The sequence below is a fragment of the Physcomitrium patens genome, chromosome 9 (genome assembly GCF_059467195.1).
Source record: "Physcomitrium patens ecotype Gransden chromosome 9, ASM5946719v1, whole genome shotgun sequence".
Taxonomy (NCBI): domain Eukaryota; kingdom Viridiplantae; phylum Streptophyta; class Bryopsida; order Funariales; family Funariaceae; genus Physcomitrium; species Physcomitrium patens.
The window spans coordinates 11,120,916-11,193,004 of record NC_143418.1 but is presented as its reverse complement, the minus strand read 5'-3'; the positions used below and the strand labels follow the sequence as shown (position 1 = coordinate 11,193,004).

The 72,089-nt window shown below is 35.9% G+C and overlaps 2 protein-coding genes across 6 annotated transcripts; both read left to right on the top strand.

Annotated features, from left to right (window-relative positions):
- The first annotated feature begins 32,203 nt into the window (after positions 1-32,203).
- Positions 32,204-36,876, top strand: LOC112286342 (beta-1,4-xylosyltransferase IRX14). Of its 5 annotated transcripts, none has more exons than XM_024528134.3 (6): positions 32,375-32,724; positions 33,643-33,763; positions 33,845-34,210; positions 34,481-34,682; positions 35,073-35,687; positions 36,267-36,876. In XM_024528134.3, exons 2-6 carry the CDS (start codon positions 33,706-33,708, stop codon positions 36,493-36,495), a joined length of 1,470 nt encoding a protein of 489 aa, XP_024383902.1. In that variant the 5' UTR covers positions 32,375-32,724; positions 33,643-33,705; the 3' UTR covers positions 36,496-36,876. The 5 variants fall into 5 exon arrangements, with proteins under 5 accessions (XP_024383901.1, XP_024383902.1, XP_073392568.1 ...); XM_073536466.2 differs by lacking the exon at positions 32,375-32,724 and adding an exon at positions 32,965-33,086; XM_024528133.3 differs by having other exon boundaries at positions 32,204-32,724; positions 33,643-34,210.
- Positions 36,877-53,933: 17,057 nt separating this feature from the next.
- On the top strand, positions 53,934-60,900 carry LOC112286445 (protein SUPPRESSOR OF MAX2 1). Its single transcript, XM_024528336.3, has 5 exons — positions 53,934-54,423; positions 55,486-56,523; positions 56,753-57,500; positions 57,739-58,187; positions 58,359-60,900. The coding sequence occupies exons 2-5, from the start codon at positions 55,905-55,907 to the stop codon at positions 60,338-60,340; spliced, it is 3,798 nt and encodes a 1,265-aa protein (XP_024384104.1). The 5' UTR covers positions 53,934-54,423; positions 55,486-55,904; the 3' UTR covers positions 60,341-60,900.
- The last annotated feature ends 11,189 nt before the right edge of the window (positions 60,901-72,089 follow it).

Sequence of the window (72,089 nt, the reverse complement as noted above, 5' to 3'; positions counted from 1 at the left end):
TAAAACATCTTTGAGTGATTTCCTAGTCTTTTTAAGTGACATAAGAAAGTATTAAGGATTTCTTTCTTCAAGATTCATATCCTTTATAGTTTGATAAAAATACTATCTTATTATTCTTATCTTATTTTAAAAGTGAGTAGATTATCCTACTTCTATCGTTGTATTTTAAAGGTTGAAAACTATAGACCTTTAAATAAATATTTTAGTTTTCTAACACTGATTTTTTTCTTAAAAAGATTGGATTACCATTTTTTATAGAAATTTTTATTTTATATTAGAGGTTTTGGATTATTATCTTCTAATTTAATTTTTTGAATTTATTTGAATTTACTATAGAAAAAAAGATTATAAATGCTATTCTTAATAAAAATTAGAATAAATTTGCAAGTATTACAAACCTTCAAAAGCTTGTTAATACTCTAAGAGTAGAAATCACATGTAGTTCTAATATGAATCATGCAAGTATTATTCTTATACATATAAAAGAAATCCAAAGTCTATTCCAAGAAGTTATATAATTGAAGGAAGTAGGTAGATCAACCTCACAACCAAATCAAGAAAGTCTTACTTTTACAAATACAAAAGATGCAAGGATTAGTATGCTTGAGAAGTTTGATAGAATAAGATCAAAACTTTGAGGATTTTTGTAATAAGTTAAGCTCTATTTGAGGTTATATCCTTTTTAATATCTCAATTGATTTACTTAAGTTGTATTTATAGGTGCACTTCTATTGAAAAGTGCTTTCTCTTGGTTTATATCTTTAATAAAAAAAGATTTATAACTACTCTATGATTTGAATTCATTCTTGAAAGTATTTATAGCTATATTTGGAAAAAAATAATAAAGAAAGAAAAATAAAGATTAAGCTCATATCATTATGATAGAGATCACATTTAGCCACCGTATATACTGCTGAATTCCAAAATCTTATATCCAACGTGAATTAGAATGATAAAGTCTTTATCAATCATTTGGATGAAGAAATATAAATCAAGCTATAACAATACCTTCTAAGTTTTTAAAAACTTATTTATCCAAGATAGAGCCTATGTAAATTGACATGGTACATTTTAAATTTCTTAATGAGCAAAAAAAGACTTATTGTCATTAAGAAGGTTTGTACCTATATCATAAAAAATTTAAGGACATTACTCAATATTTTTCAAACAAGAAATATAATCACAAAATGAATAGCATGGCTACCAAAGAAGATAATGTGTTAAAAAATAAGTTTCTCCAACTATTATAAGAACCGTACAGCTGGAATCTTGTGTAACTTTTAATAAAGGTCTTATTTTCTCATTAAATCCTTCACCTTATTTTATAATAGAAGTTTATTTAGGACCAAAAAATCACAAATTCTTTGTCTTATTAGATTTAGGAGCCTCAATCTATTTTATAAATAAAAAATTTGTCAAAAAATAAGAGATATTGTTAGTCAAGAAAACTAAAATCTATATATGTAGAAGCTATAGATTGTTTCTTGCTGTCTTTTAAAGATATCACCTATGAGATTGTTTCTTTAGATATAGCAATTAAAGATCATAATAGTATAGTAATATTTAATATAATAAGATCGTTTTTTAATCCAATTATTTTAAAATTATCATAATTAAAAAAATATAATCGTTAGATATATTTAATTTCTTATAACCTCAAATTTTCTTGTAATTTGATTCAAAATTTTATTAGTTAAATAAAAATAAATAAGTCTATTACATCCAAATTCTTATTGGTAGATATGAAAGCTTTTATGCATGTCACAAAAGAAGGATCATCTTTTGATATATATGCCATATCCATTTTTGATGGTAAAAAGATGTCAAGAAATATTCTTAATTAGTATGAAGATTTCTAAGGCGTTTTTGAAAAGAAGAATGTAGATATTTTTTTAGAGCATTAATCCTAATATTATTCAATTGATTTACAAAAAAGAATTCAACCACCATTTTGATCAATCTACAACTTATTGTAAAATGAATTGGTTGTACCAAAAGAATAAATTGATAAGAATTTGGCTAAAACTTCATATACCATTCAAAATCTTCAATGAGAGCTTCTATCTTATTTGAAAAGAAAAAAGATAGATCTTTATGGATGTGTGTAGACTATTGAGAATTTAACAAGATTACCATCAAAAATAGGTATCCTCTACTTTTGATTTTAAGACTTTTTTACCAATTCAATTAAGCAAAGATCTATACAAAAATAGATCTAAAAAGAATATATAACCTAGTCTACATTAAAAAAAAAGATGAATAAAAGGCTACTTTTTGAATTAGATATGGACATTTTGAATATAATGTCCTACCTTTTGGACTCACAAATGCACCAAGTGTGTTTCAACATCTCATGAATGATGTTTTTTGTGAGTTTTTTAATGATTTTATTGTTTATTATTTAGATGACATTCTAATCTACTCTGAAAATATAAAAGATTATAAACTTCATATTTGATGTGGATTTAAAATATATGTATATATATATATATATATATATATAGATTTATATAATAAGATCAAAAAGTGTATATTCTATACTACTCAAGTTGGTTTTTAGGATACATCATTTTTAACAAAGAATTAATGATAGATTCAAAAAAATATCCAAATTATCATGGATTAGAAGATTCCAAAAATAACCAAAGATGTAAAATATTTTTTGAAATATGCTAATTATTACAAGATCTTTATCAAGAACTTTACTAAAGTTGTGGCTTTTCTTACATGTTTAACATGTAAAAATAAACTTAAATAGAATAAAGAAACTGAAACATCTTTTAAAGCTTTGAAGAAAACATTTATTTTTGTATTAATTTTGTATCATTTTAATTTTTTTAAGGTATTTTTTAAAAAATAAATTCATTAGACTTTGTTATAGGTGTTTTTTTGTTAGAAATGGGAGCAGATGACAAGCTCCATCCAATAGCTTCTTATTCCAAGAAATTTTTAGAAATCAAAATTAAATATGAAATCCATGACAAAGAGCTTTTTGCAATCATAGATTCATTTTAAGAATATGTCATTATCTAAAAGATGCCTTGAATCCAATTATTATATATATAGATAAAAAAAATCTCAAGTATTTTACATCAATACATATTTTGAATCATTGCCAAGTTTATTGGAGTATATTTTTATCAATATTTGATTTTAATTTTACTTATCAATCCAAAAAACAACAAATTTTATTAAACACTCTTTTTAGATGTTCTTATCTTGCACCAAAAGAAGGAGATGCATCTTTTGATCAATAAAGAATGATTTTTTTGAAGCCAAATTATTTTTATTTCCAAGTAATAAATCAACATTGATTGTTGCTTCAACCTTTGTCAAGTAAATTCAATCAAGTATATCCTTTGATCTTCTTATTTATGATATCAAAAATAACTCTTTTAAGACTTATGATATTTTCAGGTTTGAATTCAAAAGTAATATATTCTATTTCAAGGAATAATTATATATTCTAGAAGACAAAACATGATTATATATTTTTGAAGCTTATTATGATTTTCTATCAGCCAAACATTTTGGATACAATAAGACTTTAAACTAATATCAAGAGATTTTTAGTGGTCTCAAATGTGGAAGTTAGTGGAAGATTTTTTATAATCATATGATATTTGTTCAAGATCAAAAATTCTTTGTTATCAATCTTATGGACTTTTTCAGCCATTACCTATTCCAAAACAACCATGATCTTTTATTTTTATGGATTTTATTATAGATCTTTTAGTCTCATGTTTTTATAATTCTATATTTGTGATAGTAGATTTTTTTATCAAGATGGTATATTTTGTACTATGTACAAAATCTATCACATGTAAAAAAATATCTAAGATTTTTTTAACAATATCTATTGTTATTATGGATTTTTTAAAGATATTATATCTAATAAAAAGACTTAATTTGTATTAAAATTTTAAAAAATCCTTTTTAAGATTCTATTATAAGGAACAACCACAATTAAAACATTGAAAAATGATATATGATCAATATAATAGAATTTTCAATGTAGATACCTATTATAATGAAAAACCACAATTTATCATGGATAAAAAAGTATGATTACTTTGTTGCAATATCAAGACTACTTGTGTTTGTGATAAGTTAGATTATCATAAGCTTAGACTTTTTCATATTTGTGAATAAGTCAATCCTATTGCTTATTGATTGCATTTATCAAAGTCTACAAAGATCCATCCTATATTCTTTATCATGTATTCATTCCATATTCATCTTCAAATCTTTCTTCTTCAATAACATCCAAAATTCTTTCACCACTTGAAATTACATCCAACTTTTTAAAAAGTTTTTTCATATTTCTTCACCGAACCTTCATATATATGAATTAAATCTCTAACCTTTTGAAATCTCAAAATCCCTGAAGTTGTCAAATCCAAAAATCCACACTCAAAGCTATCTACATTGAAGAACATATGGATAAAAGAGTCACTTGCATCTTTGTATCTCCATGCTACATAGATGCTCTTTAAAAATCTGAAAACTCTTCATTGATCTTCAAAAGAGTTTTTTTTCAATTGATCTCTATTTTATTCATAATCTACACTTATTATGAGGAATTACACTCACTCTTTTTCATTATAGTTTTTAATCCTTACATAATGAGAGCTTCATCTAAAATCTTAGTTTCCACCTTCGTAGCCATAATATAAGATTGTTTTAAATTACAAAGAAATTTTGTTTTATCTCTATATCTCCAATCATTGTCCTAACTTCTAAACATGCTCCATACAAATCACCTTGCTTATTGTTGGAAACCCTCAACACCCATCAATGATTAACATCGATGAGTCACTCGCTTATCTCATAAATCTTCTTTGATATGATGTTGATCTCCGACCTATAATCAATAAGTACCAAAGTTTGCTCCTGAAGATCTTTTAGCCTCAATCGAGCCTCCATGATAGTCCTAGCCTAAAAAAGATGTATAAATTGAGCACTCATCTTTTCATCCTCAAACCTCCTATGAAAAGCACAATTAGACACATTTATCTCACTTATGTCTTTACCATACTCCATCTCTTTGTCGCTTCTTGCTTGTCTTTGATTTTTGCCTCTACTATGGTCTTCAATAGTCACCTCTTTCTTTTTAAGTAGCATCTCTTCAAACATAGATGCACAAAGTTGAAAATAGACTTATCCTATCTCTTAGTCCTCTTCTTCCATCAAATAAGAATCTAATACCTTTATCATAACTACTTCTATTGTTATTTTTCTCTTTTTCTTAATAACATCAATGATAAGTCCATGGAAGACTTTCTTTATAAAGTCAAGTGCATCTTTTAAGATGAACTCAAATTTTGCATATAGAATCTTCTCTTCTAAAATTTCCTTCATATCAATAAAACTTTTGATGTCCAATTGAAGCTTATAAAAAGGATCTTTATTTTTAGGTGTCAACAAAATCAACCTACCTTAATTGCATTTGGTAGTCTAGTGGAGTAACTTCACCCACATAAGATTAGATTTTTTTATTTTTTAACCATTATTTATATATTTTTATTTTATCAAATTTTTATATTTTATTTATTTATTTTAATTTTTAATTTTTAATTTTTAATTTTTAATTTTTTTTAAATTTAAATTTAATTTTTATTTTTATTTTTATTTATTTATTTATTTATACTCTATAATATTTTATTTTTTATTTATTTATTTATTTATTTATTTATTTACATTCTATAATATTTTAGTTTTTATTTATTTATTTATTTATTATTATATATATTATTTTAATTAATTATTTATTTAAATTACCCAGCAATCAATTCGTGAGAGTTTTTACATAAATCACTTTCTTCAACAAAGAAATGACTATACTAAAACATTAATCATAATACTATAATTTCTTATTATCATATCAAAAATATATATACAGAATCCTTCCAAACTTGTTGTCTATACACTACTAAAAATCAACTATTACCTCACAATGACATGGCAAATCATAGCCAATTTACTATGGTTGTCAACTTCAAAGTCATGTCTTACCTTTTTGCTACTAGACCGTCTCCACATCCTTGCAACACCACTACTCTAATTTCTTTTGATAAGAATGCCTTCACCTCATTGTTTCCTCTGAAACAATTGCACAGTTTAGATCCGTTAATATCAATCTAACACAATACCATCGTCACTTTTTTTTCAATCAACTTGAGCTCTTCTAAAATTGGCACTCCCTCTTCCTTCTAATGGGCAACCTCTCTCTATTGATTTGGTTCTACTCCTATGCTCCACAATCAAAAACCTATTCATGTTGCAATTCTTACCTTCTTCTCATTTGAGTCTCCTACTCACCTTATAAAATTACATCACACTTCAATCTTCCATGCAACTTCTCTACAAATTGCTACCATATTCCGTAATCCTTAATTCTCTTTCAGTACAAACTTCCTAAGCAATACACATGTCTCCGACAAGATCTCTTCTACTCAACTTTTTTATCTATTATATACCACACCTGGCATTGCTTTGCCTTGCTACCCTCATTAATTATGTTGCATTCAAATTTTGGTGCTCCATATCTTATTTTTCTAATACTATTGACATAATTTACTTGATTTTGAACCATCTAAACCAAAACCTATGCAACCAAGACTGGTCCAACAAAGTAGGTTGTCAATTTATATGTATGTATATGTGTGTATATTTTTTATTTTATTTTATTTTTTTTAGGTTTCCAACACACCTTTATGAAAGATTATTAGGAACCTTTCTCGAAGTCTTTCTTATTCTATTTTTATTTTAAAATAATATGTTCAAAAATTATTTATTATTTTTAGTAAATTTTTTTAATTTTAAAAGTTTGAATAATATATTTTTATTTTTATTCCTTTCTTTACTACTTTACCAACATGACACCACTATCTTTATTTAATCTAATTTTAAACCAAAATTGTTTTATCTACCATTATATTTGTACTTAATTCTTAACACATAAATAAAACTTTTTTTTAATAATTTATTCTACTTAACTACATCTAAACTTTTTTCTTTCTAATTCCATTGATTTATTCTAATATTTATTCTAACTATATTGTGAAACATAAAATTTATCTCACATTAGGATTATCTAGGCCTTCTTTTTTTTTATCTTTTTTTCCACTTTTTTGAGCTCTAACTTTGCTCCTTGGTTGAGATGAAGGCATTGCTTGAGCATTTGGATAGGAAGGCCCTTCTTCTCTTTGAATAGAATCCTTAATCTTTAGTGGTCTTTTCTTTTTGAAGAGGTCTACCACACCTTCTTTAGAGGATCTAGTCCTCTTTTCTTCTACAATGGCATCTTAGTCCTCCAAATTTTTATTACCACTTAAAAAGACTTTGATGTTAATAGCATCAACTGGATCATTCCAACTTGTTACCTTCCTAATAGCTTTTGTACTTTTAATCAAAGCTTCTCTCCATGGCTTCGAAGTAGCTATCGTGCCTTTGGTCTCTACTTCAATGAAATAAGACTTGGCCTCTCTTACATATAATCTACTTGCTCTCCTAACAAAATCCTTTATAAGCTGCTTTATATCTCTTCTTCTAAAATTAATCTCCAAAGGTTGCCATGTAGTAGTGTCCATAACTCTATCTTTTTTGAAGAAGATAACTTTCTTTTATAAGTTCTCATCATAATCAAAGAAATCTTTCATTTTATGTTAGGAACTATCAAAATACATGCACCTCTTGACAAATTCTTTTGATCCCTCTAATGCATGCAAAGAAGTAGTCCTTTGGCTCTTCTTTAACTCACTCATCTCTACTCTCAATTTTCTCATGCCTTTAATCAACTCATCAAAAGTGACTTTAAAAAGACTCTTATATGTTTCTTAGATTGGAATAGATGTCACTAGACTTTATGGAGTGATTGACATCATAGATGGTAGAGCTTCATATCTCAAAGTCCCTCCTCTTGCATTCATCTATTGTTGCTTGTTCAACAATAGTACCACATCTTCTACTCTCTTCTAATCATTAATTAAACCTTTCTTGGTAGACTTATCAACCAAAAGGATAAAAAATATATCCTCTAGTGCTTCATCTACTACTTGCAAGAAGAACTTAGTCTTTGTTGCACTCAATAAAAGTCTCTTTGAAGATGAGGGTTGAGAGAATTTTCTCTCAAATTTCCTAAGCAATTTATTGGGAACCATAGTCCTCCCTAGTTGTTATTCAACTCATTCTAAAAACAACCTCTTTGTGACTATATTTGAATCTTTATTAAAAAAATTATTTCTTAATCTTTCTTCAAAGTTATTCTAGGCTTCTAAATTATCTGTGTACAAATCCTTTGCTCTCTTTTTAATTTCAAAAATGCATGCCAATTAAAAAGTAGGAATATAGAGAGACTCCAAAACTTGATGTACCTCCATCTCTTCAATATATGCTCAAAAAAACTTAGTAATGTTCATTCCATTGAAACTTCTATGCTTGTTGATCATGCCTTACAATCCTTTAGTTACTTCCTTTTTACTTGATTGTATCTTTTGTTGTCTCTCTATGAACATACTCAAAGCCAAGAGTAAATCATTGGCACTTGCTTCCCTAGTGCTACTTGTACCAATCCTTCTAAAATCATCTATCATCTTTAAATATCAAAAATCTATCACTTTCTTTTTTTTAACTCTTGAACTCATTCTCATACTCCAAGCTTGTACCTTAGCTCTATAACTCCATGTCAGGGACAAGAACTCGATGAAAAAATAATTCAGACAAGTTAGCCTTCACTTAAAGAAAGGTAACAAAATATAAATAAATAAGTATGTATATTGAAAAGAGAAACTGGAATGGCTATTGCCAAAAGACAAGAAAACTAGAGACCCTTGAAACTAGACTAGAAGCAAGAAAAGAGTTGACAAGAGTGAAGAAGCCTTCACTCTTGTCTCTATATATACTATCTAACTAGGAGCTACGTAGCGACGTTCTATAGGACTTTCAATATGTGTTGACTTTGTAGAACACATGCCTTGACTTACAAGGTAAGTTTTTCTACGTGTGGGCCACATAGTTAGCTCGATCTTCAAGCTAACAACATGTGTGGCACATGGCCAACTTGTTGACCACGTTTCTAATCCGAAAAGTCAATTAAAGACACCTATGAAGTCAAAGCAGCATCTATAAAACTTCTAGGAAGCTTCCATATTAAATACTATAGAATTAACTTACTTTAATCTACTTTTACTTACTTCTACCTATTTATATATGTAATTACTAGCTTACATGATTATGTCCATGACATTACCTCCTCTTCTAGGGACGAGTTCCACAAAGAGCGGTCATCATATATTGAGAAAATCTATGATGTAATGAATTGTATTCGCCACATACTCTGATCTTTGTTCTCTTCGAAGATGATTGATAGGGCCTCTCAACTATCGGTAGTGTCCCATACTAGAGAGGGAAGACCACCCTGTTATTTGATCATTGTTGAGGCCTTCGTAACTTCCTGTGAAGGACAGGACTCGATGAAAAAATAGTTCAGACAAGTAAGCCTTCACTCAAAGAAAAGTAATAAAATATGAATAATAAGTATGTATATTGAAAAGAGAAACTAGAATGGCTATTGCCAAAAGACAAGAAAACTAGAGACCCTTGAAACTAGACTAGAAGCAAGAAAAGAGTTGACAAGAGTGAAGAAGCCTTCACTCTTGTCTCTATATATACTATCTAACTAGGGGCTACGTGGCAACGTTCTATAAGACCTCCAATATGTGTTGACTTTATAGGACACATGCCTTGACTTACAAGGCAAGTTTTTCTACGTGTGGGCCACATAGTTAGCTTGATCTTCAAGCTAACAACATGTGTGGCACATGGCCAACTTGTTGACCACGTTTCTAATCCAAAAAGTCAATTAAAGACACCTATGAAGTCAAAGCAGCATCTAGGAAGTTTCTAAGAAGCTTCTATATTAAATATTATAGAATTAACTTATTTTTATCTACTTTTACTTACTTCTACCTATTTCTATATGTAATTATTAGCTTACATGATTATGGCCGTGACATTACCCCCCTCTTCTAGAGACGAGTTCCACGAGGAGCGGTCATCATATGTTGAGGAAATCTATGATGCCATGAATTGTATTCGCCACATACTCTGATCTCTGTTCTCTTCGAAGATGATTGATAGGGCCTCTCAACCATCGGTAGTGTCCCATATCAGGGCGGGAAGACCACCGAGTTATTTGATCATTGTTGAGGCCTTCGTAACTTCCTTCAAATAGAATATTCAGAACACCATCAGGAGTTGTTCCTACCTCTAGCAAAATCACCAAACATCAAAAGTCCCTTCCCAAATCGTGATACCAAACGCGTTGTATCTCACCATCTATTCGAGGAAGAACATGTCGTTCTTGAAGATGTTCATCTCCTTTGCGTCATCTTGAAGGTTGTGACAATCATAATTTCTCATCCGGCAGATCAGCAAATGAAGGTTCTTGAGTTGAATCCGCTGGTTGTTGGCTCTCCATCTAATTAGCGTCACAAATGCAAAGAAGTTACAAACAAGGATAGAAAATTGAATGTTATCTTGCCTCAATCTTGTCTCTTTTATAAGAGAGATTTTCATCTTGGTTTTGATGGATGTCGTTGATGAAAAACTTTGACTTTAGCTAATGCATTTGCTAGATTCCTGGATGGCTCCCATGTGCATTCACTAATATCATATCCATGCCAATGAACAAGATATTCCAGCTTATTTCGACGCCGCCTTGAGTCTAATATCTCTTCCACCTCAAATTCTTCATTATTATCTACTTCTATAGGAGGGGGTGGCATTTGTCTTCTTCCTTGTATATCCACTGTCTTATATGGTTCAAAAAGAGACACGTGGAATACAGGATGGATCTTCATTGACTCCGGTAGATGTAACCGATATGCAACTGGGTTGATCTGTTCAGAAACAGAAAAAGGGCCAAGCCTACGATAGTCCAACTTATCACAAGGTCGAGTAGTCTTGATATTGTGACGAAGTAGCCATACCTTATCACCCACGTTGAGTTGTGGTTGCTCCTTACGATATAGATCTGCATTTATCTTTTGTCGTTCTTGAGTTTCTTTCAATTGAGTCTTCATTATTGCATGTAACTCTGACAACCGATTTGCGATATCTTCTGCTGCAGGATTATCAACTTTTAAAAAATTAAAAGTATCAAGTCGTGGATGATAGCCATAATTGGCAAAGAAAGGTGTTTGTTGCATAGAAGAATATACTGTATTATTATAAGCAAACTCTGTCAATGGCAGAAGGGTTGTCCAATCATCTTGTTGGTAGTTGATAGTACACCTTAAATATTGCTCCAAGACTTGGTTTACGCGCTCTGTTTGTCCATCAATTTGAGGATGGAAAGCCGAAGATAGCTTTATGTTCACTTTTAAAATCTTGAAAAGGGACCTCCAAAATCTTGACACAAATTGAGTTCCCATATCTGATATGATATCTTTAGGTAATCCATGATAGCGATAGATATTATCAATGAAAAGCTTAGCTGTTTCTTCACCTGTGATAGATTTTGTACATGGCACAAAATGTTCTATCTTGGTGAAACGATCTACTATCACAAATATAGAATCATAAGATCTTGAGCTTGGAAGATCTGTGATGAAATCCATAGAAACAGAAGACCATGGTTGTTCTGGTATAGGTAATGGCTGAAGAAGTCCGTAAGGTCGATGACGAGGAATTTTTGATCTTGAACAAATATCACATGATTGTACAAAGTCTTTGACTGACTTCCACATTTGTGGCCACCAAAAATCTCTTGATATGAGTTCCAAAGTCTTATTATATCCAAAGTGCCCTGCTGCTGGAAAGTCATGACGTACTTGAAGAACACGTAAATGTGCTTCACCTTCTGGAACATATAGGCGTCCTTCAAAATATAATAGATTATTCTTGAACTCGAACTTAGAAGGATCATGAGACTTGGAAGAATTATTTTCGATATCATAAACAAGAGGGTCTGAGGACATACTGGACTGGATTTGCTTGAGAAAAGTTGAATCAACAGTCAATGTTGATTTCATTGCTCGGAGATGAAATTGCTCTGGTTTCAAGAGGACCGTTCTTTGTTGCTCAAAAGCTGCATCTCCTTCTTTTGGTGCAAAATAAGAACGTCTAGATAGGACATCAGACAAACCTTGTTGTTTTCCTGGCCGATAAGTGATAATGAACTCGAATCTTGACAAAGACATACTCCAACGAGCTTGACGACAATTCAACATGCGTGCTGACATGAAATACTCGAGGTTCTTGTGATCTGTATACACAGTGACTGGACTAGAAGCGCCTTCTAGATAATGATGCCATTCTTGAAAGGAATCCACGATCTCAAGAAGTTCTTTATCGTGGATCTCATAATTGATCTCGGTTGCTGAGAATTTTCTTGAATGAAAAGCTATCGGATGAAGTTTGTCATCTATTCCCATTTGTGATAAAACTGCACCTAAGGCAAAATCTGATGCATCTATTTCCATAAAAAATGCCTTGGAAAAGTCAACACGATATAAGACTGGTGCAGAGACAAACGATGTCTTCAAGGCTTCAAATATTGCTTCCGCTTCTTGATTCCATTGGAATTTATCTTTACTAGTCAAGCGTGTAAGTGGAGCTGCAACTCGTGAGAAATCTTTGATGAAGATCCGATAGTAATTGGCAAATCCCAAGAAACATTGGACATCTCTTACCGTCCTTGGAATCTTTCAATCCATGATTGTTTGGACTTTCTTAGAATCCATCATGAGACCATCATTTGAAATGATGTATCCTAAAAAGTCAACTTGAATAGTGTGAAATACACACTTTTCCATCTTGGCGTACAATCCTGCATCTCTAAGTTTTTGTAATACTTGACGAACATGTATTTCATGTTCATCGACGTTCTTAGAATAGATCAGGATATCGTGTAGATAGGAGACGACAAAATTGTCTAAGAATTCACGAAATACATCATTCATGAGATGTTGAAAAGCAGCTGGTGCATTCATGAGTCCAAAGGGCATGACATTATATTCGAAATGTCCATACCTGGTTTGAAACGCAGTCTTCCATTCATCTCCTTCTTTGATCCGTACTAGATTATATGCTCCTCTTAGATCTATTTTTGTATAGATCTTAGCTTGATTCAACTGGTCAAGGAGTCCTGATATCAAAGGTAATGGATACCTGTTCTTGATTGTGATCTTGTTGAGTCCTCGATAATCAACACACATTCGTAAAGATCCATCTTTTTTCTTTACGAATAGAATTGGAGCTCCTGCTGGAGATTTTGAATGGCGTATGAAATTCTTCACTAAATTCTCGTCAATATATGTTTTGAGTTCAGCCATCTCATCTTGCGATAAACTATAAATTGGTCCAAATGGTGGCTGAGTCCTTCCTTGAGGTCCATTGAACAATCATATGGACGATGCTCAGGAAGAATATCTGCATTCTTTTTCTCAAAAATGTCTTGATAATCTTGATATTGACTTGGAATGCCACTTGAAGTCTTTACGCTTTCAGAAATAGCTGCAGCATAAATAGCAAAAGTTGATCCTTCTTTTGCTGCGTATATAAATGCTTTTGCACCTATAAGTACGGGTTTTACTATACTAGATTTATAACTTTTTACTTGGTTGATAGAACTATTAATAATACTTTGGGAAAAGTCAAGTTTACGAGAATTCCAATCTATTCGAGGGTTATATTTTTCTAGCCAGGATAAACCTAAAATAACTGGATTGGACGGGGATTTAATTATGTTAAAAGCTATGTAGCTAACATGACCGTTTATTGTTACTTTTATAGGGCGAGTTTCATGAGTGACATCTCCAGAAGACAAAGTACGGCCATCAATGACTTCTACATGTACGGGTTTAGTTTTCTGTACAAAAGGTTTTTTATGACTTTTAACAAATTGTTCATCTAAAAAACATGCTGAGGCTCCCGAATCTAATAAAGCAAAGGCTTTGTAATTCTTAGCTCCTAAATATAATTCTATTATAAAACAAGGAGAGGGTTTTGAGGAGAGGATAGGACCTTCATTAGGAATTGTACAAGGTTCCAGCTGCACGGTCCCTATTGTAGCTGGACGAATCCGTTTTCTGACATGTTGTCTTCTTTGACCGTCGTACCCCTCATTTTATAGTTGCGTCGTTTCTTTCGACAATGTTGAGCAGTGTGCTTAGGTTCTCTGTAATATAAACATAATCCTTCTTGACGATGACGAATCTTTTCTTGCTCAGTTAGGGGTTTAAAACGTACCGCGTCAATTTGCATGTCTTCTACTTCCGAATGTACGTTTGGTAAAGATGTTGATGTTGCCATTGAGTAATAATGTTGAGGTTCCCGTGAATGATTCTCGGATCGAAATTCGAAAAGTAGATTATCACATTTTATCGCAAAATTGATTGCTTGACTCAAAGTTTGAGGATCAGGTAAGTTGAGCATCAATTTCTTTACTTCATATTGCAATCCATAAAGAAATTGACTGATGAGTGCAGCATCATCCCACTTGATGTCAATTGCAAGTTGTCAAAATTGTGAAGCATACACTGTTACTGAGCGATTTCTTTGTCGCAGAATTTGGATCTTATTTGTTGCAACACGAGTTGCATCGTGTTCACCATACATAGATCGAAACTCCGCCAAAAAAGCTTCCAAATTGTCCAATATTGGATTTCGTTGTTCAAGAAAAGACGAAAACCACAATAATGCAGAACCAGAAAGTAGAGTGCCAATAAACCTGACTTGTGATCCTAGAGTTGGATAGCTTTGCGGTTGAAGTTCAATTACCAATTGTACTTGATTGATGAATCCTCGAAACTTAGATCTCGTACCATCAAATTTCTCGGGTAAGGCAATTCTTGGTTCTCTAGTGCTTACAGGGTGTTGTACAATTGAAGAAAGAACGTGATTTGTTGTAGATGTTGAAGCAGCTCCGATCATCTCTATATCTCCACTTTCTGCTATTCTTGTTCTTTCATGTGTTGCTGAATTGAGTTGATGCATCCCAAGCATTAACTCCCTCATTTGCTCTTGCATTTGTGCCATTACACTCTTCATTTCAACAAGCTCTGTCATAATGATACTAAGAAGAAAAATTTGTTTGATACTGCTCAAGACAAAAGAAAAGAAAGACTTAATAACAAAGAAGATACTAAGAACAATATCAGTTTAGAAGTAGGTAATCCGCAAACTTCTAATACGCTTTTGCCTTGTCAAGAGAAAGGGGTAATCCACTCTTACTCAAGAAAAACAAAGCTCTGATATTGTAAGTACACTCTTGTCAATCTGTCAAGGACAAGAACTCGATGAAAAAATAGTTCAGACAAGTAAGCCTTCACTCAAAGAAAAGTAACAAAATATGAATAATAAGTATGTATATTGAAAAGAGAAACTAGAATGGCTATTGCCAAAAGACAAGAAAACTAGAGACCCTTGAAACTAGACTAGAAGCAAGAAAAGAGTTGACAAGAGTGAAGAAGCCTTCACTCTTGTCTCTATATATACTATCTAACTAGGGGCTACGTGGCAACGTTCTATAAGACCTCCAATATGTGTTGACTTTATAGGACACATGCCTTGACTTACAAGGCAAGTTTTTCTACGTGTGGGCCACATAGTTAGCTTGATCTTCAAGCTAACAACATGTGTGGCACATGGCCAACTTGTTGACCACGTTTCTAATCCAAAAAGTCAATTAAAGACACCTATGAAGTCAAAGCAGCATCTAGGAAGTTTCTAAGAAGCTTCTATATTAAATATTATAGAATTAACTTACTTTTATCTACTTTTACTTACTTCTACCTATTTCTATATGTAATTATTAGCTTACATGATTATGGCCGTGACACTTCCTTCGAATAGAATATTTGAAACACCATCATGAGTTGTTCCTACCTCTAGCACAATCACCAAACATTGAGAGTCCCTTCCCAAATCATCATACCAAACGTGTTGTATCTCGCCATCAATTCAAGGAAGAACATGTCGTTCTTGAAGATCTTCATCTCGATTGCTTCGTCTTGAAGGTTGTGACAATCGTAATGTCTCATCTGGCAGGTCAGCAAATGAAGGCTCTTGAGTTGAATCTGCTAGTTGTTGATTCTCCATCTCTTGAGCGTCACTACTACAATGAAGCTACGAACAAGAATTGAAAGTAGAATGTTATCTTGCCTAGATGTTGTTTCTTTTATAAAGAAGGATTTTATCTTAATTTTGATGGATGTTGTTGATGAAAAGCCTCCACTGCCTTTGCTGCATTTACAAGATTCTTTATTAGCTTCCATGTACGTTCACTAATACCATATCCGCGCCAATGGACAAGATATTCTAATTTATTTCCACGCCGCCTTGAATCTAAGACTTCTTCTACTTCAAACTCTTCATTATTGTCCACTTCTATAGGAGGAGGTGAAGCTTGTCATTTTCTTGGTATGTCCACTGTCTTGTATGGTTCAAGAAGAGACACATGGAATACTGGATGGATTTTCATTGACTCTGGTAGATGTAAACGATATGCAACTGGATTGATTTGTGCAGAAATAGAAAATGGTCCTAGCCTTCGATAGTCCAACTTGTCACAAGAATGAGTGGTCTTCATATTACGAAGAAGTAGCCATATCTTATCACCCAAGACGAATGATGGTTGTTCCTTTTGATAGACATCCGCATTGACCTTTTGTTGTTCTTGAGCCTCTTTAAACTGCGCCTTCATCGTTGCATGTAGCTCTGATAAATGAATTTCTAAATCTTTCGTAGCAGGATTATCAACTTTTGAAAAGTCAAAAGTATCAAGTCGTAGATGATAACCATAATTAACAAAGAAAGGTGTTTATTTTGTAGAAGAATGTACCGTATTATTGTAAGCAAACTCTGCCAATGGCAAAAGAGTTGTCCAATCATCTTGTTGGTAATTAATGGTACATCTTAAATATTACTCCAAAACTTGATTAACACACTCCGTTTGTCTATCAGTTTGAGGATGGAATGCCGAAGATAGTTTTATATCCACTTTAAGAATCTTGAAAAGAGTCTGCCAAAATCTTGATACAAATTGAGTTCCCTTATCTGATATAATATCCTTGGGTAATCCATGATAGCGATAGATATTGTCAAGAAAGAGTTTAGCTGTTTCTTCACCTCTGATAGATTTTGTACATGGTACAAAATGTGCCATCTTGGTAAAACGATCTACTATCACGAATATAGAGTCATAAGAACCTAAGATTGGAAGATCCATAATGAAGTCCATAGAAACAGAAGATCATGGTTGTTCTAGAATGGGTAATGGCTGAAGAAGTCCAAAAGATCAATAACGAGGAGTTTTTGATCTTGAGTAAATATCACATGATTGTACAAAGTCTTTAATTGCCTTCCACATTTGAGGCCACAAAAAATCCCTAGATATCAGCTCCAAAGTCTTATTATATCCAAAATGTCCTGCTGTTGGGAAGTCATGATGAGCTTGAAGAACACGTAAACGTGCTTCTCCTTTTGGAACATATAGACGTCTTTCAAAATAGAGTAGATTGTTCTTGAATTCAAATTTAGAGGGATCATGAGATTTAGAAGAATTATTCTTGATATCATGAACAAGAGGGTCTAAAGACATACTTAATTGGACTTAATTAAGAAAAGTTAAATCATCAGTCAATGTTGATTTTATTGCTCAAAGATGAAATTGCTCTGGCTTCAAGAGAACCGTTCTTTGTTGCTCAAAAGCTGCATCTCCTTCTTTTGGTGCAAGATAAGAACATCTAGACAAGGCATCAGACAAACCTTGTTGTTTTCCTGGCCGATAAGTGATGATGAACTCGAATTTTGATAAAGACATGCTCCAACGAGCTTGGTGACGATTTAATACACGTGTTGACATAAAATATTTGAGGTTCTTGTGATCCGTATACACGGTGACTGGACTGGAAGCGCCTTCTAGATAATGATGCCATTCTTGAAAAGAATCCACAATTACAAGAAGTTCTTTGTCGTGGATCTCATAATTGATTTCTGCTGCTGAGAATTTTCTTGAATGAAAGGCTATTGGATGAAGTTTGTCATCTGTTCCCATTTGTAATAAAACCGCACCCAGAGCAAAGTCTGATGCATCTGTTTCCATAAAGAATGCTTTGGAAAAATCAACACGATACAAGATTGGTGCAGAAACAAACGCTGTCTTGAAAGATTCAAAAACAACTTCCGCTTCTTGATTCCATTGGAGTTTGTCTTTACAAGTCAAATGTGTAAGTGGAGCTGCAACTTGAGAGAAGTCTTTGATGAAGATCCGATAGTAGTTGGCAAATCCCAAAAAACATTGGACATCTCTTACCGTTTTTGGGATCTTCCAGTCTATAATAGTTTGAACTTTCTTAGGATCCATCATAAGTCCATCATTTGAAATGATGTAACCTAAGAAATCGACTTGAGTAGTGTGGAATACATACTTTTCTATCTTGACATAGAGTCCTACATCTCTTAATTTTTGTAACACACAACGAACATGAAGTTCATGTTCTTCTGGATTCTTAGAATAGATCAAGATGTTGTCTAGATAATAGACCACAAAATCATCCACAAACTCTCAAAAAACATCATTCATTAGATGTTGAAAAGCTGCTGGTGCATTTGTAAGTCCAAAAAGCATGACATTGTATTCAAAATATCCATACCTAGTTCGAAACGCAGTCTTCTATTCATCTCCTTCTTTGATGCGTACTAGATTTTATGCTCCCCAAAGATCTATTTTTGTATAGATCTTAGCTTGATTCAACTGATCAAGAAGTCCAGATATTAAAGGTAGTGGATACCTGTTCTTTATGATAATCTTGTTGAGTCCTCGATAATCAACACACATCCGCAATGATCCATCTTTTTTCTTCACAAATAGAATTGGAACTCCTGTCGGAGATTTAGAATGGCATATGAAATTCTTGGTTAGATTTTCTTCAATATACTCCTTGAGTTCAGCCAACCCATTTTGTGATAAATTGTAGATTGGTCTGAATGGCGGTTGTGCTCCTTCTTGAAGGTCAAATAAGCAATCATAGGGACGATGTTCTGGGAGTGTATCCGCATTCTTTTTTTCAAATACATCTTGAAATTCTTGATATTGGCTTGGAATGCCACTTGAAGTCTTTTCACCAGTAGAAACGGGTGTGGCATAAATAATATATGGTGATTTTTTCATAGCAGCATGCAAGAAAGCTATTGCACCTATAAATACAGGTTTAATTGAACTGGACTTATGACTCTCTACTTGATTAACTACACTGTTAGTTATACTCTTAGAGAAAGTAAGAGTTTGGAAAATCCAATCTATTTAAGGGTTATATTTTTCTAACCACGATAAACCTAAAATGACTGGATTAGAGGGAGATCTAATGATATTAAATACTACAAAACTATTATGACCATTGATTATTACTTCTATAGAAAGGTTTTTGTGAGTAATATCTCCAGAAGACAATGGATGACTATCTATGACTTCTACATGAACAGGTTTAGTTTTCTTTAATAAAGATATGCTATGTCTTTTAGTAAATTCTTCATCTAAAAAACATGCTGAGGCTCTTGAATCTAATAAGGCAGAGACTTTGTAATGTTTAGGTCTTAAAATAATATTTAATGTAAAACAAAGAGAGGGCTCTGAGGAGAGAATAGGACCTTTACTAGATGTTGTGCACGGTTCCAGTCACACGGTTCCTATTGTAGCTGGACAAACTCGTTTTCCGACGTATTGTCTTTTTTCACAGCCATACTCTTTATTTTGTGATTGCGTCATTTCTTTGAACAATATTGAGCAATATGCTTTGGTTCTCTACAATATAAACATAATCCTTCTTGATGACGACGAGTTTTTTCTTACTTAATAAGAGGTTTGAAACGTACTGCATCAATTTGCATATCCTCTACTTCCGAATGTATGTGTTGAAGAGGTGTTGGTGTTGCCATTGAATTATAGTAACGTTGAGGTCCACTTGTACGGTTCTCAGATCGGAATTCAAAAAGGCGATTGTCGCAGTTCACAGCAAAATCAATTGCTTGACTCAATGTTTGAGGATCAGGTAAGTTGAGCATTAATTTTTTTACCTCATATTGTAATCCGTAGAAAAATTGACTAATAAGTGCAGCATCATCCCACTTGATATCACTTGTAAGTTATCAAAATTGTGAAGCATATAACATTACTGATCGATTGCCTTGTCGTAAAATATGGATCTTACTCGTTGCAACACAAATTGCATCATGTTCTCCATACATGGATCGAAACTCCGCCAAAAAAGCCTCTAGATTATCCAATATTAGATCTTGTCATTCAAGAAAAGATGAAAACCACGATAGTACTGAACCTGAAAGAAGCGTACCAATGAATCTAACTTGCGATCCTGGAGTTGAATAGCTTTGGGGTTGAAGTTCAATCACAAGTTGCACTTGATTGATAAATCCTTGAAACTTGGATCTGGTGTCATCAAACTTCTCGGGTAGGGCAATTCTTGGTTCTCTAACATTTGAAGGGCATTCCACTATAGGAGAAAGGATATGATTTGGTGCAGATGTTGAAGCAGCTCCAATCATTTCTATATCTTCGCCTCTTGCCAATCTTATTGCTCCTTGTGGTGGTAAATTGAGTTGATGCATCGCAAGCATTAATTCCCTCAATTGTTCTTGTATTTGTGCTATTGTACTCTTCATTTCAAGAAGTTTTGCCATGATAACACTTAGAAGAGAGAAGATGTCTAATATCGCTCAAGACAAATAGAAGAGAGGACTTGAGAACAAAGAAAATACTAAGGACAATATCAGTTTAGAAGAGGGTAATCCGCAACTTCTAATATACTTATATCTTATAAAAAAAAAGGGGGTAATCCACTCTTGACCAAGATTAGACAAAGCTTTAATATTGTAGGTGTACTCTTGTCACTCTGTCAAGGACAAGAACTCAATGAAAAAGCAATTCAAACAAGTGAGTCTTCACTCAAAGAAAGGTAACAAAATATAAATAAACAAGTATGTATATTGAAAGAAAAACTGGAATGGCTATTGCCAAAAGATAAGAAAACTAGAGTCCCTTAAAATTAGACTAGAAGCAAGAAAGGAGTTGATAAGAGTGAAGAAGGCTTCACTCTTGTCTCTATATATACTATCTAACTAGGTGCTATGTGGCAAAGTTCTATAGGACCTCCAATATGTGTTGACTTTGTAGGACACATGCTTTGACTTACAAGGCAAGTTTTTCTACGTGTAGGCCACATAGTTAGCTTGGTCTTCAACCTAACAACATGTGTGGCACATGGCCAACTTGTTGACCACGTTTCTAATCCAAAAAGTCAATTAAAGACACCTATGAAGTCAAAGCAGCGTCTATGAAACTTCTAAGAAGCTTCCATATTAAATATTATAGAATTAACTTACTTTTATCTACTTTTACTTACTTCTACCTATTTGTATATGTAATTACTAGCTTACATGATTATGTCCGTGATACTCCATCATGTTCTACTTGTACTCTCAATTGCCCTGATGATGATTTCAATGGAAGCACTAAATTTTTGTCAAGAATGCAAGCCTCCTTAAGAGAACACGGGGTTCTTAATCACAAATTGATTACAAAAAAACACAATGTTCTATCAAATGAAATCAAATATAAAGGGCATCTCAAAGATTAGGTACAATTTATAGATTAATTTCTTTATTTTCTAAGCATGCATTCAATTCTAATTCTAATTTCAAATCAAAACTCTCTTTTATTAAAATATTTATATTTCACTAATTATTAATTCAATCAAGGCAAAGTTTAGCTCATTGAAAATTTAAAAATAAAATAAAATAAAATAAAATAATCTAATAAATGGCATAGAAAATTCCAAATCACTCTAAAAATTTGTTGCACAAAAATTCTAGGAATCTCTTCTTATAAATTTGCTTGAATCTCCCTCTTTATAGCTCTATTTCTTGCATGCTATAGCTTGTTGGAAATCTTACAATTAGATCTAAATTTCCTTCAAATATCAACATAAAAAGATAAAAAGATAAAAATATAGAAAGTGGCATAAAAAAACTCACACTAGTGTTGAATCTCTCTTCTTGAAAATTCCAGCAAAAAAAAAAAAAAAAAAAAAAAAAAAAAAACTCAAGCTCAAGCTCAAATAATTCATTCAAGCCAACAACCTCTTATTCTAAATCTATTCAAATTTGTAAATAAATTAGAATTATGTTCCCTCTCTCCTACCAATTTAATTAGTTATCCTCCAAATAACTTTATTGCACTTAAATTAAGTACATCATGACAACAAACTTACATATTTATTTCAATAATTACCTATATAATTAAATAGAAGTAAATAAAAGTAGATTAATTTCATAAGATCTTATTAAAAAGCTTTTTAGAAGCTTCATAGATATTGCTTTGACTTTACATTTGTTTGTAGTTAATTGATAGGTTAAAAACTTAGTCAATAAGTTAGCCATGTATCACACATGTTAATAGGTTATAGAATAAGTTAACTATGTGGTCAACATATAGATAATTTATTTTACAATTTAAGACATGTATTCAGTAAAGTTAATATGTATTGGAGGTCCTATAGCATATTGCCACAAAGCTCCTAATTAGAGAGTATATATAGAAAAAAAAAATAATAAAGTCTTTTTTATTTTTGTCAATGCCTTTCTAATCTTTAGTTTGGTTTTAAGAATTTTTAGTCTTCTTGTCTTTAATAATAGCCATTTTAGTTTAATATATTACCATCTTTAAATAATTTCTTAGTCTTTTCAAGTGACACAAGATTATATTGAGGATTTTTTTTTTTGAGATTCATGTCTTTGACAATAATTGCATATAATAATCTTTTAATAAGGATTTGATATAATTTTAGATGCATTATAGATATTCTAATTTTATACTAAAATTTTGTTTTTAGATTCATTAATATAAATGGCAGTTTATAATAAATCAATTCAAATTTATATAATAGAACTTGAATGTAACATCTTTGGTAGAAGTAGATACTTTTGTTGATGTATTTTAACTCAATTTTTATATATAATTATGAATTCCCAAGTTTTACCATTTCAAACGTATTTATTAGTTTTTCTTTGAATTTTTTAATATAGATTATATTATTATTTATTATAATAATATTATCTATAAAGAGCAATATTATGGTGTATTGTCTATTATATACTATAAAATATATATTATCATGGACATATATATTTATTTTAATAATGATTTAAATAATATGAAAATATATAAATAAATAAAAATAGATAAATTTGATAATATCTTGTATATAAGCTTCTTTGAAGCTTTATAGATGCAACTTTGTCTTTATACATATCTATAGATATTTAATAGGTTGAAAACTTGGCTAACAAGTTGGTCACTTTTGGTACAAGTTAGACATATGGCACACATTTAAGAAATTGGTCTTACAAACTAAACATGTATCTTACAAATTGGACACATATTAGATGTCTTATAGAACATCATTACATAGCTCTTAATTAGATGGTATATATAGATGTAAAAGTAAAGCCTTTTGTACTCTTTTTAACTCTTTTCTTGCTTCTCATTTAATTTCAAGTGTCTTTAGTTTCTTAGTCTTTAAAAATGACCATTCAAGTTTTTTTTTTGAAAATTTATATATACTTTTTTTTCTTTTTTTATCTTTTTTTGAAAAATATCTCACTTATTTATTTATATTCTTTGAGTTTTTGTCCTTCCTTCATATTTGGATCCTTAATATTCTTTTAAAGATTTTGATCTCAAAAATAAGTATCTATTCTATTATATCAAATTCTAGAAGCTTGTTATAAGTCATATTAGGCTCTTTTTAGCTTACAAAACTTCCTTTGATTCTCCATTTTTTTGAATCTTGAGAATAATATCATATAGTCCTTATCTTCAAAACTTTCATTAAAAAATATCATTATTATATCTAGATTTTGTAATTTTTATTACTTTTTAGATATTAATACTATGATGCATTTAATTGTAGACCATCTAACTACATGTATAAAGGTCTTGAAGAAACGAATGCCCTCCTCTTGTATGTATCCTAAAGCAAAAAAATTAGATTTAATTTTTTTTGATATTATGGTTTTTTTTTAATAAGTCTATTAATTTTTATGTATTTTTTTCATATGTATTTTACTTCTTTTTTTATTATTTCTTGCCATCTAATATATTAAACTACCTTTTGATAATTTCTTAGCTTAACATCTGGTTCTAAGATAAGCATATAGTTATACTTGTATTTAGTGTTTTATTTTTTGTCTTTAATGAGATACCTTTGTTGATCAGCTAGGTTTGGTGGTATTTTGTGGAATGTGTATCTAAGTATATCTCTTGGAACATAAAGAAAGAGATTCACTTATTTATGTTGATAGAGAGGTATACGGGCCATTATCTTTTCCATTTTTAAAGTACTCAAGTATTGAAGCTTGATCATTTATCAATAGATTAGTAATATTGGATGAGCTCTCAAATAATATATCAACTTTTGGAAATAATTTATATTCACTTTTTGGAGTTGAATGGTGTTTTACATTATTGTATGATGTGAATTCTTGCTTGAAAATACATCAGGTATCTAATTATAGAAAGTAAATAGAAAATACAACAATAAGATCATATTAGTCTAATAGAATCTTAAATAAACTCTAAGTAATCTTTAACTATCTTAATGAAACTTTAGTCAATCCAAAAGAAATCCATAAGAAATTACAAAAAAACATAAAAAATTCATATATTAATCTCAAAAAAAATTAAAATTAAAATTAAAATATATAAAATAAAAATCTTAAAGAAAAAATAATAATCTTTTTAAAATAATAAAAATAAAAAATATTTAAAAAATAGTATATAATCTTTTTAAAATACTAAAATAGATATTTTAAATAAATTTTAAATAAATCCTACGTAAATCCTAATCAAATATTAATTTAGTCCTAATCAAATCCTAATAAAGCTCTAACCAAATCCTAGACCAAATTCTAATTAAATTTTAATCAAATCTTAAATTTTAATCAAATTCTAAATCAAATCTTAATCAAATCCTAATCAAATCTTAAATTCTAATCAAATCTTAGTGAAATCCTAATCAAATCCTAGACCAAATCTTAATAAAATCCTAATTGAATTCTAATCAAATCTTAGACTAAATTTCAATGAATCCTAATAAAATCTTAACCAAATCTTAACTAAATTCTAGACCAAATTCTAATCAAATCCTATCCAATTTCTAAACCAAATCTTAATTAAATCTTAAACCAAATTCTAAACAAATCTTAAATAATCTAAAGAAAATCCTAAATAAATCTTAATTATTTCTTAAAGTCATTTTAAAACCTCAATAAATATTAACTCAAAATTTGATCTTAATTAAAATTTTACTTATATTTCAATCCATAAGTAATTAACAAGCATACAAAATTTGAAGAGAATTAAATTTATCAATTGAAAAAAAAGCTCCCAAAATCTTTCAGATGTTGGCCACATTCTTTTTCTAACTTGATTGTTGATCTTCCAATAATATTTTTTCCTTGCTGAACCATTAAATTGTTAAAAAATTAGTTGGTGTGTAGATTTCTAATTCTAAATTTTACTTTAATCAAATTGATGGATATTGCAAGATTGCGAAAAATCCTCATTGATCCTAAATTTCAATTATCTAAGACCATAATCCGTAAAAACTCTCATAACCATCAATCTAACTAGTTGATTAATATCAAATTTTTCAAACATATTTAAAATATACATAATTATAGACTGATAAGCTTTCACTTGTAAATATGCTATAACACTCACAAAATCCTCAAAATTATATTTTATTTTTTATTTTTTAAAATTCAATTCCATTAAATATATCTCTTATTTTTTAAAAAATCCTCAATATGCCTTCAAATGACATAAAATCAACTCTTAAAAATCCTCTCATAAGTCTGCTTTCAAACTCAACTCTTCAATCAACCAAAGAATTCCAGAGTTGCCATAGATGCGTGATTTTGTGCCTTAAGGTTTGATTTTCATCTTACTTCATAATTGGTCCTCTTTGGATATCAATTTTTTAGACTTTGAGGTATTTTTTGCTAAAAAATATTTTTAATTTCATCCTAAAAATACCTATATTATTATTTATCTCATTGATTTTAATTTTATTTATTTATATTCCTATAAATCAAATAGAAGTTACTTCTTTAAGAAGATAGCATTAGTATTTATTAATTTTTACTACCTCCTTGTCTATCATCTATATTTCTAAGATAATTTGTTAAAGTACTTTCATTTAAGGTCCCCTATAATATAATTTTTTTTTTCTTTCACCAAATAGTTGTATTACTATATGACAACATGATCAAACTTAATTAATATTTTATCAAATATAATGTCAAAATTTATTTATTTATTATAATAAAAAAGATCAAAAACTTTAGAAGCTTTTATTTCATCATTGTATTTTAAGAATATACACCTAATATTTTTATTTTTAAATTTTAAATAGCTTTTTTTTTAATGAACAGATAAGTAATTGATTCAATGATTCATAAGTAGTCTATATTTGGTTTTATTTTTTTGTAAAGTTATTTTAGAATTATACCACAATTAGCTCTAATGGGACTCACATTGACTAAATAGTTAAATATATGGATGGTCTCAATTCATATATAATCAGAAAATTTACAAATAATTGACATCAAACATCTTTTTTGTACTAGTATTCTATTTCAATACTTATTTATTCTATTATATTGTGGAATATAAGCCATGATAAGTTATCTTCTTATTTTGTAGTTAATTAAGAATTTTTTGAATTTACATACCTAGTTATTATATACATTCATACTTACTCCAATGATGATCTAATCCTATATAAAGATAATTCTAAAAATATATAAAAGTAGATAAATTTAATAATGTCTTATAGAAAAGCTTCTTAAAAGCTTTATAGATAAGAATTTATCTTTATACATATCTATAGATAATTAATAGGTTGAAAACTTGGCTAAAAAATTGAGCACATGTTGTATATATTAATGACTTGTGATATGAGTTGAACATGTGGCATACATATAAAAAAAACTTATCTTGTAAGTTAGACACAAGTTTTATAAGTTGGACATGTATTCGAGGTCCTATAAAATGTCACCACATAATTCTTATTTAGATAGTATATGTAGACAAAAGAGTGAGGCCTTCTCCACTCTTCTCAACTTATTTCTTGCTTCCATTCTAGTTTCAAGAGTCTCTAGTTTTTTTGTCTTTTAGTAATAGCTATTATAATTTTTTTTAATATATATTTTTTTATCATTTTTTTTTTAAAAAAAATATTTATTTTTATTTTTTAAATTCTTTTTTTGGTACTAATATTTTTTATATCTATTTTTTCTTAAGCTGCATATTTTTTTTTTTTGGTTTCTTTCTTTTCTTTTGCTTTATATTCTCAAAATTTTCTAAAGATTTTAGTTTTATTTTGCATCAAATAGATCTAATTTTTGTAAAAATAACAAAGTATTTTGAGCCTTCTAAGAATAGTATATTTATAGATCCTATTAAATTAAAGTAAATAAGTGGAAGTATCTTTTTATCATAATGAAATGAAGCTTTAGAAAATTGCTTCTAATACTATTGCCTTGTTAAAAAATCTTTGCAAGTTTTTCAAATTGTATTGAATTGTGGTATTTTTTGTATCTAATTAGTTTGTGAAAAATATTATAAGTTGACATAATATATGTGATCATATCTTTTATCACAATTATATTTTTTTTTCTATATTAATTGAATTGATTTCAAAATCTTTTCTTTTGTTGTAAAAATAATAGAATCCATTTTTTCTATTCCTTGTTCTTGTAGCTATTGCTTTTTTTTTTGTATTCATCATCAAATATTAAACATTATTTTTCTATTAAGACAATCATTTGTAATTATTTGTCAATAATCCTATAATTTGTCAATAATGCCTATAATTTTAAAAATCAAATTATATTAATTTATTAATTATTGATATTTCAATTTGTTATAGGATTGAATAAGAATTTATTTCAGATTTAAGATTTTATTAGGATTTTATTAAGATTCAATTTAAGATTTAGGATTTGATTAGGATTTGGTTTATAATTTACGATTTGATTAGAATATGATTTAGGATTTGGAATTTGATTAAGCTTTGATTTAGAATTTAGAATGTTATTAAGGTTTATTTTAAGATTTAGGACTTGATTAGAATTTGATTAGAATTTGATTAAAATTTAGCTATGATTTATCTAAGATTTACTTAGAATTTACTTATGATTTTTGTTTTTATTTTTTGGGGGGATTTATTTTTTGATAATTATTTATATTTTTTATTATATTTTTAGGATTTTTATAGAATTATTTATGTTCTCTTTATGTTTCTATTAGAGCTTTTAGGATCTTATTGTTGCAATTTTTATTTTACCTTCTATAACCAAGTACCTAGTGCATTTTTAAGCAAGACTTCACATAATACAACAATTTTCTCTAAAATAAGTGTGTTGAAGATGTATTGCTAATGCCTCCTCTTATTCCACCTTTTGTTCTCTTGGTGCCATTCAATGAGTTTCCATTAAGAGCTTATCTCTACCAACTTCAAATGTAGATTGTATCATGTAGGTGATGCTTTAGATTACCATCTTATAACTTTACAGGAGTCCATTGAATACAATATTTATGAATGTCTTGTTTGCAATGGTTTTGTCAAAAGCCTTCAATTAGTTCTTTATATTCATCACTTACTTGGGATAAAATTTAATGACACTTTTCTCTTTTATTGTCATTCTATTCAACTTGCTTGTCAATAATATAATCTGCTATTAATCTCATGCATTGAACATTTTCTTAAACATTTTTTATGAATCATTGTGTTGGAACAATTTTTCAATCAAGTTATCTACAACCAACATGGTGCGTCCAAATTGAGCTCTTTGTTTTGCTTATGCTAGTTGTGTCTTAGTGTAAGATCTACCTACTATAGTCACAAGGAACAATAAGACTTGTCTCTTTGCTTCTACTGTGCCTCATAAGTTTTTTTTCTTCAAGATCGTGGACATCTTCAACTTCCAATTATGTTTATACAATTAGGATTACATATGCACAGTAAAAGATTATTGTGGATTTACCTTAACTTGACAAGATGACGTCAGCAAAGAATGGGGCTCAGGTTGGGTATCACCAACACATAGATCAAGTTACTACACACAAGGTCACTTTAAGAATATGCTTACTCGGTTGCAGATATTTTTATCCGAAGAGTAGACCCGTTTTCTTATCATTTTTTAATGTTAACGACTCGAGGACAACCTAATGAAGAAACACTGTATCAATTAAAATGCAGCACAGGGGCTTGGTTGTGTATCCAGAGGCATTACGTCGAGAATTCAAGCGAGAGTGGATTGCATGCCAAAACTGGAGGCGAAGGAATCAAAAACAGTCATCACACATATTTATAATAAAAAAAAACACCGTGAATTCGTGGTCAACATTCAGAAGTTGGAGGAGTATCACATTCAGATATGTGAAGAATTTCATTCTCAATCTCACCCACGTGGCTAAATTTAATATCGCTACCATCACGCTCACGAGCTCCTGAGCTCAGCCATTCCAAAAAAGCAAGATTCCTGCACACAATTGCCGTTCATGCAACTCCGTGTAACAAACAACAACAGGGGCAACGGTACACAAACTGCACACAGACACCCCAAATTCCTCGCATCCAGAGACCATTATTCTAGACCCTGCCTCGCACGCGAACACCCACTGATTCCGTTAAAGCAGCTGCAGCTGGACCTGGCACAGACCCTGGCTGGAGGGGGGCCCAATCCTAGATACTGCCCCTGCACGCACACAGCTGGTGGGGTTTTGGTACCCCCACTGGAAAAATCCTAACACTACACTGGCACTGCATCATCAAAGCCAGCACGCTTAGCAACACCAAGTAAATATCTCACCTGGGGCTCATAATACCACCACCTCGCAGGCGACATCTAAGACACATCCTGCAAGATCCTTCAACTCCATGACGTGAATGTATCGAAGACTGATGTCTCGTTACAACTGCATTAAGATCTTAATGATTTTTGTGGTGATGCTCCGAGACTGTGCAGCATCGATCTCGGATGCTTGGGTTTCTGCATAGATCAGCTCAACTGTGACAGCGATTCTTCAAATGAATTGCCACAGACATGGGATATGGAGACTGTTTCAGACTTGGACGGTGAGTACTTGCTTTACTCTCTGCACAGGAACTATCCGTTGTCGGTTTCATTACATCCAACATTACTAGAGGGTGAGTCTCCTTTTGCAAATGGAATCAGAGTGTGTACTATGGGGAAAAGTGGGCATCAAAATGTTGCTTTGGATTGAAATAGATGCTTGTACTGTTCTTTGTGAATTCGTGTGATGAGTTGTTTTTATGGACCATAGCGTTTTACAGCATTTATAACAGTGATTGTAACAGGATTTGTTTCTAACATGGTGGTTGAAGAAATTTGAAGTTTGTTGATTCGAATGGAAACCCAACTTTGACGTTCTCAGACACATAATTCTCGAACGCTTTTTTAGATTATATGCTTTAAGAGTAGATCTCACAGTTTAAGCGTCGATGTTTTGAGGGATTAACATAAAACTGTGATTCTGTTTTCCTACCCAAAAATATGGTATTTGTATTTAATTGTACCTTAAAAAATCTGAAGTCTTATTTATTTGATCTTTTTGTGCGCCTACATTCTATACATACAAGCACACTTTAATGCCATAAGTATGATTTATATATGTGTATACATATACAAATAATTATAAAATAAGTTCTTGTCAGAAAAGTTGTGAATACAATAATGGCAAAGTGAAAAGAATTATATCAAATTTTATGTATTCAAATATTATTTTTATTTTTACTGATAGAATGGGCATCTTTTTGTATACGTCCATTGTATTTAATTGTAGTTGTATTTCAATACTAACATTTTACAGATTTAATTTTGAATGGAAATGCTATTATCCAAATTTTGAAATTGCATTATTACTACAAATACATATGTAATTTGAATTTTTTTAATCTTAGCTTGTAATATTTAAAAAATGAAATCAAAGATATGTGATTTTAAAATATGAAAAAAATATTAATCTTATTAACAAGATGGTTTTTGTTTTACAAATTTTAAAAATATATTCTTTAAAGTTATACTTTATCAAATCAGTGAAATCAAAATAAATAAATAAATAAATAAATAATTCTTTAATTGTTATTACATTAAAAAAAACAAAAACAAAAAACAAAAAAACAAAAAAACAAAAAAAACAAAGAAACATTGTTTTTGGGAGCATCTGAATGATATAATTTAAACCCTCTTGTATACTTTATGAGCACAAATTTTTTTACAAGTTAATAATGTTTACAAAACATTCTCATGATTAAAATACGTTACAAATTTCATTGGTAGCATAATTAAATACATCATTATTAGGTCATGAAACCTAAAACGTTCTCATAACCAATGGAATTCAAATGATTTTCTTACCCTTAAACATTATTTTAAACAGAGATATGATGTTACTATATAACTTGAGATAATCATTTACAAATGAAGAATATACATACACATAAATATGTGTTAATTCAATAAAGTTTTTGAAAAAACTATGAATTTCCACACCTTGAGGAATGTAACATGAACCTATATCAAGATCCTCCAAAGAAACCATTCTCAGCACTTTAATACTATTCTCACAAACAATGCTCATATAAATACACAAGTGCCAGTGTACGCAGTTCCAAATATGAACAAAATTAGAAAAATCACAAGTGTGCAATAATACCAATAACAAGAGCACGGTGGATAGACAAAGACTAACATTAACATATACATATGTAAATATATATGCATACATATATATATATATATATATATATACAGAAATGGAGAGCGAGAGAGAGATTTGTACATACAAAGATAGAGAGAATAATAGAATTGACCCCAGACAGTCAAACTATATGCAAAAGCCCCACCTCGCCAGTTTGATCTTCCTTGTCCTTTTCCACGGAGCCCACCACGTGACATGTGGACCGATGCCCAACCGGACTCACTCACTAATGCCCTAAAAATAACATCATCTCAAAACCAATAATAGCAACGCAGTCACGCAAAGCAAGACAAAGCAAAGAAGAGAAATGAAGAGAAGAGAAGGGAAGAGAGGGAGGACGAGGAGGACGAGGAAGAGGAAGAGCGCAGAACCCACCTAGACACACTAGACCCACTGATTTATTCATATATATATATATATATATATATGTATATATCTTTATTCACACACTCACTCACTCACATATACAGACATTAACATAGAGAGAGAGAGAGAGAGAGATGTGTATATCCCTGATCAGAGTAGGAGTGGTATGCAGTGTTGTTGTTGTTGTTGTTGCAGAGAGCCTGGTGCTAGATCTCGCACCACCGCATGCCGTTGAGGTGATGCCACCCGTGAAAGAGATGCGTCTTGTGAGCCTTGGCGATGGCTAAGTCGCACGGGGATCGTTGTGCTGGTTTTTGGCCGCATTGCAGCATGGAGGGGATTTATGACAAGATGGAGGGAGCTTGGAGTTTCGAGGTAGCTGGAGATCGAGTGTAGGAGTGTGGTGATCACAGGATGGATCGCGTCGAGCGATGACAGAACTCGAAGGGGAGCTCGTGGGTTTCCGCTGATGCGAGCTGTCTGTTCAGGTTAGTATTTCAGGTGTTGTTGTTCGTGGATCCGTCGTATATATCTCACATGGATTGTCTTTTGTGGGAACTGGGTTCTGGGTTCTTAGTCTTGCCCTAAAATTCCCCCGCGTGCAGCGTATTGTGATTGACTGGAACTGGAATTGTGCTGTGGAAGTCTCGTGCAAACCTTTTTGATATATCATAGCCGTGGAAGTGTATGTTATTGATTTGTTATTTTAATAGAAGAGGTTCAATGTGGACAAGGAGAGTCCGAACAGAAGGCTTGAACCGTGCGGAGTCCGCGTTTATGGCCACGCACACACTCGCAGTTACTCTGCTTTGGGGTGCCTGGTTTGCAATACAGTGGGAAAGAGCGCCAGGTTTTCATTACTATTTCCTCAAATGCAAACTATTATGTTGATAAGCTGGTGCTGATGTTGAGATCACAAGTTATGACTATTGGAATAGCTCAGTACAAACAGTGCCTGTTTGTAAAGTGTTTTCTCGCAGGATCGATCGCCTGTTCTGAGTGGTTGTCCCGATTTTCCTGTTCGTAGAGACCAGACTGTCTCGAGATAGATGTCTTGCTGTCTTTTAGAATGATACAAAAACCCCACTCGGCTGAGAAGAAACAGAGAAAGGCTGTAAAGTTATAGCACTTCAGCCTTGGGTTACTGAGTAGATCCGGTCCTGCACTTTGTTGCATAATTTCAGCCTTGTTTTAAAATTTGGATTTGTATGAAGCACTTTTATTTTTTTCTAATTTTCTTACTGAATGATTAAACCTGAAACCTGGACCCCTGACACCATTCAGGATCAGAGGGAAAGGATTGTGAGTGTAAGATTTCGGTATTTGGCCAGTCAGAACCTGGCATTGGATCTATTCTTTATCTGGTGACTGCTGCTATATTCTAAGTTTTGTACTCTGCATTGCAGGTGGTGTATGTGTAAGTGTTTACACAGAGACATGTGGTTTGAACTGAAAACTGTTAGATAAACATGAGGCCAGGTGGGACTCAGTGCGACCCATGGGTGAAAAGCGATTTCTTGACTAGCGGTAAGCTAACAGAGGCTACGCATTGTTCAAAACCTATCTCAGTATTTAGGATTCTCATGCAATGCACATTCTGCATTGCAGCTACTATCCTTGGCTTTCGACTCTCTTGTGAGGCTGACCTCGTCAGTGTGCTGCGCGTGGAGGAGGCTTATGGGCAGTTTAGCCGGATTTATCTCGAGGAATTTCACGTAGCCAATGGGATTTTACTCAAGGGTCAAAATACAACAGATGCACCCGAGGGCAATAGCTCACGATTATATGTAGGCCGGCATCCAATTTTGAAAAGACCATGGCCACACCCAAATCAAATGGAAATGGCTCAAGCGTACAACATGATTGCCAGAGTCCAATTGGAACAGCATCGGTTGTATGAAATTAAAAGTTGGAAGCCCATTATTGCAATCACTCCCACTTATCTTCGTACGTTTCAGAGTTTGCATTTGGCAGGTATTGATCCATTTTTTTGCACTTAACCTTCTATCCACTTGGGTATGTTTTACTATTACAAATAACTGTGACGTATAAGCAATCAAGAGGTTTTGAAGTTCGCACCCACGTTGGATAATAAATTATAATGGTGTAATATTCATGATGTACTAGGAGGTCTCAGAATGAGCATTAATGGTGTAATCCAGCTGAGTTCTGCAGTCTCTGATTTTTTGTCAACTGACAGATCATGAGACACGTAATTGACTCTTGGATTATATGATTTGACAGGGTTGATGTGTACGTTGTCACTTGTTCGGGGACCTGTAACATGGATAGTCATTGAGGCAGGGGGTATATCAGCGGAGACTGTAGAGCTGTTGAAACTAGCAAGGGTACACAAGTTGGTGCACTTGGGAGCTTCCGCGCATTTGCCACGGAGCTTACAGGATCGAAGGATCCTGGACTCTCACCTTCGAGTTGAAGGCTTGAGGTAAGATTTTCGAGTTCAACTTAGTAGGTCTTCAATTTCGTCTGCTGAAATTCTCGCTATGACGTTGGTGCATGTTGCCTGAGTAGCTTATGAACAATACCCGATTCAATGAGAACACAATTGGGCCATACAATAGCCACAGTTCGCATGTTATAATAAACAGGGATGGTTGAAAAGAATAAGAAAGGTCAACATGTTCTTTTTGGAAATATGGATATTAGATTAGAGACAGAAACGTAACTTAGTGGCAATGTTTGGCTCCTTTTCTTCTTTATTGATCATGGAGCTCAGTAGATCCAGCATGACACATGCTTATAGTGAAACTATTCTACAGAATTAGTAGCTAGCCGCTCGACCTCTTCTTGTCACATTCACTTGCATTAACTGCAGATATGTGCGAGAGCAGAATTTGGAGGGCGTTGTTGTGTTTGCTGACGTCGGCAACGTGTACAGTATGCAATTTTTTAATGAGATTCAGAAGATTAGCTGGGTGGGTTCTGTTCCAGTTGGAATTCTTGGGCACGCCGGATTTGAAGATCCTGCTCTGTCAAGACATAGGGATTCTCTTACCGAGAGTGGCGTCAGGGTGCCCAGTCGACGTGTGGTAGCATCTCCCCAGGCAATGTTGGCTTTCAGGAATGGCGTAGTGCAAGTCCAGGGACCTGCGTGTGACTCTTTCGGGAACATAACAGGCTGGCATGCAATTGGATCACTCTCTTTAGATGATGAATTAATGAAGACAAACAGTGCTGAAGAAACTAATTTGGTGTGGGCAGGTTTCGTTTTGAATGCCCGGGCAGTGTGGGTATCAGACCCAGACCGGCCGAAATGGATTCAGGAATGGATAAAGTGGGCTTGTGCAGAGGAAGGTGTATATATTGACTGGAGATCTCTCTTGAGGGATGAAGCTAAAGTGGAGACACTTGGACCTTGTAGAAGTGATAAAGAAGTATTCGTTTGGTGGGCTCGAATTGAAGCTCATTCAGATAGCAAGTATCCCTCTCGGTGAGTTTTTTCATTTTACTTTCTCTGTCCATGTATTTGACCGTGAAACCTACAGGCGTTTATTGTTAGCATCATGTCAACGACTTAAATCCCATGAAGGAGAGCTTTCTATGGATACTAGAATTCTTCAAAATCGGAAAATTGAGTTCAGAACTGCTGTAAGCGAAGACTTTATTTTTAATGATATGTGCTATTCTGAGTGTTCTTCGACACGAAGTTTTGAAGAATCTCTTGCGAGCCGTGTTTCACCTGAGAGTATAAGCACATTTATTTAGTTTTTGACCTGCAGCTTCACCTTTTTTGTATTTGGCAAGACCATATCTGTCAACATTATGATTCTCTCTAGTGGTGATAACGTCCAATGGATGTAAACCAACGCAAAAAATTGCATTAATACGCATCAGAAGTACTCACCTGTCAAGTCAGGTTGGAATTGAAGTTAATTTTTTTTTCTGATTGTATGGTTGAGGTGACACCTGCTGACGCTGTATCAGTCTTATAAGTTTTTCAAAATTTGTGTTTTTATTTTTCCTCGAATTCTTACTCTTACAGTTAACCAAAATGGCTATATATGTTCAGCTGGGATTTGGATTCGCCGCCCGAAGTTGTTGTACCCGCGAAGAAAACACCGTGGCCAGACAAGGTCCTCTCTCCCTCATCTCAATTACCTCCTGTGGGAAAACGTAGAGATGGAAACAGATCGGATGGTCGGGATGGTAGAACCAGGCAAAGTCAACGAAGACCACACTCCGTTAAAGGTAAAACTCTTGGTAATCAAAGGGAGACCATTGCCACTAAAAATACGTAGACCTTATTATTTAATCCTCCTTCCTGGCATTGGCCAGGAGCACTTCTGTCCCTGTTGCTCAAGTCTCTCCACATGATTCAGACTTAAGGGCACTTTGGAAGTGGCACTGCCATGGCACCTATGTGTTCAACTTCCGAGTTGTGCCTTTTCCAAGCATGTATGATAGTTCTTTGCTGTACGAGATTAAGCTGCCATTGCCATGGCACTTTCGTTGGAAAATATATGTTATACGAAACGGAACTTAGAATTGCCAAGTGCTGAAACCAGCGTCACCAGAATGTTGACTTTGGTTGGCTACATAATAGTGTTTCACAATGATGTTAAACACCTCCAGTATTTGGATATTTGGAAAGTTCGGGCTTGCAGATATGACTTCGTCAATTGGCAGAGTTGTGTTGCCAGTCTCCCTGGTGCCTGTGATGCTACAACTGCCTGTTTGAAGTGGGGTTTTGGTAGTCATCTGAAATTGATGTTCATGAACTACAAAGTCTAGTCAGTGATGTTAGACCGAGTCTTCAGAGTAGGGCCTGAATGTTGAATTGAAGCGGGTGGTGCGCCTCTGACAGCATTTGATCCTGTCAGTCAGAGATGGACTACATGCTTCTGCAAGCCTGAAACTCAGAAAGCTTCGTTTTTGGCTCTCATTCATCAGCATAGAGTGGATTCACTCATGATGACGTGGGAGTGCATGCATATTCATTACTACTCTGATGTTTTATCCACAATCGTAGCATAGAGGCACAGCAACGTGCATGTTGAAATTTCCTGACAGCATCAATTCTGTACATAAAAATCACCTCACCGTAGCTTGCATGGACAATTGAAGTGTATCTAAATCACCAGAGGTTGCAAAGCTTGGAGTTGTCATGGATAGGTTGTCAAGACTCAGGAACTTTGTCGTGTATCTCAGTCCTAGTCTCTTTGAGGGTGTTTTGTTTTTTTCTCTCTGAACTGTTTGTAGATCTGATTTCGATCAATATTTGGAACCATTGCCATCACTTGGGTCAATAATTACTGCCACGAAATGAACTTTTGCAAAACCGTACCCAACCCCGACTTTATCAGTGATGAATCCTTGAATGATTCTTCAAGCAGTCAAACATCAACTCATAAACCTGTAGCGTTAGATGTTAAAGTCACCTTTTGCAGAGATGATACACACAATAACTAAACCTAAAACCTATCCAACCAAATCAACGGTTGGAAAGGAGATGAAAACTTGCTGCTCCTGAACCCCCAGCCTTGCACGGCAACTTTCAATGAGCTCTTACCATCAGGAGCTGCTTTGCATCTTGGTCATCAGGAATGAGGATTTTTCCAGTAAAGTGAAGTGTGGGATTCATTCCTACAAAGGCCTTGTGAGGGAGTTGGACCCAGTATACCAAATGTATCCATCGGGGAAACCTTTACAGGCTCGGCCATGTGGGCGTCCTGTTTGCTAGTGCCTCAACTTTTTGGCGCTGCAACTGCTTTTACAACCATCTCAACTTTTTGGCCCCACATTGGCCAAGACTAGGTTACGCTTGTCCACCACTCTCCACCAGTGAAGAATTGATCTCCACGAATGCTCACCCTGGGATGAAACCCACCTCAGTGCATCGCGACGCTGACGATGCTTTTCTCTTCTCAGCTGCAAACTTGTTGGATTATTCGGTCCCGTGTATTTGCTATCACCGTAGGGCTTACGAGAGCAGAGTGACGTTTCACCTGTTGCACTACTTTATTATTGATGATGATGCGGTTGAGGGAGCTGTAATACTGTCGAGGATCTAGGTGAATTGGAATCCCGCAGAGTCAAGATTATGCTTAAATTTGGAGATATCCTTGGACATGATTGGGATAAGAAGGAGTGCGTGACATCACAGGGCAAATATGTCCAAACTTACGGACCTCGCATCATGCTCCACAATCAGCCTGTGAGTGTTTGTGAGGCAAAAAGAATTTGACTTTATCGCATCCTGCTTTTCATACACGAGACATATATGTGGTGTCCATCACTGTAAATATCCTGGCATTCCTATCTAGAATAGTCTGGATCGCGCATCCACTAATTTTTGCGTTTCCTAGCATGTACTGCTCCCTTCCTGATGATTAATTCTAGACTTGAAATTAGAATCTGGGATCCCACACTGTGTCCACAGTAAACTTTAGATAGTCTTTACTGCTGCCCCAGAAGTGGCTTGCCATTGCACTGTAAATGAAGGTTTCTACAGCCCCAATTTTACGGGCAGTCAACGGGCAGCTCAGAATCATACCAAAGGCTACAGAAAACAAAGAGTGGGTTCTCAACGAGCTTGGCATCAACATGATTGCCACAAAAACATTTCATAGTGTGTCCATTAACAAGTTGGTGTAGCTACAATTTGGGACTCATACATGTCTTTTTGATCAATGTTTTTTGTAAAATTCAAGATCAGTTTTGGCAATGCAGAAAGAAGGGAGAGTCATGAATATTGCACATTAAACTAACTTGAAGTTACATGGATGATCAGTGACAACCAGTCCTTAATTTGTGTGTAAACCATGTAGTTGTGTGGATTATTTGATGCACATTGATATATATATATATATATATATATATATAACATGTATATTCATGGATGGATAGATAATGTGTCAGGTATGTATTTATTATCATTAGTATTAATAATTACTTATTTCAGAAATGGTCATATAAGAGAGTGACAACGGACTAGTACAACAAATGGTCTAATAGAGATGTGATCCACAACTTTTTGTCCTTCCTCTGTACAATTCCAAAGGTCAACTCATTTAAACAAAAAATGACTTGGAATAATAAACCAATTCTGCATATACTTCACATTTTAATTATTTTGTCAATTTGGTATTTACAAGCAAATATTATATATTTATGTTTTGTATGTATGTACGTATGCATTATGTAAAACTCTTAATTTTAGAAGTACTGCAAACTGGTGATCACAAACTATCATAGGAAGATCAATAAGATTGGATAAAAGGGCTGTGCTTGCTAATATAAGAATAATTTCACTGTGCAAAATTCTCCATGCTGTATCGTTCCCTTCAAGAGAATATTATCATATGAACGAATCATTCCCTGGTTACAATCAAATCAAGCAACAATCATTCCTTCTAAGTTTTGTATTTTTTTTTCTATTTTTTTTGTTTTCCCGATTTTATTTATTTATTTATTTATTTATTTATTTTGTAATAATCTGAAGATTGAATGACAGGGAGCATCCAAGACCCAAACGCTTGAAAATCTGATACTGGGTTCCAAGAAAAGCACATTCATTCATCAACACCTGGATAACACACAAACCGAGCCATACAATTTTACACAACTTTCAACGCAAAACTCGTATGCTTATTATGGCAAGCAAAAACTTTGAAACACATATTTTAAACCGTACAGGGAACAACTGCAGAAGCAGAAGCTAAGCTCAGCAGCTGACTATTACTTTGAGGGCCACAACTTTAAATAACAAAAGGATAGTCATTTTGTTTTCATTTTCCAGTGAGGACGAAATGTGAAGAAGCTGCCAATTATACCCATACATGCTGTGAAGGATATGGTTATGTGGGATCCGAATGGGCTCTACCGTGAATAGTAGAAAACAGCGATACCTCAGCTCAGACCCGGAGGAGCGAGACTCTTCCGCGGCTCCCGAAGTTCGATGATGCCTCCCACCCCCACGCTTCCACAGTTTCACCTCAGCCCCAGAACAGAACCAGGAAGGGGTATCTAGTTTCAAAAATATCGGGGAGCCCATGGGCAGATGATGCACCAGTTGCTCCCCCTACTCTCCGAAAAGGCCCTCTAGCCTTTCTACAAAAAGATCTTACAAGCAGGAAATGATGGCCACCCAGGTCATATCGCCAATCAAATCCTGCGTCAGAAAGGCGCCTTTCGCGACAATCGAATCCTGCCACCTTCGAGACCCACGACTCATCACACAATTTATCCGTTCTCCAATATTGACCATGAACTCCGCAGGGGCCGTGGGTGTGTAGTGTTTTTTATTAGTCTTTCGATCTCGTGACCCCAAACCACCGAAATCGTTCCTCGCTCCAATTTCGGGTCTCCACTTTCAACTTTTCGAGCCGGAGTCTTCCGCCAGCCAACTCATCGACCTCGCCACCCAGCAGTTGCGTCTGCCGAGCCCAACGAGAAGCGAACTTATAATAACTGGGTCGCGGCTCATTCCAAAAGGTCTTCGTTGGAGCCATCTTGAAGGTTCCTACAATCTACACCATTTATAGCCTGCGCGTGATTCAAGTTGTAAAGCTGGGTTTGCAGTGTTCGCCAACTTTCCGGTGAGTTTGAACTAACTAGGGCAACCCTCGCGAGGAAAACCCTCAACTGCACATCCCTCCCTCTTCTTAACCCTATTTTTGCCATTCTCCGTTGCTATTTCCCGGCGTTTTATTACATCGAGCTGAATAGCACCAGCGCCCTTCCCGCGCGTTCTACCTCGTCCACGTGTCATAAAATATTCCACCCGGCGGAAGGTGTCTAGAAGCATCTCCTTCTCCTCCCCTAGAGCATCTCGTAAAAGACTATAATGTCCTGTGGTCGTGGTGTAGGTGGATCCCCTACATGTCTAGATTCTTCTTTTCATTCTCTTCGTTGTGGATGGCGTGTGGATGTGGATGAATATGTTATGGATGGATATGTCGTTCGCTATGACTGGCGGATGCAGATCCAAGTGGGGCGGACGTTGAGTTCTCTTTTCTCTATGCTGCCTGGGGAACGCGTCCCCCTTAAAGTTCGTTTTGCCAATGACTTGCACGATGCTTGCAATACGTGGCTCTACATTTCGAGACTTCTCGTTCACTTTGTTTTCTTTTTTTTGTGTTTGAAAAAACATCAACTAGATGATTTATTCATATATTGTTCTAAAGAAGTTGTTGTGAGGTGTGCATGGCTATGTAGGTGGGTTTCCACCATCAGAACTCTATCTGAGACGTGTGTGTGTGTGTGTGTGTGATTTTACTTATTTTTATTTTATTTTTCTCTTGTTCTCTTGTAAAGGTAAGTAATCAAAAAACCTAGTTTCAAGCTCAATGCACACTTAATGTAATTCTTCAAAGCTATGTCAATCAAACAGCTTCCAATTGACACTAGGTATTGTTTTTTATTTCGTAAAAAATATATATTACTTTACAATTCAATGAATTAAACAAACACAAAACAAAGAGTTCTAACAAATGTCAAAAGTTGAGCACCATTCTGTGAGCAGACTATTTGTTTTAAAAATATCAGGATTTGAATCTTATGCTATATGACCCCTTTTGTGGAACACAGTAAGAGAGGAGAAATAAAAACAAGAATAATATGGATAATTAAGCCCTTGAAAAAATGTATATTGTTCACAGCTAGTGTAAAACTAAATTCAAATGTGGGTGCTTCTCTTATCCCTGGAAAACCAGGTAAATGAACGTGCATTGGTCTAATTTACAATAATGATACTTATAGAATCAATTTTATTGTCTTTTTCAGGAGTTGCAACAAAATATCAAACACATGACTCTCACAATGAATACATACACCACATTTGAGAGACTGTGTATAAAGAGGGATAACTTGGTGTACATATGTTTATTGATATGTCCAAGTAAAATGGATTCTGTCCATTTCCACAATGAAGTTTCATAGTTTAGTGCATGCTTCATTGTGGAAATGGACAGAAACAATGAAACTTTGCACACAAAAGCCAACCAACCAACCAGCCAGTTAAATTGGTAAAAAGGAAAACTTTGTGTATGAAATACTAAACATGACATTAGATTGAACGAAAATTCTTCTTGTAAAGCAGTTTGATTGATTGCTTAAGTTTTAAAGGAATGTAAATAATCATTGATTTTGATTTGAAAAGAGTTTCTTAACCCATGTACCAACACATGAAATTCACTCTTTCTAAGTCACACCAATTTTTACATAAAAAAATCAAAAAAAAAAAAAAAAAAAAAATCGACTGAACCCAGAGTTGCGTCATGAACACCACACAAAGTGGTAAACACGCGGCACAACCACGGTGGTGGGGGGGTTCAATTCACGTCATGGGGGAGCATGTAAAAGGAGAGTTTTTGTGTATCTCAAACTGCGGACAAACCCGGAGCAATCCCACCTACCTTCACGACGACTGCCCGTCGTCTTTCCCTCCCCCCATTACTCTAATTGAAGTTGGAGCTCTCCCCTCTCTCGTGGTGGGTGGGGATTCTAGTCCTTTTCTCACGACACGGCGAGGGCAGCAGCAATTATTCAATTCAATGCGCCATCAGTCCCCGCAGCCACGAAAGCCGGGATCTTACCTGGCCCAGCAATTCAGCAGATCCGCAGCACCTTTTAGCCATGACTCCGGAGATGGGGAGCGGAACTTGCGTAGAATCCACAGAGCGGCTGGGAGTGTAAACACCCACAGGGGACCAGCATGGGCAAGCAGGGGCCCGAGCCCACAAGCGTGAATCAAACCCTAGGTTTTAATTGGCTCTTTTCTGACAGATCAACATGGTGCTGAAACTGACCCTCTTGCAATCCTCATCTGATCCTACGACGCCTCGCACGTGGTCCCGCCTGCCAGTTACCCTTCCTCGCGCCTGCCAGTCCCCTACATTATTTTATTTAGGGCATGTATTGTTCTCTTCCTTTTGTTTTGTTTTACTTCCCCTTGGACCGTGGACCGTGGACCGCTGCCCGCTTGTGCCAGGATTGGGGGGGGGGGGTTTGAGGAGTCCAAGGGTATGACATGGCAGGACATGTCAGCTCGGCTGTCGAGTGAGAACAACGGGGGTTGTTCCTGGGCGATGAAGCTCTTGTGGCATTATGGAAACAGTTTTTGTGGGTGTGTGTGTCTGTGAACGTGGTCTGTTAGCACTTCGATGCACCCCCTTTCTACAGCACTCCACCACCCAACATGTGCACAAATGGTGTTTTCATGCCCACATCATTCTGTATGTATGTATGTATGTATACACGTATATACATACATTTACAGAGAGAGATATGGAGAAAGAAATCTAAGGATGTCAGCAATTTTTGTACATAGCTTCAATTGAGGGTAATGGATGTGAGGTTGCAATAAGTTTGCATGAGTGAGTGAGAGAGAGGGCCAATGCAAACTCATGCTACACTAGTGTCTGCAAGGGACTTTCATATGAATGAGGACAGAGAGTTGGATGAGATGTACAAACATCTTTCCAACTTTTGTAAAACTTTCCAATTGTGTCTGTCATCATTAGTACTGGATGTGTGTGTGCTTTGAGTACATCATTGCAAGGCAGTTGGGTTCAAAACTTTCAGAGTTGCAATGCATGCATCCAAACAACTTCACAGTGTTGATTAATGTGGATTGTTTTTCTTCTTGTGCTTTGTAAAGATTGGTTAACTATAGATTGATTGCTCACATGTTGTGTGGGCATGCTTTAAAGCATGGGTTGTATGCAGCAAAACAAATTAAGTGTAATTATATACTGGTGAAGCTCAGCTACAAAGAAATTTTAGTAGTTCTTTTTAATTGAATCCAAAGGTTTCAACCCAATGTTGGAGAATCTCATTCACAAAATGCTTCAGTAAACATCAGTTTCAGACACTACAAATGTCAAAAACGATTTATTTTATTCCTTTTTTTTTTTTTTTTTTTCCCCTAAAGTGGGACATATCTTATCAAAAATAATAATGTTTGAGAAACAAAAATAAACATTTATTTGAAATTTGATATCTAAGTTAAATTCTCAGAACTTCTGTACAGGCTCAGTTACTACTGGGGCAATAATAATTTATTCATGATTGAGCCATGTTGCCCAAAAAATCAATAAAATAATATAAAATAAAATAAAATTGTTTATGTTTTGTTTGTTCGACACAAGTGCAGTGTTTTTGATTTGGATTTTACACAGTAAATCCACAAATCTCAGCAAATGATTAGCAAATGTGGAGGCCTGTGCATGATTTGTTTATCATATTGTCTGTTGTATTATTAGTATTTTTATTACATGTTTTTCTCAACTTCCCTCCAGGTTCACAAATAAAATAAGAGGTTACCCATAAAAATAAAACACAGAAAATTTTATGCCATTTTTGTTCAAGGAAAAAACCACAATACAATTTCTTAGTATATCTATCATAAACCGTAGATACTCATACGCATATACATATGCCACTTCAGTTCTTCCATCAATGAAAACCCTGAGTTTAAACATTCTTTGTGTAAAAGCTCTAACCCAAATGTACCAAATTAATATAAGACTTTGTACTAATAGATTTTCTTTTTCTTTTTATTTGCAGTGATAAAAAATTAAATGGTATATGTATATGTATAAATTATTTTTCATTATACAGTAAATTTTATATCAGAGCAATGATGTTGAGTTTGTTGAGTTGTAAATAACCACTTTAGCTAAACACGAAGTTTTAATCACATTTGAAGAAAACAATGCTATTTTATAATAATTTTACTTGTTCTTGCTTCAGTTCATGCAACTAAAAGAAACTATATATTCAAACATATTATAATTTTGAAATTTATGAGTAGCCAACATGGCTATGATATAGTGTTACTCTAGTGTGTTTAACTGTTAATTATTCTTTTTCTTTTGACACAATTGGGGTCTAGCTGAGTGTACTTAATATTCAAACCACAACCTTCATTTATATTTTAGATTGTGTGTGCATCTGATGATGTAGAATTGATAAAGAGTGCAGATACAACAATTGTTCTAAAGTTTCAAAATACAATAACATTTAAATTTCAAGTAGAAACACATATGTGTGTCACAGTGCTTGACGCAATTGCTTGCATTATTTATCTCCACTGTGCTAACAGAGAGTTTCTTAGAGTCCTTAATATATTAATTGCTTCAATTTTTCTATACATACCATTCAAATTACATTCCAATACTTTTAGGACCAAAAAAGGTGCCTTATAATATTGAGAAAATTAACCTCACATCATTCTGGATGAAAATGCCTACATAAATTAAAGAGAAAATGTAGTTATGAAAGATTTTTCTTTCTTTTTCCTTTTTGTATCCCTTAGTTGCAAATGTACAAAAACGACCATGAGAATCTACACACTATAAAGTTTGGCAACTGGCCAGGATGGCTTGTGACAGAAGCCACGACAATTCCAGACCAGAATGCACTCCTGGCTGGTACATGGCCAACAAAGAGCCCTCTTTCCCCAACAACAAATAGATGCCTTGGCAATGCACAAAAGAGAGAAAATGAAAAAGAAAATATAAAAATGAAAAAAAGGGTATAAAATACACTAAAAACTTAGCATCTAAACCACAAATTAACAATTGATGATAGGGCATCACTGGGGCTTTGACCTAGGGATAGGCTGATGCAGACACGTCACATGTGCCCTTGTATAATTTCAAAGGGAATGTTCAAACCTTTGTGAATTGTTCCACTTCAATGCATCTATTTACGGATGGAGCCCAATTCAACTGTGTCCCATTCAGGGAGGGTATCCCAGTGTAGGGGTGCATTTTTATCATTCACTCTGTTTTAGTTTTAGTTTTCGTTTTTATTTTTATTTTTTATGTGGGAAAAGGGACTCTTATGAAGTAGAGCCCCACTGTCAAGGGGGGTTGGATATGTGTGTGACCTCCAGGTGGCTTAGAGGCAATGTGGTGTGAGACACTTGTTGTTTGGACCTACTCATATGGGTGTACATTGTTAGCAAGATATTATATTAATAATAATGTGCAAAATGAAACAAAGCTTGCATTGTTTTTTGCATGTGTAGTAGTCATTAAACTGCTCAATAATTTCTCATATTATCACTTTCCAATCAGGAAATATAGATGTATGCTTTGAAGATGCCTTTGACAATGTCATGAGAGCCAAATCAACTTCTTTATTCATGTGGAGTGTGGTCTCTTAAATGCCTCAAACCACATTTCAACATCACCCAGCAAAAGCATCCATTTTAATATAAAAGAGTATGCTTTTCACTTGTACAGGAGAATACCTGTGCTTAGTTCTGTGGCCAGTAGGAAATTTGGAAGGCAAATCCTAATTGAACTTTTCAGGACAACTCATTAGATATGCTTAGCTAAAGTAAGTCTTCTAAATCCAAGTCTGCCCTGGCAAATACCCACAAATTCTAACCATTCCCCAAGGTCACCAACTTGGAGACCCAAAGTTCTCCCCCCCTAAACCACCACAATTTGACTTTGTCACATGGGAACATGGAACCATACATGGAAACCCTAATTTCCCCTTCTAACCCACATCTCCTTATTGCATTTCATCCCATACTACAGGGGAAGCAGTTTTTCACTGTTATTATTGTTAATGCAGAGGGCAGCTTTTGGATGCCAGAGCAACTGGTGGCTTAGGGATGTGGATGCTGATGATCTTCAGATGCATATAGACTCCATGCAATATATTTCCAGAGATGCCTGCAGCAAAATCATCCTTAGCCAAAGATTTTCCATAGTAGAAAAAAGCACCAGAATGCTCATGTCTGAGAAGGTACCACCTCCATAACAGCACAGTTGAGAGTAAAGCAGACCAGTGCAGGGCTGAGGTCACAAGCCCCTTTAACTGCCAGAATGTGCTGCTGCTGCTGGAGAGCGAGCAAGCAAGCAATAGGGGAGGGTTTGGTCTTGAGTGAGTGCCACACAGTGAACAATAGTGGAAGTGTCTGTGTGTGTGTGAGTGAGAGAATGTGCCAATTTCAACTTTTTGGCTTGATGAGTGGAAGCCAAGCTCCACATGGAGCTTGTCCTTGATCATTGAACCCTGCATGGAGCGCAATGCAACTTGTCTCTGAAACTTCAAAAGACTGTAGCTCTCATGAAAATGGAATAGAATATAACAGAATGAATCAATGGATATCATAATAAATTAAAATTTATTCAGATAATTCTTGCCTGTATTTGATTCAAATTTCTTGCTGCTGATTTGTGACCAAAAAATACATGTGGAAATATCATTCAATTACAGGAAGGTGGTGAGAGATTCATCATGGGGAAGTGAAGGCCCATTGCTTTATTGGATTCACCTTGCAATGCAAATTGCAAAATGGTACAAAGAAGCTAATTTGGGATGTTAAACTTCCTAAGAAATGAAATGAACAGGTTACTGGTCAACATCTAGATGATTACACCTTATCCACCATAAAAGAAGAAAGGTTCATGAACCAAGCAATTCTCAAACTTTCTCAATTTGGTCCAACATCATGATTAGATATTAATTTGTGTGAAATAGTTGCATGGTTGCAAGAAGGTAATATTCCAAGACTAAAAAAAATATGAAAAAATTCAAGAATATCAACACAATTCTAGTTATGTTCTCTACTTTCTCTTTCAGAACACAAAAAATTTACATGTACAAAAAACACAACAGGAAGAATTGGTATTGTAAATAACACACTACTCTCCATGTTGTTTTGCATTTTAGTTCTTTAGATAAGGTGTATCAAAACATTTAAAGAACCAGACTAGCTCTACATATGTGTGCACAATGAAAGACTTTTTTTTTTTTTTTTTTTTCAAAAATGTATTTCCAGAGTTATGGAAGACTGTCACCAACTTTACAAAATACTGTGAGATTCACAATATTTTCAAACTGAATTGATTTTTCATGTACACAATATTCAATTAGGAAATGGAAAGAACATAAATTATAGACTTGGTTACCCCAGCTGGTACTTGGTTACTATCACATCACCAAAAACATAGTTTGATGCAGAACATTCACTGTGAACACTATTGTGTGCCACTTTTTCCACTGATCAAACAATAAGTGAAACTGGGAGGTTTTTGCTCAAGGGGTCTCTAATAATGTGCATATTATAAAAGGAAAGCTAAATTCACACAGGTACAATGGAACTTGATTGGAGGTCCTTTCACCTTTTCCTCTACAATCAATGGCGTACGAGCATGTGAGGGTAGAAGAAAAGTCAATCCGCGTGAGCTTCCCCCCTCCGCCAGTGTGAAACCGGTTCCGGATCTAAGCATCTGAGTCAGCTCTCCATCCCTCCGTACGAGGTCATGCCAACTCGTCCAGCATGGGATCATGTCTGCCCTGCCTCCCAGCGGGCAGCTCCGACACTGCATGTCCAATTGTGCCTCCCGCACCTCAACTGAGCTGGCAACGCATATCCCGGGCTGCGAAATGGATCGTCACAGGATCCTGAATTAAGAAGATGAGAACGGGGAACAGGGAACGAGGGGAACTGGGGGGACGATGAAAAGGCTGGCTCTGAAGGGTTTGTTCCGACGCTGTACAGAAGGGGCAAGAGGGGGCCGGGTCGGGTCAGAAGCAGGCCCCCCGCCCTGTCCCGGCTTGTCCCGGCCCGTGCCGTCTAAAGTCAGCCCGGTGGGGTCGGGCAGCAGCAGCTTTCTGGACTGCAAGGTCTGTGAACCTGAGGAGAGGTGGAGCGGGGGGAGTTTGTCCCGAAGCCAAGTGTATGGCCCTAATGTGTGTGGGGGCCCCATGACCTTCTTCTGCTCTCTCTCACCCTCTCTTCCTGCTTTCACATCTTATAGAACTATTGAACATATCCACTAGAATGTGATGGGGGAGGAATCATACATAATATAATAGAAATATACTATTGAAAAAAGGATTTTGCCATGTTGAGAGGGTTGACAAGTACATGTAATACCAAAATGGATCATATGAAGTTTTACATGACCTTGTATTAGGCAATGCATCAATTGTGTTAGCTACACCATGTTAGCAATTTTTTTTTGAGTAGTTGTACCCAATTGGGTTCTTAATGATCATGCATTTGATGTAGGATTTCTTTGTTTTCAAATTGAAAATCAATTTGCATATAAAACACAGTAGATTTTCAGGTGAATGTTCCTTTTTTGGTTTGAAAATAAGACTTTTTCCACTACTTGCTTCATTGCAAGAATAATAAAAATGTATGTAAATAAGTATAAATATAAATAAGTACTCATTTTTTATTTATCTTTATTATAATTAAAGAAATGCACATTAGCAAGATCAATTAAGTGCATCCCTACATAATAAAATATTGACATAAACATTTATATTCCCTTGCTCTAAATTTTAAGAATGATAAGACTTACAAAGCCAGTGATGGTGAGCTTAGGTGAGAATGTCATTAAGAAAACATGCAAGAATTATTGGTCCTGTTTATATATACATTTTATTCTTTCTGTATTATTATTATTGTTGTTGTTGTTGTTGTTGTTTCCTTCTACTGCAACACTATTGTGCAAATGTTAGATGATATTTATATTTTTGCTAAAAGATGAAAGCCAAAAGAAACTTGTACATAAATTTGAATTGATTATTTCGAGACATCATGTAATCTTTTGTTCATTCATATTAAATGAACTTTATAAATTATTTAGATTTCAAAGGTATTGTGCCTTGGTTGATTCTCATTTACATTATTTTACTCCCTTGTCTCTAGATATTCTAGAAGGATGTTAGAAATGAAAATGTAAGAATGACAATAAATGAAAATTGAAAGATAAAATAAAATAAACCAGAATGGAACAAATTGCGAGAGCATTTGGTAAAACCACAAATTCTCTTATTGAAAACATGCCAATCGATGATCACATTTGCAAGAATAATATTTATAAGGTATTTTTGCATTATTGGAATTAAAGAATGCTTGAATCCATCTACACAAACTTGATGCAAATGGGATAACACATTATAAGAACACATTAAATTGTAACATTGCAAGTTATGATAGAAATAGAAAAAATATTTGTATGATTTGCTATTGTGATCACAAGTACATGGGACTTAGAAGGACACAATAATTTATTTCAATATCAATGTATGACTAATAATAATAAAATCACTTCTTGATAAGCTTCAATTACTCCAAAGTATTGAAATATGTTTGTATGATTTATTTCATTCCTATAATTAATTGGTTTTAAATTTTCATTTGTTTACAATAATGAAAAAAATAAACAGAAGAACTTGTTCTACTTGATGATCTGAAGAAAACAAAGATAAATAAATAAGATCTTTGAAATTCCCAAATTCAAGAGAAAACATAAAAAATGGGTTTGAGAGTTGGTATTCCTCTCATAATGTTTCTGGATGTTCAACATTAAATCTGAAAAGCAACAATATGTTTATTCATGTTTTTTTTTTTTGATAGAAATACATAAATGTCATCTTTCTTGTGTATATGTACAACAATTTAATTGGTTTTTATTTCACTTTCTATGCATACATCAGTTCAGACTCCTTGAATTCTCAATGAAGTCATCAGCTGGTTTAGAAATCAATTCAACTTATTGAAAAAAAGATCATTAAATCACTTAAAACTACACAGTTGTACCACATTGTCATTGACAATCAAATTCTCCATGATTGAACCTTGTTATTGCCATTTGTTTAATATTCTGACTAACCCACTTTCAATAGCACTTTTCATGATTTAAACCTGTAAAATATTTAGACATTGTACATATACTTTAAGCTTCATAGTACATATGCTTTAAGCTTCATAGTACATATGCTTTAAGCTTCATAGTACATATGCTTTAAGCTTCATAGTTGCATTCACACAGAGGGCAACACATCATTCAAAATGTGATACACAATACTTTTTAGTTCCAAATATATAACACACAAACACAACAATGCTTGTATATATATTTTAATGGATTAAATTGTATTTCTTCACATGGCTGTAAAATCTTTAACTGCAATGTTTTAGAACAAATGAGTATGCAATATATGTTAGTTCATGTATAATAAGAATAGAAAAGAATCAAAATCGAACACCATTAATTTTTACTGCTTTCCATATATATATATATACACATACACACAGAGTTGTGTGTACTCCTATGACACCACATTTATCATGTGTTTTCACAGAAGTCCAACAATTCACTGATGATATTTTAGAGGGGGCATATACGAAGTCAAAAAGGCATCAAAATCTGGACAAATGCTCCTCTGCCAAAAGGAAACACATGTCACAAAAACAACTGATGGGGTAGCAAAGCAAAGCAAAGGAGGTATTTGAGAAGCCCTGGCATGTGTTCATTCATGGGAAAGGAGACCACAATATCTGGGGTGTGACTATGCAACTGTTCTGGAAATTGAACTGTCCTGGTCCTCAGATGGGCTCCAGTGACATGACTAAAAATGGAAAAACTATAAGGAGTGACTGGGATGGCATTCAATGGTGCAGGCCACAACACAGACAATGGCTCATGCATTGAATGTATGATGCTGTATTAATGAGAGGGCCTTTGCTGGGCTGGGTCAGGCCAGCAGAGTTGGTAGTAAAGCTTGCAAGGCACCCCCCCAACTGGATCTCCTATCCCCATGAGGTCCTACTTCCAAGAGACTCTATTACCGCTTCTCCTTGGCATATGGGACAAAGGGGACGTTCAAAGCCTTCAACTGTGGGTTGCTCATGCCATGCATGGCTTAGATACAAACAAATATATCGTTTGTTTTTGTTTCTTCTTTGTGCATGGGATTTTATATTCCATGGTGATACATTATTTTTATTTATTTTTTAATTATTTTTTATAAACATTTTTATTGTCCTTTTTGTGGATGAAAATATCTTGTTTTGTATTCATGATATGTGAGGTGTGGGGTGTGGGGGTGGGTGAGCAGGAGACCAACCCCACTTTCATTACAATCTTTTCTTCTTCTTCTTATTATTATTATTATTTTCATTTTTTTGGCTTTCCATTGGCTGTAACATGTGAATACGATTGATGTTGTCAAACTAGCTGAAAGTTGGTGGCCCATCCAATGCTGAGCTCACTGTTAGTTTTCAATTTAAAAAGGTAAGTGCTCCTACTTAGTGATGTCAAAATCCCCTTTGTACAGAGCACTCAGGTCATTACCCAACAACAACAGCTCCCCAATAGTTTTGAACAAAGAGCGAGTGAAAGTGAAAGAAGTCTCATTCATGTCATTGCAACAAATTCTTCCTTGATCTTTGGCCTCCCCCTCAAAAGGTGATGTTGGTTTAATATATATATATATATATATATATACGCACACATGTGTGTGTGTGTGTGGACACACATACATATGCTTTGGCTTTTGCATGCTGTTTGTGGGTTGAATAAATACTTCAGAGTTCAAATGATGAGGAAACATAAGTTGATTTTATGAATGGAAACGTAGTCTTTGTTGTTGCACTTTGTGGATATTCAATGTGCTAATGTGATGGACTTTTTGGATATGTTTGAAAGATCAATAAGTCAACAGTACAATTCACTGTTTTGTTGTAATTGAAAATGATCAATCTATCTTTGGATCACCTGATTTAAAACTAAGTGTTTATGCATGTATATATATATATATATATATATATATGTTATTAATGAAGAGAGAAAGAGATATAGATAAAATTAATAAGAATAAATCACACCAAAAAGACAATGGTTTAAAATCTCAACAACAAAATTCTGAGCTTGCTTGTAGAAACAATCACAAAAACATCCTTGCAATTGCAAAGAAGACAAAAAAAACCAGGGTGACATCAGCTTTACCAGGAGAGCATTGAAAGAGTCAAAAGGAGAGCTAGTTGGGCAGGGTGTTCTCCCAGGAGGCAGTAACAACAGGCAACAAACAATAGGGAGAGAGGAGAAGGTGAAAGGAGGGAGGGAGGGTTTGGATGGGCTCATCCCCAACTTGGCTAACATAATGTCCAAGTCAGAGCCACTGGTCACTTGGCAACATGGGAACCAGATGCCAACAAGGTGTGTGTGCCAGGTCCTGCTTTGTTTTTTTTTCCCCATTCTCACCTGCTCACATTCCCCTCATTGCCTCCCCCCTTGCTTCTTCTTGTACACTATGTATGTAAGCCTCCACTCTCTTGCTCCTGCCTTCAAAAAGGACCATTGCAAGCTCTGTTTTCTCAGTTTTCCCCACTGAATGGAAAGAAGGAAGATGGAAAGGAATATACTTCCACTGCTGCAACTATACCACCAGCATCCAATCCCTTCTGCTGTTTGGAGGTGGTCGTCAGCATTACTGTAATTTGACATAGGTACTTACTACTTGCAAGAGTTTATTTGTATGTACGTAAAAATAAATAAATAAATAAATAAATAAATAAGGAAATAAAAAGAAATACAAATGTATGCACCCGCTCCTCCTCCACAAGGCTGGCCGACTTTTTAATCGCCACACATGGGCGTGGGAATGACGCGCTGGGCTGAGGACGAGGTGAATCCAAGTGCACCCTTAAATACACACAGCCCTGCCTCGCCCCGCCCCGCCCGGCCAGCTGAATCTGCATTCTCAGCGTGGAACTTGAGGCTGTGGGAGAAAGTGGGACTCGGGCACTGGTATGCAAAACCAAATGACTGCGTGGGTGGGGGTGGGGTGAATATTCTGGATGAAGGAAAATACGACGCAGCGCAGATGAACCTCTCCTTCGGTGAACGCGGACCCTTCCTCCTCCCGCCCCCAAAGGCCTCCTGCACCCCTCGCAGTCTATGGTCTTGCTCCATTGCTGCCCCACTTCCCCACCCCCAACCCCGTGCCCATCTCATTCTCGGCAGTGCTCACTTCACCAGGCTATTATTTGTCCCACCATAGCTGAAGGTTTCGCGTCTGTGACGCACTTGAGGCCCCCCTCATACCCCTTGTTTTCTGAGCAGTTGGTAGATTACCTTCCCCGGGCGGAACCAACTTACGAGCTCGCTGCACCGACATCTAGCGTGTGATTTCGTTTGACTCGCTTGAGGGATACTGAGTTGGCCAACTGGTGCATGTGTGGGTATGTGGTCGTGAGGCGATCGGGTTTTGTAGTGTGTTTATAAGTATGTGGGAGGATTCGCGCGTGTACGGGTTCAGGAGGAAACGTTTTGGTGGACGGGTGGGTTCGATCTGAAAGAGTTGGTTTAGAAGCGGCTGAAGAAGTAGTTGTAGTGCACTCGCTGAAGCAGGCGTCTTGGCAGGTGTCGAACTGGTTGATCCGCGTTGGAGATTGAAAGGTACGCTGCCTGATTTCATCACAGAATATGTGTAGTAGTTTAAACCCGAGGCTATTGTTACTCGCGCTTCACTCTTAGAAAATCAGGTGATTCGAATTGCTCAGAGCGTCATCTCGCTCGTCTCATAGCTACATTGAGAGCACCCGATTTCACGTTATGTAGCTATCGCAGTTGTGGCAATCAGCTTCTGCCCCTTGCCTGGTTCAAATTTGTATTCGTCACAGCTAGCACAGATGTTTCTAGGTTTCCTCTTGTAAATCACGAATTGCTGGGCGGGCCTGTCGAAACATACTTCGATTATTAGTTCCACCAGTCATACGACAAAGGCCTACCACTCTTGTAATGTTACAAATTTCTGGTAAAGGTCAGCGTTGTTTCTGAGCTAGGAATTACGACGAGGTTTAGTACCTAGACTTGTAGGTTTCTTAGCCTATTCAACCGCCATTACTGCTCTAGCGTCCATGCCAGTTACACAATTCTTGTGTAGCTACTACGAAATTGCCGAGCCGCGAAACTAGTCTTCGTGTCGAATTGTGGTGTGTAAGATCTTGAGATGATGTAAGAGTGCCGCAACTATTACTCTCCGCGAAGGTCGAAGGATTGGGTTTGCTGCGCCCGTTTCGAACTGTTCCTGATATCTAATGAAACCATGATTACATATGTTTATAAATCGTGAAATCCGGCACCGGGCCGTGCCGCATACCTCGCATCGTGTGTAGAGTATCTTAACACATCCCTCCCCTCAACATTTTCTCTTTGATAGCGATGGTACAGCTCCTTCAAGGATCCGTCTGGCACCGATTCGCTAGTCACGTGTGTGGGTTTCTGTCGACATAGTTTTCGGAATCACCATGTTTCCTGAATGCTGAAGGGCCTTCAGAACTGAGGGTCTTACAGCAACATTCAACCTTCTCAGCAGTGGTTATGGATGGCAGACTTAATTGTAAGAAACGCGTCCATAGCTTCGAATGTTTTTGGCAAATGGTGTGACCGGTTGTTGTGCGCAGGAATAGCTTGTTTTTTGGAAGATTGTCTCATGACATATCCTGGATGGTCTTGTAGGTTGAAGCGTCAAAGAATCGTAGGAGGGTTGGAGGAAGGTCTTGGAAACTGTTGTGACCGAACAGCATTAAGGGTGTTATGGTTATGGCATGGTTGACGGTAAAGTTTTTGACCACGGAGCTGCCAAGAGAGCAGATTTTGGTGGATGTTCCATGTGGTGTCATCGTTGACGCCGATGTGGGATGCAATGCGAAAAGGACTTACAGGGGGCTGTTCACGCTCTAAAACGAGGTGGTTGTTATCGTGCGAGGACGCGCGGATGTCTGGACGTTGTGCTGGTGCAGATGCAGATGGTTCAGTGGGTCTGATTCTTAGGTGGTGGATGGTAGAGTAGCAGGAAATCTGGTGAGTGCGAGGAACCTTAGTTGGACGACTTTGAGGGAGTAATCGAAGAGCCTGTGAGAACCATAGACGTGAGCATGCGTAGCGGGGCAAATTCAGTCCAACACTTGCTCACTCCGGCGGCACACGGTGTCTTGAAGTATGCGGTTACCGAGGCTCGGAGGAGGGGTCACCCTCAGGTGCAACCCCTGCATGTTGTGTCCATGTTGCTTACTCACGCCGGAAGCCGTCTGCGACAAGCGTGCATGCTGTCCCAGCCTCAAAACTCTCAATCCGCGGAGTGTCGGGCTCTTGAAGTGTGCTTCAATGTCGCCCTGGATCATCTTCCGCAGTCCGCGTTGGCCGCTGCCAGCCAGCCCATTCTGTCAAACGCCTTGATGGCCGCTCTGAAGCGGGCTCACGCCCATCAGAGACGGGGATGCCCGGAGCACCAACAATCTCCACTACTTGCTGTGAAAGTTGAGATTGATCAGTTGATTATCTCCATTCTAGATGATCCGAGTGTCAGTCGGGTTATGAAAGAGGCCGGACTTTCTAGTACGAATGTCAAGTTCAACTTGGAAGATGGGCCTGTCACAGCGACCGTAGCAAACGGAGACGGGAAAGGGTTGACTAGCCATGTATCAAATGGCGTAGGACAAGCGTTAAGCAGCCATGAGCAGGCTTCTAAGCATGGAATTGATATGGTGTCGCAAGGTATTTGCTTTTCGCCAACCTCATAGTTTAATCTCCCTCCCATGCTTACTACTAGCAAGATTACTCTTTATTCGTGCGAGTTTTGGGATTCAGCTTTTGCTCCCTCCATTAGAAGATGCTTTTCAGTTTGTTAAAGGCCGATCTGTGTGGTTCGTTATAATTTGTGTGGCTAGACGCACCGTTTTACAATGTATTCTAAATGGTCGGGTTGTGTTATTCCTTACTGCAGGTCCTTTTTATGATAATAGTTGCGTGACGCAAGAGGAGAATGAAACAAAGGCATCTGTGAAGTTTTCACGCTTGCCTGCAAATCAAACCAGTTCTATGGAATCATGGCAGCAGTCTGACGCAGTCATTGAGAGTCATGAGAGGAGGGAGTTGGTGTGCAGAGCTCCGAATAGATCGAATCCGGTTGTTGGACCTGGAGGTGGTCTTTCATCGAAGGATGAGGACGTCCTCAACATTTTGAATATCTTTTTAAGGCCCAGGATCAAGAATGTCATCTTAGTAGGAGATATCACTGCTGCTAATGCTGTGAATTCTGACTTGGCGTTGAGGATAAAAAACGGGAACGTGCCAGCACAATTGCAAGGCCTGCAGATTCTTGATCCTCTGCTATCTTCATCGTCTTTTGGATATTGCAGCAGTCTTGAAATGGATCAGAAACTTGCTGAGCTGAGTAAGATTGTAGGGGAGTGTATGCCTGCGGGTGCCATACTTCACATTGGAGATTTGCAATGGCTTGCGGAGCCTATGCAACTCAAGAAGGGCCCATCAAATTTTTGTCCCGCACAACGAACTGCATCCGAGTTGCGGCAGTTGCTAATTCGGCATGCAAGTAGCAGATTGTGGTTTGTTGGAGTGGCAACTCCTCAAACATTTTCCCGACTGCAAGTTTTGTACCCATCTTTGATAGCAGATTGGGGTCTCCAGCCTGTGCCACTCTCAATAGGGTCCCAACCCGACTTCCTATCAAGGTTGGTTTGTCTAACTGATGCTCATGGAAATGTTACATGCAATTGCTAAATCCTTGATGATTTGTGCCTATTATGTATGTATGTATATATATATATATATATATATATATTTGTGTGTGTGTGTGTTTGTATACGTGAATGTATGTTTGTATTTATTCTTATACACACATTCACGCGAGCGCTTCTTGTTCAGTCTTGGACCGAGCATTAGCTGACTTTATATTTATTTTCTTTCCAGATTGACAAATTGCACTCGAGTTGTGCATGATCTTCACTCGCTTCACTCGACACCGTCTGCCAGTGTAGAGTCCCCTAGGGTGACATTAATGCAGGATACGCGACCCGTGAGCAATTCTGGTCCAAATGAGAGGTTTCAATGCTGTGTTGAATGTCTGGCCAAGTTTGAAGAGGAGCGTCGGCTTATTCACGAGCATGAAAGTCTTTCTCTACATTTGTCACTTACAGGTGATGAAGCTAGTTTTGGGGTTGTGAACGGTGGAACGGGCCAGGTAGGGAAAGAGTCAGTTGTTCAGCAGTTAATGCAGCTCCGGGAGAAGTGGCAAAAGAACTGCAGGATGCTCCATGGAGACTCATCACAGTCTGTTGGTGCCCAATCAAGGCCACAGCTGCCGTCTCCCTTTAGTCGAATGACTGCATCCTCTCACATCAACCTTCCGAAGTCTTGTGGTGAGAATGTTTTCGGTCTATCTTATCTTTTGGTGTTTTTGGAAGAGTCTTGTCTATTTTAAGTCTACGTTATCAGAGAAGCCATGTCACTAGTTTTTCTGTTGCTTTTCAGCTTGTTCGTCTACTTGTTGAGTTGAGATTTTCAAGATCTAATCATCAATTAACGTGCAGGTTTAGGTGTGGACGTATCTTCCCGATGGTCTGGCCCAGGGAACAGGTCGGTAACTTCACCCGCTGTTGTTCAGCCCATTCGAGCGTCACCGTTATTCACCATGAATGCTGCAAGGCAAGGTGCAATCAGTCCTTTGCAAAGAATGGTGCAAGCGCAAGATGCAGCTTCTCTAGGAGCTGACAAAATCTTAGAGGCCAATGGTGGGCCTGATACGGGCTCACCGAAGGATGGGAGTAGCGTAGCTTCTGCACCAGATGATCACGAAGATCCCCACACTTCAACTGGGACATCTGCCCAGAATGCCTCCCTGGCAAATATTCATACAAATTTGGCTCTTGGAAGAGCCAACGATGCCTCCCCAATGGCTGGTAAGCTGAGGGCTCCCATATCACTGGCATCAAAACCCAGTCCACTCCACGCCGGGGGCGCGGGTGTCGGTGCTTGTCCTATCAGTGTGAAGAACACCACTAAGCCACATTGGCTTCTACAATCCCCTTTGCAACAACAAAGACCAGTTGCCAACAACCCATCCCAGCCGAGAGGGTTGTCAAGGCAGTTATATGCATCACCTTTGACAAGGCGACAAGCTCGCGTGTCAAAATCGCCGAGTCCTCCTCCTGCTGCTCCTTTGAAGGACGTTGTGGATGATCCCACTTTGAAGGGTCTCTACAAGGGCCTCATGCAACGTGTTCCTTGGCAGGCTGCCGCTGTGGCGGGCATAGCAACTACTGTCATGAAGTGTCGGTCTGGCATGGGCTCCTTCAGAGGTGCTACTGCTAAGACTGATACATGGCTGCTTCTGTTAGGACCTGATCCTGTGGCCAAGGTTGCTATTGCTAAGGCTTTGGCAGAGATGGTTTTTGGTGGTGAAAGGAGCCTTCTGCATATTGGATTTGCAGACGGATCGCCTGCAAGGTTGGAAGGAGATGACAGTGGTATGCGGTACCGAGGTAAAACACCGCTCGACAGGTTGGCGGAAGCTGTCCGGTTGAAGCCTTCATCAGTCATACTACTGGAGGATATTGATAAGGCTACCAGTGTGTTTAAGAACAACGTTGTTAGGGCTATGGAGAGAGGAAAGCTTGCCGATTCTAGTATGCGTGAGGTGAGCCTCAGCAACTCTATCATCGTCATGACTACAAGCGTTGGCAGTGTGGACTGCGAGCCAGTGGAGCGCCTAGGGGCCCTATCTTTCTCAGAAGCGAAGCTGGCCGCCTTGAAAAGAGCCGAAATTTGTGTAAGAATTAAACATTCAAGTAGCGAAAAGATTGTTTTCAAAAGCGCCAACAACAAGATAGTTGTCGTAGATCATGGTGAAGAAGAGCAGAAGAAATTCGTCGAGACTACTTCCTCGCCATTGGAAGTTCCATTATGGGTGACCAAGCGAAAGCAAGACTCATTTCTTCAAGGTGAACTTCGCTCGAAGTTCGATGCGAAACGAACAAAATCTGGCCAAGGTCGATTTCTAAACTTGGATCTCAATCTATCTACTGGAGAAAACAAAGGTTGTTGGACAGGTGAGACGGATGATCACTGCGTCACCGACTTCGACGCAGAAGAAGTTAAACGTAAGAAGGTGTTGGAGCACGTCCGCTTAATGCTTACTGACAAATTTTGTGCCTTACCTGATTATGCCGTCGGGTTCGACCCTTACGATTTCAATGGACTCGCTACGGAGATCTTGAACACGCTTAGCAAATCATTTGAGGACCATTCCCCATCTGAAGCAGGTGTTGAGGTGGACCTTCGTCTCCTGGAGTATCTCATGTCATGTGTGTGGAAAATACCCGATGGGCGACAAAAATTCAACGCCTGGGTCGATGATGTGTTTTCCAAGAGCATCTCGAGATCTCTTGTCGATATTAGCACTGCTGGAGGTCCTGTTGTGGAGTTGATTGCGGGGCTTTCCGTAGTGAAGGATGCCTTTGAGGGAGTTGCTCTGCCACACAGCATTAATTTTGTGTCCACCGTGGCTGTGTAGCATCAAGGTCTTTATAGAACAGATTGCGATATTTTTACTTCTGTGGCCACAGTTCCCTTTTCCAATCCAAGTATTGCAATGGCGAAGTGATGGCTGTGGGAGTGACAATGTGATATAGTTCTTCACTATTCGATAGTTGATATGTTTCATTAGTACCCATTAATTCATGGTGTGTGAAGTCATGTGGAGAGGTGCTTCACTTGTCCAGTCAGCTTCTTTTCCCTGGCTGAGGTTTTGCTCCTAGAACCTGCGGGTTTGCTAGTGGAGGTATGTGTACATGATAATTGATGAACTTGGCCTGGCGTTGAGATTATGTTCCCGGAATGCTCTGCTGTCTGCAGTGATGGAGGAGAGAATTTTTGCTAAGCTTGCTTCCGAACTCTCTATATATAAAACTGTTGTATCCGATGTCAGAGCAGCCTTCTCTGTAGACTAGCTCTGCTTTCACAGTGCAGTGCAGTGAAGAGTAGACCTCATGGAGTCTAAAGTGCAGTTCCTCCCTTTGTAGTATAAATATTTAAATACATATATTCAGCATGAATTCCTCAAATTCACATTCAGTGAAGTTGCCATTGTGGTGACAGGGCTTGTTTCTCAACTGCTTTAATGTGAATGGCGTCATTCTGAAGGCACAGATTTTTCAGTTCAAACACTAGTTCAAGTTTGGTTTCTATTCTTTATTTCTTTTTATTTCAGAACTGATTTGGTAGTGAACTGTGCTTGTGGCATCTAACATAGTTCACAATTACATAATTTGGCAGAAGTTATATAAATTTATTTATTTTTAATTTTTTGTACTCGATCAAGAAATGTTGAATCAACAATCAACTTTAATTTTAATGCTTGAAGATGCAATTGCTTTGGTTTCAAAATAATATTTTGTTATTCATCAAAAGTTGCATCTTCTTTTGGCATAAGATATGAAGGTCTAAAAAAAGTGTTTGACAAACCTTGTTGTCTTCCTAGTTGATAAGTGATAACAAAAACATGCTCCCATAGGCTTGGCAATAATTTAAAACATGTCTTGATATAAAATACTTGAGGTTCTTGTGTTTGTATAAAAAATCACTAGACTTGAAGCACCTTCTCAATAATAGATATATTTTTGAAATAAATTTACAATCACAAGTTCTTTATTGTGGATCTTGTAATTAATCTCAACTGTTAATTTTTTTCTTAAATGAGAAGCTATCAGATAAAGTTTGTCATTTGTTCTCATATATAACAATACCTTTATTTGAAGCAAAGTTTAATGTGACTATTTCCATAAATAATACCTTAGTTTTACGTAATATAAGATTAAGGTTGTTGTAAAAGTTGTCTTCAAAGCTTCTAATGTTGCTTTAGCTTCTTAGTTCCATTGAAGTTTATTTTTATAAGACAAATGTGTAAGTAGAGCTACTACTTGTAAATTTTTTTTCAATGAAAAATTCAATAGTAAATTGGCAAATCTCAAAAAAATTGCATATTTCTTAATATTCTTAAAATCTTCCAATCTATGATTCTCTAAATTTTCTTAGGATCTATCATAAAACCATCATTTTAAATAATATATCTTAAGAAGTTAATATGAGTTATATCAAAATTGTCATGTGATGTGGCATTGGATGCCTAATCTCATTGGATATATGTAATTTAGTTTGATTTAGTGGTATTTCATCTACTTAGATTTTTTTGCTAATTGACTTAGGTGGAAAAACTTGGCGGATTGCTATAACTTATAATTTCATTATTACTTCAATTTATTCTCTGTTAATGTCTCCCATCTTTGTTTCTTATTTCCAATTCTTGATCTTCCTATTTCCATCCCTTGTTCCCAGTCCCTAATCCTCTATCTATATTCTTTATTCCTAGTCTTCTATTTCATGTCAATTTTTTGTGCCTAGTCCCAATCTTGATCCTCTTGTTCTCTCCTCCCACTCTCATTTCTTATTTCCCATCTCTTGTTCTTAGCCTTCATTTCTTATATCAAATTCTCTTATCCTAGGTTTCAAATCCCTATATTGCCATTATTAGCACTTATCTTGAAGAACCAACATTGAATTCCAAAATATTTAGCCATAGATTTCACACATGATATTATTTCAAAGAACTTCTACATAATAAATTTCATTTTTTTTTTTTTTTTTTTTTTTTTTTTTAGATTCTACAAGTATAGAGAATATAATCAATTAATCCAAATAATGTTTAAATTAAAATAAGATATACTATCTTTTAATTGCAATTAAAAGATTACAATGCAATAATATTAACATTTTAATTACAAAATATTTTATGTAAAAAATACATCTCTCTTCAAGGATATTATTGCCATTTATAAGGATAAAGAATAAGAATAAAAGACGGATGTTAAGATGGAAGAAGTAGAGGTTTGGAATAGAAGATGGAGGCTAAGAATAAGGAACAAAAGACATTGAATGGAGATAGAAGGATTTGGATGTCACACACATATATATGTATATATATATATATATATATATATTTATTTATCTAGGCTATAAGAATTGGAAAGTAGCAATAGATATAAGTAGATTGGTTAAAAACTTGGCCAATAAGTTGGCCATGTGTTGTACATGTTGGTGATTTATGCTATAAGTTGGCTACATGGTGCATATATAATTTATTTTATTTTATTTTATTTTATAAGTGAGACATGTGTCTTGTAAGTTAGACTTACATTGGAGGTCCTATAAAGCGTTGCCAACTAGTTCTTAGGTAGAAAGTATATATAAAGACAAAAATAAAGCCTTCTTCATTCTTGTCAACATCTTTCTTGTTCTTAGTCTTGTTTCAAGAATATCTCATTTTCTTGTCTTTAGTAATAACCATTCTAATTTAATATTATACCATCTTTGAATGATCATCCATTATTTTTTAGTGAAACAAGAATGTATTGATCTTTTGGTTCTTTGTGATTTATGTCTTTTATAGTTTGAAAAGAGTGTTAATTTATTATTCTTATTTTATTTTAGAGTTGAGTGAATCATCTCACTTTATTTCTTAAACTTTGAAGGTTGCAAACCATCCATCTTTAAATTAATATTTTTTTTATTTTTTAATTTTGATTCTTTTTTTAAAAAGAATAGACTACATGTCAAGGACAAGAACTCGATGAAAAAACAGTTCAGAAAAGTAAGCCTTCACTCAAAGAAAATTAACAAAATATGAATAATAAGTATGTATATTGAAAAGAGAAACTAGAATGGCTATTGCCAAAAGACAAGAAAACTAGAGACCCTTGAAACTAGACTAGAAGCAAGAAAGGAGTTGACAAGAGTGAAGAAGCCTTCACTCTTGTCTCTATATATACTATCTAACTAGGGGCTAAGTGGCGACGTTCTATAGGACCTCCAATATGTGTTGACTTTATAGGACACATGCCTTGACTTATAAGGCAAGTTTTTCTACGTGTGGGCCACATAGTTAGCTTGATCTTCAAGCTAACAACATGTGTGGCACATGGCCAACTTGTTGACCACGTTTCTAATCCAAAAAGTCAATTAAAGACACCCATGAAGTCAAAGTAGCATCTAGAAAGTTTCTAGGAAGCTTCTATATTAAATATTATAGAATTAACTTACTTTTATCTACTTTTACTTACTTCTACCTATTTCTATATGTAATTATTAGCTTACATGATTATGGCCGTGACATTACCCTCCCTTCTAGAGACGAGTTCCACGAGGAGCGGTCATCACATGTTGAGGAAATCTATGATGCGACGAATTGTATTCGCCACATACCTTGATCTCTGTTCTCTTCGAAGATGATTGATAGGGCCTCTCAATCATCGGTAGTATCCCATACCAGGGCGGGAAGACCACCCAGTTATTTGATCATTGTTGAGGCCTTCGTAACTTCCTTCGAATAGAATATTTGGAACACCATCAGGAGTTGTTCCTACCTCTAGCAAAATCACCAAACATCAAAAGTCCCTTCCCAAATTGTGATACCAAACGCGTTGTATCTCACCATCTATTCGAGGAAGAATATGTCGTTCTTGAAGATGTTCATCTCGATTGCGTCGTCTTGAAGGTTGTGACAATCGCAATGTCTCGTCCGGTAGATCAGCAAATGAAGGTTCTTGAGTTGAATCCGCTGGTTGTTGGCTCTCCATCTAATTAGCGTCACAAATACAAAGAAGTTACAAACAAGGATAGGAAATTGAATGTTATCTTGCCTCAATCTTATCTCTTTTATAAGAAAGATTTTCATCTTGGTTTTGATGGATGTCGTTGATGAAAAACTTTGACTTTAGCTGATGCATTTGCTTGATTCCTGGATGGCTCCCATGTGCGTTCACTAATATCATATCCGCGCCAATGAACAAGATATTCCAGCTTATTTCTGTGCCGCCTTGAGTCTAATATCTCTTCCACCTCAAATTCTTGATTATTATCTACTTCTATAGGAGGCGGTGGCATTTGTCTTCTTCCTTGTATATCCACTGTCTTATATGGTTCAAAAAGAGATACGTGGAATACAGGATGGATCTTCATTGACTCCGGTAGATGTAACCGATATGCAACTGGGTTGATCTGTTCAGAAACAGAAAAAGGGCCAAGCCTACGATAGTCCAACTTATCACAAGGTCGAGTAGTCTTGATATTGCGACGAAGTAGCCATACCTTATCACCCACGTTGAGTTGTGGTTGCTCCTTACGATATAGATCTGCATTTATCTTTTGTCGTTCTTGAGCTTCCTTCAATTGTGTCTTCATTATTGCATGTAACTCTGACAACCGATTTGCCATATCTTCTACTGCAGGATTATCAACTTTTAAAAAATCAAAAGTATCAAGTCGTGGATGATAGCCATAATTGGCAAAGAAAGGTGTTTGTTGCGTGGAAGAATGTATCGTATTATTATAAGCAAACTCTGCCAATGGCAGAAGGGTTATCCAATCATCTTGTTGGTAGTTGATAGTACTTCTTAAATACTGCTCCAAGACTTGGTTTACACGCTCTGTTTGTCCATCAGTTTGAGGATGGAAAGCCGAAGATAGCTTTATGTCCACTTTTAAAATCTTGAAAAGGGTCCTCCAGAATCTTGACACAAATTGAGTTCCCCTATCCGATATGATATCTTTAGGTAATCCATGATAGCGATAGATATTATCAATGAAAAGCTTAGCTGTTTCTTCACCTGTGATAGATTTTGTACATGGCACAAAATATGCCATCTTGGTGAAACAATCTACTATCACAAATATAGAATCATAAGATCTTGAGCTTGGAAGATCTGTGATGAAATCCATAGAAACAGAAGACCATAGTTGTTCTGGTATAGGTAATGGCTGAAGAAGTCCGTAAGGTCGATGACGAGGAATTTTTGATCTTGAACAAATATCACATGATTGTACAAAGTCTTTGACTGACTTCCACATTTGTGGCCACCAAAAATCTCTTGATATGAATTTCAAAGTCTTATTATATCCAAAGTGCCCTGCTGCTGGAAAGTCATGACGTGCTTGAAGAACACGTAAACGTGCTTCTCCTTCTGGAACATATAGGCGTCCTTCAAAATATAATAGATTATTCTTGAACTCGAACTTAGAAGGATCATGAGACTTAGAAGAATTATTCTTGATATCATGAATAAGAGGGTCTGAGGACATACTGGACTGGATTTGCTTGAGAAAAGTTGAATCAACAATCAATGTTGATTTCATTGCTCGGAGATGAAATTGCTCTGGTTTCAAGAGGACCGTTCTTTGTTGCTCAAAAGCTGCATCTCCTTTTTTTGGTGCAAAATAAGAATGTCTAGATAGGGCATCGGACAAACCTTGTTGTTTTCCTGGCCGATAAGTGATAATGAACTCGAATCTTGACAAAGACATACTCCAATGAGCTTGACGACGATTCAACACGCGTGCTGACATGAAATACTCGAGGTTCTTGTGATCTGTATACACAGTGACTGGACTAGAAGCGCCTTCTAGATAATGACGCCATTCTTGAAAGGAATCCATGATCGCAAGAAGTTCTTTATTGTGGATCTCATAATTGATCTCGGCTGCTGAGAATTTTCTTGAATGAAAAGCTATCGGATGAAGTTTGTCATCTGTTCCCATTTGTGATAAAACTGCACCCAAGGCAAAATCTGATGCATCTGTTTCCATAAAAAATGCCTTGGAAAAGTCAACACGATATAAGACTGGTGCAGAGACAAACGATGTCTTCAAGGCTTCAAATGCTGCTTCCGCTTCTTGATTCCATTGGAATTTATCTTTACTAGTCAAACGTGTAAGTGGAGCTGCAACTCGTGAGAAATCTTTGATGAAGATCCGATAGTAATTGGCAAATCCCAAGAAACATTGGACATCTCTTACCGTTGTCGTGTTGTAACACGAGTATACAGTGAAAATAAAAAGAAAGGGGAATTTTATTAATATTTAGTTACCTCGAATATTGGGAGCATCGACCAACTCCAGTACAAATACTGAGTGGTTAGGTTCAGTGACTCCGTTACAGTCAGCCGGGGCATACTGGAATGCCCCATTCGATTCCAATAACGGGAGTCAGCAAGAAGAGAAGGACCAATTCACACGACGGGTTCGAGGAGCCAATTGGATCCAATTTCGATAATCCAATCCAGGTCCTCTTACCCAATATGAGACCTGTATTGGTGGGGCAACCCAATGCAGTCTAGTTACGGGAAATCCAGGTCTTACTACGGGTCTTAGCCAATCTGACGCGAGGACCAATTGGACCCAATTACGGGAACATCCAGGTTACTACGGGCATCCTTCCCAATATAGGACCTGAATTGGTCGGGCGACTCAATGTGGTCCCGATTACGGGGTTCGATTCTGTTTCAGGCTGTCCTGTTCTCTGTGCCGTCTCAGGGAACGTTGTTTTCGGTAAATGGATTTCTTAAAGGTAAAAACGGAGGAGAAAGCTTGGCGGCGAGAGCCAATTTCGAATCCAAGTTGAGGTGAGAGCCAATTTCGGATCCAAGCTTGAGGTGGGAGCCAATTCCGGATCTAAGACGGAAGATTGAAGAAATTCAGAGGATAAGGTTAGGGGGGATATAGTTTTGGAGTGGTGGGGGGTTTTTTTTTTTTCAAAAGGGAAATCGGGGGGGGGGGGGGGGGGAAGCGAGTTTTTTTTTTTCAAGCTTCTGCAAGGTTACCAGTTCGGGTTTCATTGGAGGTTTTTTTTTGAAGATCAAGGGAATTAGAGAGAGGAGCTTCATGCTTCGGGTCGGGGAAGGAAAGACATAGAATTTGGATTTTTCTTCTTCATAGAGTTTTGGGAAGACTGAGGCAATCGCGGCTGAAGTCAGTGTTGTAATGGCGAATCGAGATTTTTAAATAAAGTGGGTTTGAATACTCTTGACTGTTTTGTAAAATCGAGTTACGTCTGTGATTGAAGGATTAAAGGGGTGTCTATAGGATTGAGTATGCGGAGTGAATGAAATTTATTGGGTTAATCTAACAGGACAGTCAGTGGATACAAGATCGTAAGTACAAAGGGGTATTGAAGATTAACAGTTTGGGTTGTTCGGAGTTCTCTGTAACGTCTAGAGACCTATCGGTTGGGAAAAAAAAAAAAAAAAAAAGACTTCGACAAGCATTCGAAGAGCATCCGTATAGATTTACGATACATTGTTGCAGTCGTTTATATTCCAGCAGTCAAAAACTGATAGACTGCTTGACTATCGGCGAATCTCCATACTACCTTCTACAGCCAGACGCCCGGCGCGTTCTCGAGCAGGAAAGCACGTAATACGACATAAGTGGTGAATCCGACGTGAAAGCTTGAGGTAGAAGGTATTGGATTTCGGTTGATTTTATCTTTATTTTTTATGGAAAACGAAAATAAAAATTTTGAAGGATTTTTGGGAGAAATTTCTGGTGGAGAGTCTTCTAAAGGACAAGGTATGCACATGGATCCGTCTATTGCTAGTTTGTTTCAAGCCTTCTCATTGTCAATGCAGCAACAGCAAAGCAATGATCGAAAGGAAGCTTTGGCAACCAAAGCATTGCAAGCAGTGGTCAATAAAATTGATCAATTTGATGGGAGGAATATTTCAAGGTATTTAAGATGTTATGTTCGTGAAATGGAATTAAATCGGGTTTCTGAGAAGAAAATGGTTGCACTATTTGGACTTGCCACGATACCGGAGATAAGAGACCACATTACATCGATTACGGATCGTTGTGGGAATTCATGGGAGGATTTTTCAGATGCATTGAAAGACGAATATTTCTTGGAAGATGCTGATCGCGTTACTAAGAAGCTGTTTCTGGGATGGATTGAATGGCCCAATAAGAATTTGCAAGCAACAGAGCTACTAAGGGAATTTGAGAGGCAGTACTCTCAATTATCGAAGGTAGAAAAATTGACATTGGAGCCGAACAAAGTTGATCTATTTCTTCAAGCTGCTGATGGAGAATTGCAAGAGAAATTAGAACCCCTTCTTGAAGACAAAGAAGAAGATGAAGGATTAACAACGAAGTGGAAGAACGTTGAAGATGCGGTAGGGTTGCTTACAAAAAAAGAAAGGAGGAAGGATAGGAGTAATATTCCGAAACAAGTACAAGCACCCAAAGCTCCAGTACGTACTACACCACCGACAATGCCTACAGTTCAACCTTCGACATCCTTGTCAAAGAAAACAGATATGGGTATGGAAGAAATTATACGAGGAATGCGAGATCTTCAAATCAAATTGGCAAGACTTGAAGAGAATACTTCTATAAACAATTCGAAGAATGTTTCAAACAAGGATATGTACAAAGATGCATTTGGTGTGATGATGCTTCACACACTAGAAAAGATTGCAATGAATTTAATAATATGATACGGCAGGGAATTATTTGCTGGAAAGATGGGAAGATAGCATTGAAAGATAGGGAGGATCTTCTTCAAACCAATTTTGGCAAGGGAGGAATGAGAGCATTGGTTCAAGATTACTTAAAAGGGCATGAAACAGTAGAACGAGAAAGTGCAAGTTATGGTGCTAGAGTAGATGATGAAATTGGTGGAAGTACGGAAACTAGTGAGTTTTGGGCTTCTGCCATTTCTACAATGCAAGAAGGGAAATTACCTCGAGAAGCGTTATTGAGAATTGCAGCTACAATACGAGGAAGAACAGGTTGGGAGGATCCTGTTGAGTCTCTTTCAGTTCATGCATATATTGCTAAGAGCCAACATGAAGCTTTGATGGAAGAAAAAAGACGAGAAAATTTTGATGATACTAGAGAAGGAAATTTTTCTAAGAGGCAAACTCGAGGAGACAAGGCTCGGGAGGCAGCTTCACAAAAATTGCCTGTAAAGGATACCTCAGCATCATTGGGAGAAAAAACAACGGAGACAAAAGATAAGGGCAAATCAATTGCTTATAAGCTACTTTCTGACATTGAAGCGGCAACAAATTTGAAAGGGGTGTTGGAAGAACGTATATTAAACGCTAAGGTGGAATTCACATTGAAAGAAGTCTTGGGAATTGCAAAGAAGGAGTTTCATGATGTTATCATTGACAGCATTAAGCGAAAGAGGTAATTAATGAGCGAAACTGGAATGAGTCATGCTATTGACGCAAAAATATGTAGAGATGAAGAAGAGGTTGATATTGGTTACAAGCAACCAACAAATGAAAAGAATGGGTATAATCAGCGAGTACGTTTCGAAGATTCTAGTGACAAGGGAATGGAAACTTTGAGCCATTATACTCGAAAGCATTGGGCAAGGGCAACTATTGAGGTATTGGTGAAGGTAGGAGATATAGAAGAACCAATAGTTGCTTTGGTGGACCATGGTTCTGAAATAAATCTCATGTCTAAAGATCTTTATAAGAAGCAAAAATGGCCAATTGATATGGAACATGGATGGGCAATACGAGCAGCTAATAACACACGAGGCGAATTATATGGAGCTTGTCCAGATGTCAAAATTCGGATTGGGGATGTTGCTACGGAGCAACATTTCTTCGTTCAAGATACAACGTCTTATCCGTTGATTTTAGGACAACCTTATATCACGGCAACACGGATGGAAACAAAGGTACTTGACGATGGTTCTGCTTATGCAAGGGTACGGAGCGAAGATGGGAGGAAAGCTGTACAATTTCTAACAGTACCTCCTAACCATGAACGGAATCGAGATAGGTTGAGGGAGAAACCATTGCCAAAGATTGTTGAAGGATTTAAGGATTTTGGTAGGTACCACTGTAAAGCGAGATTATGGAGGTACAAAAGAGGAGGTACTCTCGCGAGATGAAGGTACCTTTGATGCGAGTTTTATTGGTATATTGGAGAATGGAAATATTATGTATAAGAAAGTTGATGATTTTAAAAGAAAAGAAAGAAAAAGATTATATGATATTGAAGGACAGTTACGCAAGATGGGTACATTGCAAGATGATGAGAGGATTTTGGGTGTTTATGAAGAAAATGGACTGAAAGATTCATTGGAATTGATTACATCTATTGGGTTAGGGGATAATGATAAGATTGTTGAGATTCATTCGAGAGAGGTTTATACCATGCTTGAATCTTTTCAAGCACCAGAAGTCACAGTAGAGACAAGATATAAAACGGCAGATAAGAAGGTAAAGCCTGTTGCCGGACCATTACCAGAGGATTCTAAAGAACAAATGGGAGAAGCATCAAAAGAAGCAAGTTTAAGAGATCCAATGAGTATTGGACATCAATTTACTGAAGAGACTTTTGAAGAATTGAAGATTGGTTCTGATGGTTCTTTATTGCCGGAGGAAATTACTTGCTTCAAAAAGATGTTGGCTAAACAAGGTAGATCGTTTGCCTTCGAATCTCATGAAATTGGGTGTGTGGATCCAAATATTATAACACCTATGGTTATCTTCACTGTACCGCATGTACCTTGGAATCTAAGACCGATTCCAGTACCGAGGGCACATTTACCTAAATTGGTGGAACTATTGAAAGAAAAGATAAAGATGAAAATATTAGAACCTTCATTTGCGCCGTATTCTAGTCGATGGTTTACGGTACCTAAGAAGAATGGATCACTGCGGTTTATTCAAGATATGCAGCCGGTGAATGCTGTAACTGTCAGGAATGCAGGAATTGGACCTATTGTGGATGAATTTGCTGAGGCGTTTGCTGGAAGGGCGATCTATTCAATGGGTGATTTGTATTCAGGTTATGATCAATTTCAACTTGCCGAAGGAAGTAGAGATATGACAACGATGAGGACACCGCTTGGGTTGGTTAGAATGTGCACTCTTCCTCAAGGCGCGACCAACTCAGTTGCGCATATGATGAATGGGATGAATAAGGTATTGAGAGATTTTATCCCGGAAAAGACTATGCCTTTTCTGGATGATGTTCCTATAAAAGGGTGCAAAGAAGGAGACAAGGATGAAACTTTAGATATGAGGGGGTGTCGCAGATATGTTGTTGATCATATACAAGATTGTGAAAAGATTTTAACTCGGCTTGGAGAAGTTCATCTTACATTATCGGGTATGAAGTCCGTATTTGGAGTGCGAGAGGTTGTAATTGTTGGACATTTATGCGGATCTTACGGAAGAAAACCAGATCCGACTAAAGTTGATGCAATTGGAAGGATGAAAGAGGATTGTGGTTCTTTAACAGAGGTTCGCAGGTTTTTGGGTGCATGTGTATTTTATCGAATCTGGATCCCTCATTTTGCTCACATAGCGGATCCATTATATGAACTGTTACGCAAGGGTTACCGATTTGAATGGAAAGAAAGGCATATTCAGGCAATGCAAAGATTGAAGAAATTATTGATGTCA

What these genes read in the sequence shown, in the direction of transcription:
- LOC112286342 (XM_024528133.3), top strand. Translation starts at nt 33,706, where the DNA reads ATGAGGCCAGGTGGGACTCAGTGCGACCCATGGGTGAAAAGCGATTTC. An exon ending in TCAGAGTTTGCATTTGGCAG is followed by an intron (nt 34,211 to 34,480) that starts GTATTGATCCAT and finishes ATGATTTGACAG; the next exon opens with GGTTGATGTGTACGTTGTCA. An exon ending in GATAGCAAGTATCCCTCTCG is followed by an intron (nt 35,688 to 36,266) that starts GTGAGTTTTTTC and finishes ATATATGTTCAG; the next exon opens with CTGGGATTTGGATTCGCCGC.
- LOC112286445 (XM_024528336.3), top strand. Translation starts at nt 55,905, where the DNA reads ATGCGTAGCGGGGCAAATTCAGTCCAACACTTGCTCACTCCGGCGGCA. An exon ending in AATTGATATGGTGTCGCAAG is followed by an intron (nt 56,524 to 56,752) that starts GTATTTGCTTTT and finishes TCCTTACTGCAG; the next exon opens with GTCCTTTTTATGATAATAGT. An exon ending in CAACCCGACTTCCTATCAAG is followed by an intron (nt 57,501 to 57,738) that starts GTTGGTTTGTCT and finishes TTTTCTTTCCAG; the next exon opens with ATTGACAAATTGCACTCGAG.